Genomic DNA, 72,089 nt, shown 5'->3' with positions numbered 1-72,089 from the left:
AGAATTCATGTTCCTCGAAAGAAGCTCTTAGAACAACAAAAACCACACACACACACACAAAAAAAACAATCTTTTCTAAAATTTAAATTCAAAGTGTCTTCTGTCAAGTTCAGAGAGAGAGAGAGGAGAGAGAGACTGGGTGCTTTTAAAACGATGTCAGAGTAACCACAATATATATGACTGGTAGGATTTCTTGAGCACTCTGCTTCCTCTCTTCCATCAAAGGAACAGAACTTTCGGTAGGGGTCCCATTTCCTTTCAAGAAACCACAAATTCAAAACCAAAGAAACTGGAACGAGATAATCTTCAAAGTTGACCTTGCTTCTGTTAATTTATAAATGTTACCAGCAATTTTTTATTTTGTTTTGTTTTAATCCTAAGTGAATCTATTATGCCTGGTACTAGTGGAGAATTTTCATACTTTTAAAATATTAATTGATTAATTTAGCCCTCTTTACAATAATTTGCTCTTTTTTGCATCCAGGGATTAAAGGAAGTGCTCAACCTTAAAGCAAACACTTATGTCCAAAGTATATTTGCACGAATACACTATATATCAAACCAAAAACCAAACCCGTTGCCTTCAACCTGATTCCAACTCATATCAACCCTATAGCCACCCTTTAGGACAGAGTAGAACTGCCCCATAGTGTTTCCAAGGAGAAGCTGGTGAATTTGAACTGCCAGCTTTTGGTTTGCAGCTGAGCTCTTAACCACTGCACCACCAGGGCCCCACACTATACATGGGAGCTGACTTTTCTGGAAACACCTGAAGGCCAAATGTCTGCCCCACATGAGTGGAAGTTCCAGAGTGTGCTAAGAGAGGCAGGCTTCTCCCAGGCCTGGAGAGCAAATAGAGGGAAAGGAGGCAAGAGGCAGGGGGGCCTGTTCTCTTCTCACCATACACTGCAGAGGGCAATTTCCCTGGAAGCATTAACAATGGCAATTAGGTTTTCAGGTTTGCTTCATTCATTCATGCATGCATGGATTTGTCCTTTTATTGAAACTAAATCGCCTGCCTATGAATATTAACTAAATGGGAGGAAAGGGTGAAGAAGGTGCAGTTGAATAATAACATTTCCTCTGGGCCAGACATTGAGTTGAATAGTAACCCTAGGGCTATCTTATTTAATTCTCACAAAAACCCAGTGAGAACCATGTTAACGACATCCATCTCTATATCACCAACGCTGAGGCTGAAGCTGAAAAAGATGAAACCTTGCCTAAGCTCACACAACCAAGAGGGGCAGAGCTGGTATTTGAACCCAGATTGACTCTGGAGCCTGTGCCCTTAACCACCATGCCATCTTGCCTCACAGACCTGAGTTTGGGTTTTGCTTGGCCACTATTAAGTTGTGAATCCTTGGGTAAGTTACTCATATTCTTTGAGCTTCAGTCTCTGCGTCTGTAAAAATGAAGACACATAATGAGTACTTGTAACATTTTACTTGGATCTGGTTTCGTTTAGCTCATTCCCGTCCCTTTTCGGGGTCTGCAGTGCCCCAGGACACCACATCATTGTGTTTCTCCTCTGCCCACCTCATCTCCCCTTGCTAGATCTGGCACCACTCTTTCTACAATGAACTTCGTGTTGCCCCTGAAGAACATCCAACCCTACTCACTGAAGCGCCCCTGAATCCCAAAGCCAATCGGGAGAAAATGACCCAGGTAAATACCTACCCCAGGACCTGCTATGGAATGCATGGATGCAATGGTGGGTGGTGGTACTTCTTGGTCTGAGGAAAGTCCTGTTTGAAAGGGGCAATGCAGGACAGCAGAGGGAAGGTCCAAAGTAGCCACCTCTCCATGGACACATCCAAACTCCCTGAGGGACCGAATTGCTGGAGTGGTGGCTTTGGGGACCAAGGTCTCCAGGAACATCTAGCTGAAATGGCATAACATAGTTATAAAGAAAATGTTCTACATTCTACTTTGGTGAGTAGCATTTGGGGTCCTAAAAGCCTGTGAACTGCCACCTAGGATACTCTACTTGTCTCACCCCTTTGGGAGCAAGGAAGAATGAAGAAAACTAAAGATATAAGAGAAATATTAGGTCAAAGGACTAATGGACCACATCTACCATGGCCTCCACTAGACTAAGTCCAGTACAACTAGATGGTGCCCAGCTACCACCACTGACTGCTCCAACAGGGATCACAATAGAAGGTCCTGGACAGAGCTAGAGAAAAATGTAGAACAAAATTCTAACTCAAAAAGAAAGATTGGACTTGCTGACCTGACAAGAAAAAGGACTAGAGAAACCCTGAGAGTATGGCCCCTGGACACTTTTCAGCTCAGTAATGAAGTCATTCCTGAGGTTCACCCTTCAGCCAAAGATTGGACAGGCCCATAACAAAAAACCAGACTAAAGGGGCGCACCAGCCCTGGGGCAAGGACTAGAAGGCAGGAGGGGACAGGAAAGCTGGTAATAGGGAACCTAAGGTTGAGAAGGGAGAGTGTGACATGTTGTGGGGTTGTCAACCAATATCATAAAACAACATGTGTACTAACTATTTAATGAGAAACTAATTTGTTCTATAAACCTTCATCTAAAGCACAAAAAAAAAAAAAAAAAAATTGCCATCTGTGGCTGGATTGACCACTCTCTAGGAACTCAAGGATTCTAAGCAGCAAGAACATAAAGAACTTAAAAGAGGCTGCTTGATTGATTCTCAGAGTCTCAGTTTCCTTGTCTATAAATTGGTGATAATAATATTACCATTATTTGTCAAAGGATTGGTGTGAAGCTTAATGAGGCAAAATGATAAATGAGTATCGTGGTGCCTGATATGGTAAACATTCAGTAAGTCGTCGTAATTATTGTATCATTGTTACTTGTCTAAGGCTCAACAGTTCTTACTGCAGGAGACCATCCAGTTCCCCAGCCAGAGAAGGTTTCTAATTTGGATGAGCTGTTAAATAATAACATCTAACACCAATTTAACGCCTGCTGTGGTCAACACTGGGCTAAGCATTTTACATGCCCTGTGTCCTCAAATCCTAACAATAGCTTTGTAAGGCAGTAAGTGTAATTGTCCTCATCATATAAATGAAGAAATCAAGGTTCAGAGGGCTGGCATTGACTCAGCAGCTACATAAAAAAAGTCCAACAAATCAGAAATGGAGTCCAACCAGTCTAAGCTTTCGGTTTCAAAGGTCTCTTTCTTTGAAAGCTGGAAGTTGTCTTTTCTTTCTCTATGGGCTTTGAGAGAGTTAATAAGTCCTAGAGTGCCCAAGCAGGAAGAGCCTCAGAGCTCAAGTAGTCCAAACTCCTCTGTTTACATTTGAGAGTCCTGGAATGAAGCCCACACTAGTCAGTGATTAGTGAATTCTTCCAGGTCACATTCAAGTCAAGGCCAAGGCCAGCTCCAGAGCTAGGCCCTCCCGACCCCTGGCTAGGTCCTCCTTCCCCATTCCATCAGAGCACACATGTGATGGTCTCTCCATCCACACCATTTTTTCTCTCCTAGCAGCCAGGGCTGCCCTGGCCCTCCTTTATTCTGATCTCCTCTGCTCAGAGCCAGGCAGGCGCATTTGCACGCTCTCTCGAACATTCTTTGTAAGACTGACAGCATCACTAACTTGCTCTTTGGATTGCTTTGCAGATCATGTTTGAGACCTTCAATGTCCCAGCCATGTACGTAGCTATTCAGGCTGTGCTGTCCCTCTACGCCTCTGGACGTACAACTGGTAGGTGGCTGGGAGGAGTGGGGAACCTTGATTGAATACACTGCCAGTTATGGGACTTGAAGGTTATAAATATGTGGGGTATGATGGACTGGGGGGTTGTTAAAACTGACAGTGCTAATACCAGGCCTAAAAGATCTTTTTAGCTTTAAAAATAAGGCCTTGACCAGGTATTTCTGGCAGGACTTTCTCTATTGGTTTCCTCCTTCTACTATTCCTTTTGTTCATCTTTCCTAAGCCCTGCCCCACCTCTCCCAGCCACCTATCAAATGCCTTCTTTCTTCTCTTTCAAATAAGAGGCTTCAAAATTCCCTCTCCCCAAGGCTTCCTTCTATTAAACCATCAAGTGAACACAACCTAGCTGCTATGGTGACTTTTATCATGCCCAATTGTCTCCCAGGCATTGTGCTAGACTCTGGGGATGGTGTCACCCACAACGTGCCCATCTACGAGGGCTATGCCCTGCCCCACGCCATCATGCGTCTGGACCTGGCTGGCCGAGATCTTACCGACTACCTCATGAAGATCCTGACTGAGCGTGGCTATTCCTTTGTGACTACTGGTGAGGCCCGTGCGAGAGGAAGGCAGAGGGTTTTGAGGTAGTGTGCTCTTCACAGTAACTTACAGGACCGCAGTGACTATTGAACAAGATGACGGGAGCCATGCGAATGGTAAGCCTGGCTCTAATGCAGTGCAGGCAAAACACAACCTTTCTTGTTAGGTGAAATTGCAAAATGGCTATAATATGTCCTTGATGAGAACAGTTGCAGTTGCCTAGTATTATGAGATAGTTGTATTATTTGATCTTTTTAGCTCTCTTCCAGTCACAAATAGACAAGAGAGAGCACTGAGACTGAAGATAGTATGGTATGATGGTTGACTGCCTTTGGAGACAACTAGAGAGGGTTTGGGTTCCAACTCTGCCACTCACTATCTATGTGACCTTGAACAAGTTACTCTGCTCACTAAGCCATAGTGTCTTCATCTGTAAAATGGAGATAATAACAGACACTATCTCACATGATTGTTGTTTTAAATGAGATAAGCCATATGAAATGCCTGGCACAGAGTGAGCATTCAACTGTCATCAGCTTTTAGTGATATATTATTAATATTAACTACTTGGTGCTATTAATTAGTTATTAATGATCAATTAATTGATATTACTAATACCAGCTCCACCTGCTATGAGTACCAACTCATAGCAGCCCTATAGGACAGAGTAGAACTGCCCCATAGAGTTTCCAAGGAGCACCTGGTGGATTCGAACTACCAACCTTTTGGCTCTTAACTGCTATGCCACCAGGGTTTCCAATATCAACCCAGTAACCAGCCCCTCCCAAAAAGAAAAACAAAACAGTTGCCATGAAGTCAATTCCAACTCATGGTAACTATGCATTGCAGAATAGAACTGCATGCACTCCGTAGGGTTTTCAAGGTTGTGACCTTTCGGAAGCAGGTTGCCCGTCCTTTCTTCCAAGGTGCCACTGAGTGGGTTTGCAGTTAGTAGTCAAGTGCTTAATCATTTGCACCACCCAGGGCAGCGATTAATGTCTCGATTCTGAGTGGGTGCCACCAACTCTTCTTCCACAAGAGAATAGTTGTCAGAAATGACTAGAAACTGGGAGGTCCTTAAGTGCCTGTGGCTTTAGCTGTCTCCCCACCGCCCCCCTCCCCCACATACACCCACCACCACCGTTTTGGTGTTGCCCAAATGTTTAGATTTCCGCACGTGCCTGAGGCTTACTCTAGACTCCAAATTTGAGCTCTGAAGGTATTAATGTCTTTTGGGGTAGGGAGGCGATTAATTCCATCCCTCCTCTGCTCCTCGCAAAGAATCCCAAGGCACTTCCAAGAGGTTCCTGGCGACCCAGCTGCAGCCAATAGTTTAGAACTTGAGAGTGCAGGACTCTGAAAAGCAACAGTATGCCTACTTCTTCCATTCCTCCGATATACACCACTGGGACCTTCTGGACTAGGACTGGTCCTGGAAGGTTATAGATGTCCAAGGGTTTGAGGGTTTGAGCTGGAACTTGCCTGTGCCAGGAAACACAAATCTCTGAGGCATTTTGAAAACTGTGAGGTCTGTGAAGATCTGATTCATCATAAGACTTCCCGGTCAACTGGAAATCCAATGTAACAAACTGTTTTAAAGCAGTTCTAACAGCAGGCGGTTAGTTATCCTGCAAAATAGTTATTGTATAAAAGCATTTCCCACCCCGTGCCTTTGTGCTAACTCATTTTATTCCTGTTTTGCATTTTCCAGCCAATACTTATCAAGTGCCTATGATGCGTAAGGCAGAGCCCTGGTGGCGCAGTGGTTAAGAGCTTGGCTGCTAACCAAAACGTTGGCAGTTTGAATCCACCAACTGCTTCTCGGAAACCCTATGGGGCAGCTCTACCCTGTCTTGTAGGGTTGCTATGAGTCCAAATTGACTCGATGGCAACAGGTTTAGTTTTCTGGGTTTTGGGTATAAGGCACTCTGCTAGGAACAGATGCAGTTCCCTAGTGGGCCAACAATTTAATTACTGTGATGGATTTTGGATTGCAGAGTATTGAACTTCTCTGAAGAACCATGTCTTGTGGGAGAAAGTGAAGTAGGGCAGGTGAATTGTTGCCTCCTGTGCAAACCCTGCTGTGTGCCCTAATGTTTACATCTCCTTGACAGCTGAGCGTGAGATTGTCCGGGACATCAAGGAGAAACTGTGCTACGTAGCTCTGGACTTCGAAAATGAGATGGCCACTGCCGCATCCTCCTCCTCCCTGGAGAAGAGCTATGAGCTGCCAGATGGGCAGGTGATCACCATCGGGAATGAGCGCTTTCGCTGCCCGGAGACCCTGTTCCAGCCATCCTTCATCGGTAGGTGACAGATATCCCTGCCCTGGAAGGGGAGGTCACCCTTTCCTCAGTATCCAGCCAGCCCTTGACCACCAGAACCATTCTGCACATGAAGGGTGTGACAGAGGTCACAGACAAAAGCATTTCTAAATAGTAGCAAGGGAAAGGGTGTGGCATTTTTAAGGTGGACGCATTTAAGGAGGCCAAGAAGGGAATTTTCTTTATAGGAAAACACTAATGATCTGTGTTATTACTGTCAAGCTGAAAGCATTCTTGGTGTACGATGAATATCGTCTGTGCTTAGGACACAGTGGAGCCGCTGGGATGGATGGGGGTGGCACGCAGGGGCTTCTCTGTGGAAAAGAGCACCTAGGGCAATCAGTGTTAAATTGTTGAATGATCTCTCAAAACTGGAGATGAAAACTGTGATGGCCAATAGGAACTGCTCATTGGCGCCCCTCCTCAAGCTGTGCCTAGGGTACGCAAGGCAGCTGTGCCCTACCTCCCCCTCACCCTCTTCCCCTTAGGCCTCTCAGTGGAGGGGTTGCTGAGAGTTAGGGACTGGCAGGAGGACAGAAATGTAAAAGCACCCAAAGTGACCCTGCGACCTCATTAGAATTGACATTGGGAGATAGGGTAGCAGAGTTGTTTACAGAGAGCAGGCTCCAGGAGAGAGTAAGACTGGGTTTGACTCTCAGTTTTACCACATTCTATTTTTCTGATCTTACGGATGTCACTTAACCTCCCCAAGCCTCAATCTCCTCATCAATAAAATAAGGATCATAATAACACCTATGTCATAGCATTGCTGTGAAAATTACATGAGTGGTTAACAGCTATGGCTGTTAACCAAAAGGTCAGCAGTTCAAATCTACCAGCTACTCCTTGGAAACCCTATGGGGCAGTTCTACTCTGTCCTGCAGGGTCGCTATGAGTCAAATTGATTTGACTGCAATGGGTTTTTTATATGTAGAACATTTAGTGCCCGACAAACAATAAGCACTCAATAATTATTAGATATTCTCAGAAATTAATAATTATACATTATCACTATTGGAGTCTCTGGGTGGTGCAAACAGTTAATATGCTCAGCTGCTAACCTACAGGTTAGAAGTTTAAGTCCACCTAGAGGCACTTCAGAAAAAAGGCCTGGTGATCTACTTCTCAAAACAAACCAGCCACTGAAAACCCTATGGATACTGTTCTACTCTGACACACATGGCGTCACTATGAGTCAGAACTGACTTGGAGGCTTTTTTTTTTTTTTTTAATTACATCCCAGCCCTGCAAAAGGTGGAGGGCCATCTAGAGGCTCTTTCCAAAGGGCCCACATTAAATATTTTCTATAAGTGCAGACAAAAAAAAAAAAAAATTATCGTTAGGTTCGAAGAAAGATGAGTTTGTCCATTTGGATGAAACACTTTTCTGACGATTCAGCACCATTTAGCTCTGAGGGCCGAGTACAAGGCAGCAGCTAAAAAGGAGCTTGTGAGAGCAATGGCTGTGACATTGGCTCAATGTGGGACCTTCTTGAGGAAGTCTGAAGGCTTTGACCCTTATATGAACCATCTGTAGTAGTAAGCCCATTACACATCAGTGGTATTATGTTTTCATCCCTTGTGGAGATGCTGCAGCAGGGCTTCCTTGTTAGACAGGATGTGGAACACAGCAAGACGCTGGGTCCGGGATTATTATGCCTGCCTAGCTTCCATCCAAAAGAGGCCCTAGTGGTACAATGATTAAGTTCTTGGCTGCTAACAGAAAGGTCAGCGGTTCAAACCCACCATCTGCTCCAAGGGAAAAAAGACCTGACAATCTACTTCCATAAAGATTACAGCCTAGAAAACCCTATGGGGAAGTTCTACCCTGTCCTATAGGGTATATATGAGTTGGAATAGACTTGACAGCACACAATAACAACAGCAGCTTCAGTCCAGCATAAGGTCACCCAGTTGTTCAAGTCTGGTCTTCCATATCTAATCTGAGTTTATCCTCCACCCAAAGACCATGGTCTGTGCCTCTTTTCCAGGGATGGAGTCTGCTGGCATCCATGAAACCACCTACAACAGTATCATGAAGTGTGATATTGACATCCGGAAGGATCTCTATGCTAACAACGTCCTCTCAGGGGGCACCACCATGTACCCTGGCATTGCCGACCGGATGCAGAAGGAGATCACGGCCCTAGCGCCAAGCACCATGAAGATCAAGGTATAGTTCAGGCCCCCCAGCTGGGCCACCAGTGGTGCCAGCATCATCATCAGATGTGAAGGACTCTTCGGTGGCCGCATCTTGGTCTCATATGCTCATGGATTCTAGGGCCAGGCACTGGGTAAAATCCCATATTTTGTGGATAGAAGTCAACCCACTTTGTGAGACAAGTTGAGTAATTTTGTACAAAATTCAATCAATATGCACCTTTGTCCATAAGCAACTGTATTAAGGCTTAGATCACTTTATACATTTTACTGTTTTTCCTCATTAAAAATATAATGCATCTCATATGTATGAAATATTAAAAACAGAGATGGGCCAGACATTTCTGAAGCAGTTTAAACCCTTACACTCTTCTCCCACCGCTCAATGTGACCACATCTCAGTGGCCAGGAATTAGAATTTTATCTTCATCTCTCTTTCTGGCACATCTTTTGATATAGGTGCTCAACACTATAGAATGACTCCAGTATGACCCACCTCCACCCCTGTGCCACCAGGGCCTCTATATTGTGAGAGTTTTGAGTCCCAGTGAAAGCAATTTAGATTAAATGTAGATCACTCTTTGGAGGCAACCTGTACATATGGCTGATGACTTCTCAGAAACCAGAAGGGCACCCTGGGACCCTTTGACCTATGTCACCGGGAGCAGGAGAAAGGGCAGTCCTGACGCAAGTGCGTTCACACACATGAGAAGTATTCGAGCAAGTTCTCCGTTATCCACAGTCCCTTCTCCTTTTTGAAAGGGTGTGAACTTAACATAAAAGAGTGTGCTAGACTGAAACATTCTCTCTCCCACTACAGGCTCTGGGGAGCCCTAAAAGACTACAGGATGAGAGCTGTTTTCTGAATGGTTTGTGTTTTTTGCATGACCCTGTGATCAGTTCTTACCTCTCTTGCTCCCATACCAGAGGAACAGAGGTGAAACCAGCCAATAAGGTCACTGACAGAGCCAGGCTAGGCTAAGGGTATGTTATAAAGAGAAGCTGTAGCTACAGGTGGGCAGTTCCTAGTTCTCCAAACTTGGCTTCTTGAATAGAAGTGAATGGGGAACTTTGCGGTGAGGGAGTAGTGAGAATAGCTAAAAGCCTGTGACAGTTAAGATGAGAACATTAGGGGAAACCAAAACTGGATGAGGGGTCTACAGGAACTCTCTGTATTATCTTTGCAACTTCCCTGTCTAAAATTATTAAGAAACAAAAAACCTACGACAGACCTGTGGTTGAATATTGGGTCTGACACTGGTACTTAAGACCAGTGTGACCTGGACAAGTTACTTAAAACTTTCTTGGCTTCCATTTCTTCACCTGTAAAATAGAATTAATTTAAGACTTACTCTTTACAGTGGTTGTGAGAATGAAATGAAATAATACATATAAAATGTTTAGCATAGTACCTGGCACAAAGTCAGTGCTCGATCAATGTTAGTTCTCTTTATTAAAAATAAATGTTCTGTCAGAGTTTGGGGGATAAGAAAAAAGTAAAGGCTTTAACCATGGTTTCAGAAACACCTTGCCTGTTGGCCCAAAGTGTCCATATTCATTTCTATGAATCTAGAATTGCTCAACTCCAGCTGTTTTTTGAGATGCTACTGATGGTTGAGATTCCTGGCCTGATTCCCAGCTCTCGCTACCGTGACAGCCATGATGACATACATCACTGTGCCCAAATCATTCAGTTGTTTAAGAAACATTCAATGCCCTTGCCAGGCGGGCTGTGCTGTGGGTAAGGCCAGCCGGTATGCTTAACGGGCATATCCCAAGGGACCCTAAACCCCTCAATATTAGATAGTTTATCTCAGAATTTCAGAGTTCAGTGTTCAGAGTTCAATGTTCAGACAGAAGAACACTAGCATAGTAAGTTCTGGTACAAATTAAAACGTCTCCTTTGAAGATGCTGGTGTTTGTTTGCAGAGAAAAGGACGTGTCTTACTGAGTTCTGAGGCACAAAGTGTGGAAATCAGAGACCTTGTCAGGGCTCTTAAACAGAGGTCACCGCAGGATTTGGGGCCAATTTTCAGTTTGCCCAATAGTAGAGTGAATGCTGTAGAGGTGTTATGGATGCTTGAATAGATGGTGTGAAGGAATTTGCTCATTGAAGAATATCTAACTCCACAGCCAATTCAAACTCCCGTAACATCTAAGGAGGAGGCTTGGTGTCCTGGAGGTTAAGCGCTCAGCTGCTAATTGAAAGGTCGTTTGTTCCAACCCACCAGCTGCTCCCTGGGAGAAAGATGTGGCAGCCTGCTTCCCTGAAGATTACAGCTTTGGAAACCCTGTGGAGCAGTTCTACTCTGTCCCATAGGGTCGCTATGAGATGGAACCTACTGGACGGCAGTGGGCTCGGTTTGTGAGTCTCTGCTGCGTGTGGAACTACAGCCAAGTCCGTGAAACTAGGGCCAGAGTAGAAGGCCAAAGCCCTTGGTTGAGCACGTGAAATGACCTTTCTTTCTCATCCTGACCAACAGATCATTGCCCCTCCAGAGCGCAAGTACTCTGTCTGGATCGGCGGCTCCATCCTGGCTTCTCTGTCCACTTTCCAGCAGATGTGGATCGGCAAACAGGAGTACGACGAAGCCGGGCCCTCCATCGTCCACCGCAAATGCTTCTAGAACACGTCTCTGCTCTGTCTGTCTGCTTCTAGCACACAACTGTGAAGGTTTTGTGGAATACTGTCTTAGTTCCTTTCCAAATAATTCCTAGCCAAACCTCCGACTGGTTACCTATGTGTTTTTTAAATAAATCGGAAATGGGCTATCAGAAATATGCTGGCTTTGGCGTTTGATCAACACCCCGCTGATCTCACTTGTTATAGGCTGGCTCCCTCTAGTGGCCCAGTGGAGGCTACACGACAACTAAGATGAATATGTTTCCCACGCAAAGAGCTGTGGGTGTTAGTTGCCAATTCCGAGTCATGGCGACCCCATGTGTGCAGAGTAGGACTGCTCCATAGGGTATTCAAGGCTGTGACCTTTTGAAAGCAGATCGCTGGGCCTTTCTTTTGAGGTCCCTCTGGGTGGGTTTGAAGGGCCAACCTTTCTGCTAGTAGTTAAGCACTTAACCCTTTTTGTGCCACACTGGGACTCTTTAAGGAGTGACTAAAAACCAAAACCAAACCAAGCCCATTGTCGTCGAGTCGATTCCGACATACAGCGACCCTACAGGACAGAGTAGAACTGCCCCATAGGGTTTCCAAGGAGCGCCTGGTGGATTCGAACTGCCGACCTTTTGGTTAGCAGCCGAGCTCTTAACCACTGTGGCACCAAGTCCCCAAGGAGTGACTACAGGTGACGGGGGGGGGGAAGTGTGCATTGATAAGCTGCACCTCCTTTCCCCTAAGAGGGCGGTGGGGGGAGGGTGCGGAGTTGGCATTTGTAGTGCTTATTATCATATTAACGGTTCTGAGAGTTCGGCTATAAAAAAAACTTTGATATTGTTCAACCAGGTATTTCAGCTGTAAATAAATGCTTACCAGGCAAAGGCACTCCTTACCCACTAAACTTTAAGGATTATTGCCACCAGATCACTTTCATTTTTGAGGCAAAAATCACCAAACATTCCTGTCATCACTGCACGGTTTACTTAAAGCAAAACAAGTCTGTTATACTGTTGTACTTTATATCTACCACTAGGGGGCGCGAACCCCTGGTAAAAGAATGGGTGCTAAGAATAGTCACTCCAAAGCAGACCTGCCCAGAGGCAAAAATCAGGAAAACTAGAACCACCCAAGAATGTGCATTACCAAAATGTTCCTTCCTTGTGAGCCACCCAGCTGCACTGCCTACGCACCTCTTCTGAGTCATAGATCAATAATTGCTCCTGCGATTTCACAAGGGGCCCAGTTAATTGAAGAGCTGGGCTTGCAGGGGTAGCAGAGTCCTGTTGATGAGTTTTGCCGGGATTGACAGAGGAGATAAAATCAGCAACACACCAGCCTGACTGCCTCGAGTCCTCTTCTCTCCCCTAACAATAACAAAGCAGACTCCAAAAGGACGAGCTACCCCTTGCTCCTCCGTGACCACCTCCAGCTTACCCCTGACAGTACTGTGCAGCAGAGTTGTGGGGGGTTGGAGACCGAAGTTGAAGAGGAGGAAGTAGGGCATACATGACACATTCCTGACAGAGACCCAGAAACCAGATAGTGTGCTACACATGTAGAACTGCAAAGACAGCCCCAGAGAACTGGCCACACATAGACGTCACAGGTGTGACTATGACTTGACTTTCCAAAGTAGGAGTCATAACATTTTCTCTGTGACATGTCTGTCTTGCAATCAGATGCCAGTTACAAGTAATTAGGGTAATTTTGAGTGAGATATTTGGTATCTCTGATTCATTTGCCATTCCTTTGTGTTTCATATTACTGGTTAATTAAATTCATCTCATTTTCAGAAATGTATCTGGGAAATGAACACCCACACACTGCCACCTCTCACTCTAATTTGTTCATGATGGCTACAGCTATTCCAGAATGTTCTCCTTGTAGTTATTCCATGCCCCTTAAGGTCTGAAGAGAATCGACTCAAAAGCAATGGGTTTAGTTTAGTTTGAAGGGCTGAAGGTAGCATAATTTTTGCTGGACTGAGTTTGAAATATATCCCGTCTTCAGGGAAAACTGATGAAACATAGTTACTGACAGATTTTCACAGTGGCCTAAAGCTCAGCTACCTTTAAGCAGATTTCCTATTGTTGGAGAAAAATATGCGGTATTTTAGATAAACCAAGATCCGTGGGTGGAGAAACAGTTTTCGCGTGGCTATTAACCAGGGAGCCCTGGTGGCGCAGTGGTTGAGAGCTGCTAACCAAAAGGTTGGCAGCTCAAATCCACCAGCGGCTCCTTGGAAACCCTATGAGGCAGTTCTACCCTGTCCTTATAGGGTCACTATGAGTCGGAACTGACTGAACAGCACCTAACAATAACCTAAAGGTTGGCGGTTCGAATCTACCCAGCAGCACTGCAGAAGAAAGAGTTGGCAACCTACTTACAAAAGATTACTGCCATTGAAAACCTTGTGGAGTGCAGTTCTACTCTGACACACGTGGGGTCACCATGAATCAGAATCGACTCAATGGCAACAGGTATGGGTTGACACACCAATCAAGTTCTTTTCATATTCTTCTTAGATTATGCCGCTCTATTTTCCCTACACATTTAGTTTCGAGGCTTATTTCTTGCATCCTTTCATTGGATCAGTTATTTTCTCCTCTTTATATTTCAACATATGCCACAACCCAAGACGCCCTTAAAAATGGGCTGAAATCATTTAACTGTAGGTCTTTCTTTACAAAATGCCATCACCTACTCAGAACATATTAAGCAGGTAAATTCAATTCTATCCTATTAATTTTGAACTAATCTTTGCTCTTAAAAAAAAAAGTTTGTGACTTCAGATGGATGTTTTAACGTTGTCTTCTCCTTTATTAAAGTATAAACCACTGAATTTAATAGAAAGCAAAGGTATTATTTTAAAGTATTATTACTGGTGGTTCTTTTGGTTATTCTTTCTTCTGCGTTTCTAATTCTATCCAGCCAAAAGGGCCAACCATCCTTGATAAGGAGTCCCCGGGTGACACAAGTGGTCAATACTCTTGGCTGCTAACTGAAAGGTTGGAGGTTCAAGTCCACCCAGAAGTGCCTTGGAAGAAGGACCTGGCAACCTACTTCCAAAAAATCAGTCATTGAAAACCATATGGAGAACAGTTCTATTCTGACACAGATGGGCCACCCTGAGTTAAAGTTGACTCGATGACAACTGGTACTGGTATCCTTGATAAAATCAAATCCTGCTTTTCAACATGGTGCTGGTGAACCTGATAAAGGGCTGGGACTGGTATTCCAAACAGTAAGAGTTTGATGAGAGTATGTCAGTTCTAGAAACTTTTGACATCTTTATTAATGCTATCATTAAAATTTGACTTTAAAATATTAAGTTAATAATGTTTTGCCTTTGAAAAAATTCTGTAAGTATGGCATCTTATTGCTGAAATGAACCACTAAATTATTTAATCCACACACATTATTTCTGAAGCCTCCCAAAACACGGCCTTGTCTGAAGTCAGGAAGAGCAAACGTCTTCTATTTATTTGTTTTGCTCTCAAGGTTCATCAGTATTTATATTAGGAGGAAGCATAATGGAGTTTATTTTTTAAACAATCTTTGTCCTGGAAAATCTGCAGAGAAGAATTTTTAAACATCCTTTTCAGACTTAAGAACACAGATTCAACACTCATTCTACTGGTACTTCCTGGACCCACAGGGACAATGACTAATTCAAGTAAACAATTTTGGTTTTTCACAGTCAATTCTGTTTACTTGATGAGGATGTATGGGTAATCCTCCTTGACAGAGAAAAAATATATACATCAAATTATCTCCACGTGGTTTTAGAATGTGTTTTGGCCTAGATAATGCCGGAGGCATTTACTTCAAAACAAATAGCTTAAATAAAGCCAGCCTCTAATACTTTTTATTCCACTTCCCTTCCTAGGGTTCATCTCTGTTTTCTCTCCTTCATCCTCTGCATCTCCCCACCTCCACTCTGAATGATGACAAGCAGACCGAGTATAAAAAGCTTCCTTTCTGGATCATGTTCTCTCCCCAGGGTTCTCTTGATCTTCTCCCTAGCTCTCCTTTGGTTATTCAAACATATATATATGCATATGGGCTTTATTAAATTCCTTTAATCACAAAAGCATTATAAAATTAACATTATCATAACAAAACATAATTATTGTAAAAATATTTATTTAATTTGAAAAATACCTTTTTAAATACCTAGTGTGATTTACTTAGTTGAAAATTCTTTTTGAAAGCTGTCCTTTTAAGGAATAATTCCTTAAGTCTATTTGAAGACTTTAAAACACCAGATCAGGGTAATATTATAATAGCTACTCATGTTCTTATCCGAATGGTACTTTTTAAAATAATAACTATAGGATCTAAAGAGGTGTACACCTCAGCCTCCACACAGGACTGTAGTAGCACTTGCCCTTTGATAATTACCAAAAAAAAAAAAAAAAAAGTCTTCTGGGACATCAGTATGATAAGTGTCTAAGAACCACTGAACAATGCTTTTGTCAGCTTACCCCAGGGAAAATACATTCTTGTCTCATGAAGAACCAGCCAATATATCAGAAAAAGGAACAAGTTCCTTAGAGGAACAGAGAAGAGTTCTGTGCATACTTCACACAGAAAATAAAGTGAATTCTTCTAAGAAGAACGAGAAGCTGAAAGCTTGCCTTCCTTCCTTTGGCATTGCCAAATACATGGCATTTCTCAAACATCCTTTTCACAGGAGACATTTTCTTTCTAGATAATTCTTCAAGAAATGCCAGAAGAGAAACATCTGCTTTCCACATCTGGGACCGCTTCAGCTAGTTTCACAACAGAAACCTCCATCTCAGGCCAAAGCATTGCACAAGCAGTCTGTAGTATGGAATACATCGGTGGGAGGCAGGGGGAGGGTACAAATAGTGAACCTACTCTGGTATGTGGCCTCATCTGACATAAATCTGCCCTTTGTATTGCAACTTAAGTAAAATGCTAATTTTCTGCAAACAAAACCATACTAAAAAAAAGCCAGGAACCATTTCAGTGGCTGAGAAGAATCCACAGACATTCTACTCTGCTCTTCTGTTATTGGCAAGGTCTATAAAGATGAGAATAATTTCTCTCAAGGCAATAGGCACCCCCATGACAACAAAGAATACAATTTTCAATTCAGTCTGAACACATTAAAAAATGGGAGCAGTACTCGCCTACTATGAACGATATCTTCCAAAGGAGGCCCATCCAAAGTACACTCTGGTCTCTAACAGCCTCTAGTTGGACGACATGAGCTCTACTTCCTGGCTAGCCCATTTCCCAATGGAATGAGCACATTTCTGATGACTCTTCTTTCAGACACTGAGTTCTGTGAGCCTCTGGGAACCATTCTGCCTGACAAGGGTGGGGCACTGGTTTGTTGCCTCCAAAGTTCTTCAGCCCTGTGACAAGATCCTTCTGGGCAGTCTGGTTAATAGGGTTTGTACTTGGCAATAAGAAAACCACATCTCCTTCAAAAACAACCTTTCGAACTCCACCTCAACCCTGAGGTTTTACTTTCCTTTGTAGAGAAATGAAAGAGCCAAGCACACCCCCACTCCTTCAGGCAATATATCTTTTAGTGAAAAAACAAAAAAACAGAGCCCTAGTGGCACAGTGGTTAAGAGCTATGGCTGCTAACAAAAGGTCGTCGCTTAAAATCCACCTGCCGCTCCTTTGAGACCCTATGGGGCCATTCTACTCTATCCTATAAAGTCACTATGAGTCATAATTGACTCCATGGCAAAGGTTTTTTTTTTTACGAATTTAGTGAAAAATGGGTCCTCTTCTAATCTGCTATTCAAAAGAGACATAATTGGCTTTGCATACTCATGGCTTCTCTTTCTGTTCTCTCTAGAAATCTAAGAAGCTAAGTGTTCTTGGCTTCCAATTGAATCCTTTTCTGTCTTTAAGCACCATTCGATATCTGCAGTTTTCTCACCAGCCACCTCTCATTTTACATCCTCTTGGTCTACTACTACATCTTTGAATTCTACTCTGAGGATAACAACCATTCCTAAGCCACTTCGAGTCCCAGTAGTCATATACCCTGGAAAAAATTATATAATCATTCCCTTTTCTCAAGTGTATTAGAATACCATGTTGTCTTTACATGCTAAGAAGTTGAGAACAGCCTGACCCAGCTTTGCAGAGTTCATTTGCCCTTAGCTGATGGTGGCAGTAGTCTCAAGGCCCCTGACACAGGGAAGGCCAAGCTCTACTTCTGGAGCTTGGGTCCTGAACTTTCCTAGGCTACAAGTTGTCATGAGGCAGAAACAAGCCACTGAGCTACCTTTAGTAGGCTCTTAATGAATGAGACCTGGAGCAGAATTTGGTTGGCATGATATCAGTATTTGGGATAGACAATTAGAAAGGGATATCAACTCATCTAATGCCTAGGATATCAATGTTTAGGCATTAGTGAGCTGAAATGGACTGGTATTAGCGGTTTTGAATTGGACAATCATATACTCTTTGCTGGGAATGACAACTTGAAGAGGAATGGCATTGCATTCATCGTCAAAAAGAACATTTCAAGACCTATCCTGAAATACAACATTGCCAGTGATAGGATAATATCCATCCCCCTACAAGGAAGACCAGTTAATACGACTATTATTCAAATTTACACACCAACCGCTAGGGCCAAAAATGAAGAAATAGAAGATTTTTATCAGCTGCTGCAGTCTGAAATTCATTGAACATGCAATCAAGATGCATTGATAATTACTGGCAATTGGAATGCAAAAGGTGGAAACAAAGAAGAAGGATCAGTAGTTGGGAAACATGGCCTTCGTGATACAAACAATGCTGGGGGTCAAATGATAGAATTTTCAAGATCAAAGACTTCTTCATTGCAAATACATTCTTTCACCAACATAGAAGATGACTATACACATGGACCTCGCCACATGGAACACACAGAAACCAAATTGTCTACATCTGTGGAAAGAGACGATGGAAAACCTCGATATCTTCAGTCAGAACAAGGCCAGGGGCCAACTGTGGAACAGACCATCAATCGCTCATATGGAAGTTCAAGCTGAAGCTGAAGAAAATCAGAGAAAGTTCACAAGAGTCAAAATATGACCTTGAGTACATCCCATCTGAATTTAGAGACCATCTGAAGAATAGATTTGATGCATTGAACACTAGTGACCAAAGACCAGACGAGTTGTGGAATGACATCAAGGACATCATACATGAAGAAAGCAAGAGGTCATTGAAAAGACAGGAAAGAAAGAAAAGACCAAGATGGATGTCAGAGGAGACTCTGAAACTTGCTCTCAAATGTCGAGCAGCGAAAGCAAAAGGAAGAATTGATGAAGTAAAAGAACTGAAGATTTCAAAGGGCCTCTCGAGAAGACAAACTAAGGTATTATAATGACATGTGCAAAGAAGAGATGGAAAACCAAAAGGGATGAACACATTCGGCGTTTCTCAAGCTGAAGAAATGAAGAAAAAATTCAAGCCTCGAGCTGCAATACTGAAGAATTCCGTGTGGAAAATATTAAATGACACAGGAAGCATCAAAAGAAGGTGGAAGAAATACACAGAGTCATTATACCAAAAAGAATTAGTTGATGTTCAACCTTTTCAAGAGGTAGCATATGATCAGGAACCGATGGTACTGAAGGAAGAAGTCCAAGCTGCTCTGAAGGCATTGGAGAAAAACAAGGCTCCAGGGAAATGATGGAATATCAATTGAGATGTTTCAACAAGCAGATGCAGCGCTGGAGTGCTCACACCATCTATACCAAGAAATATGGAAAACAGCTTCCTGGCCAACTGACTGGAAGAGATCCATATTTATGCCTATTCCCAAGAAAGATGACCCAAATGAATGTGGAAATTATAGAACAATATCATTAATATCACATGCAAGCAAAATTTTCCTGAAGATCATTCAAAAACAGCTGCAGCAGGGAACTGCCAGAAATTCAGGCTAGTTTCAGAAGAGGACGTGGAACCAGGGATATCATTGCTGTTGTCAGATGGATCCCGGCTGAAAGCACGGAATACCAGAAGGATGTTTACCTGTGTTTTATTGACTATGCAAAGGCATTCAACTGTGTGGATCATAACAAATTATGGATAACATTGTGAAGAATGGGAATTCCAGAACACTTAATTGTGCTCACAAGGAACCTTTACATAGATCAAGAGGCAGTTGTTTGGACAGAATAAGGGGACATTGATTGGTTTAAAGTCAGGGAAGGTGTGTGCCAGGGTTGTATTCTTTTACCATACCTATTTTTTTTTTTTTTTTATTCAATCTGTATGCTGGGCAAATAATACGAGAAGCTGGACTATATGAAGAAGAACAGGGCATCAGGATTGGAGGAAGATTCATTAACAACCTGTGTTATGCAGATGACACAACCTTGCTTGCTGAAAGTGAAGAAGACTTGAAGCACTTACTAATGAAGATCAAAGACCACAGCCTTCAGTATGGATTACACCGCAACATAAAGAAAACAAAAATCCTCACAACTGGACCGATGAGCAACATCATGATAAACAGAGAAAAGATTGAAGTTGTCAAGGATTTGAGTTTACTTGGGTCCACAATCAACAGCCATGGAAGCAGCAGTCAAGAAATCAAAAGACGCATTGCATTGGGCAAATCTGCTGCAAAGGACCTCTTTAAAGTGTTGAAGAGCAAAGATGTCACCTTGAAGACTAAGGTGCGCCTGACCCAAGCCATGGTATTTTCAATTGCATCATATGCATGTGAAAGCTGGACAATGAATAAGGAAGACCAAAGAAGAATTGATGCCTTTGAATTGTGGTGTTGGCGAAGAATATTGAATATACCATGGATTGCGAACAAACAAACAAATATATCTTAGAAGAAGTACAACCAGAATGCTCCTTAGAAGCAAGGATGGCAAGACTGTGTCTTACATAATTTGGACATGTTGCCAGGAGGGATCAGTCCCTGTAGAAGGCTATCATGCTTGGCAGAGTACAGGGTCAGTTGAAAAGAGGAAGACCCTCAACAAGGTGGATTGACACTGTGGCTGCAACAATAAGCTCAAGCATAACAACGATTGTAAGGATGGCTCGGGATCGGGCAGTGTTTCGTTCTGTTGTGCATAGGGTCACTATGAGTCGGAACCGACTAGACGGCACCTAACGACAACAACAACATCAACTCATCTAAGCACAGAGGACAGGGAATACCCCAGCTTCAAATACAGAAATCATTGAAGTAAAAAGTGGATGCTAGTATATACAAATGAGGTTGTTTAAGTAACTCGGACAGAATCTCAGGAGGAAAGCAAAGTCTGGGAAAGCTGTGGATAGTGTAGAAGTCACTGGGAAGAGGAAAGATAGGGAGCTATGCTTGGCCCTGCCAGGGAAAAAATGGTTAGAGAAGGTAACTTAAAAGTTGGAAAGAAAAGAGAGACAAAACCTGGGAAAGAGTAAGGCAAGACCTCAAAGGATAAGCAGAGGACTGAGAGGTGATCACAAGACTGTTGGAAAAGGAAAAGGCAGCCAGCTCAGGATTTTCTGAGGTGCCTGGGTGCAATTTCTACTGAGAATAAGGTCGCACTTGGACAACCAATCAAAAAGTGTCCTGAAGAATATTTACATAGTCTCAAAATACTTCCCTACAAATTACTTATCAATTACAAAGATGAAATAGCAACTTCATAAAAGAGGAATCTGGTGAACTCTATCCAGTAATCTCAATTAACAGCACCAATATTGGGACAAAGCAATATTATGAGTCTCATTTACGATATTCCGAGGGATACAACATCATTTCTGTGGTATTTCTGCCAAAAATGCATAAGCAGAATTTAATCATAAAGAAACGTGAGCCTACCCCAAACTGAGGCAACTTCTACAAAATAAATAGCCTGTATCCTTCAGAAACGCCAAGACGAATTAAAACAGACTAATGAACTGTTCCAGATTAAATAAGAATAAAGGGATATAACAACTAAATGTGATGTGTAATTCTAGACTGTATCCTAGTCAGGAAGAAAAAAAAAGCAAAAGAGACATTATCAGGATAACAGATGAAAATTATGTGTGGACTTTGGATTACGTAATAGTATTGTGTCCACTCCACGAGTCAGTTTCTGGTACTGTGGTGACTTGCGTGTTGCTGTGATGCTGGAAGCTATGCCACTGGTATTCAAATACCAACAGGGTCATGCGTGGTGGACAGGTTTCAGCTGAGCTTCCAGACTAAGACAAACTAGGAAAAAGGACCTGGCAGTCTACTTCTGGAAACCCTGGTGGCGTAGTGGTTAAGAGCTATGGCTGCTAACCAAAATGTTGGCAGTTTGAATCCACCACGCTCTCCTTGGCAATATTATGGGGCAGTTCTACTCTGTCCTCTTGAGTCACTATGAATCAGAATCGACTCAACAGAAACGGGTTTGTTTTGTTTTGTTTTTGGGGGGGTTAATCTACTTCTGAAAAAAGTTAGCCAGTGAAAACCTTATGAATAGCAGCAGAACACTGTCTGATATAGTGCCAAAAGAAAGCCCCTCATGTTGGAAGATACTCAAAAATGACTGGTAGAGTTGACCTTAATGACCTGGGTGGACTCAAGCTCTCGAGACCTTCATCTGCTGTTTCACAACTCAAAATGAGAAGAAAAAAACTAAATACCCATTAATAATAGGAACGTGAAACACACAAAGTATGAATCTAGGAAAATTGGAAATCATCAAAAATGAAATGGATGCATAAATATCGATATCCTAGACATCAGTGAGCTGAGAGGGACTGGTATTAGCCATTTTGAATTGGACAACAATATGGTCTACTATGCTCAGAAAGTGAAGAGGAATGGCGTTGTATTCATCATCAAAAAGAACATTTCCAGATCTATCCTGAAGTACATCACTGTCTGTTATAGGATAATACCCATACACCTACAAGGAAGACCAGTTAATATGACTATTCAAATATACACACCAACCACTAAGGCCAAAGATGAAGGAATTGAAGATTTTTACCAACTTCTGCAGCCTGAAATTGATCAAACGTGCTATCGAGGTGCATTGATAATTACTGGTGACTGGAATTCAAAAGTTGGGAAGAAAGAAGGATCAGTAGTTGGAAAATATGACCTTGGTGATAGAAACAATGCCAGACATCAAATGATAGAATTTTGTAAGACCAACAATTCTTCATCACAAATAACTTTTTTCAACAACATAAATGGTGACTATACACTTGGACCTCACCGGATGGAATACACAGGAATCAAATCGACTACATCTGTGGAAAGAGATGATGGAAAGCTGGATATCATCAGTCACAACAAGGCCAGGGGCCAACCGTGGAACAGACTATCAATTGCTCACAGACAAGCTCAAGTTGAAGCTGAAGAACGTTAGAACAAGTCCATATGAGCCAAAGTACGACCTTGAGTCTATCCCACCTGAGTTTAGAGACCCTCTCAAGAATAGATTTGACACACTGAACGCTAATGACCGAAGACCAGACAAGTTGTGGAATGACATCAAGGACATCATACATGAAGAAGCAAAAGGTCATTAAAAAGGCAGGAAAGAACAGACCAAAATGGATGTCAGAAGAGACTCTGAAACTTGCTTTTGAACTTAGAGTAGCTACAGCAAACGGAAGAAATGATGAAGTAAAAGAGCTGAACAGAAGATTTCAAAGGGTGGCTCTAGAAGACAAAGTAAAGTATTATAATGACACATGAAAAGATCTGGAGTTAGAAAACCAAAATCAAAGAACACACTTAAGCTGAAAGAGCTGAAGAAAAAATTCAAGCCTCGAGTTGCAATACTGAAGGAGTGTATGGACAAAATACTGAATGACACAGGAATCATCAAAAGAAGATGGAGGGAATACACACAGTCACGGTACCAAAAAGAACTGGTTGATGTTCAACCATTTCAGGACGTAGCATATGAGCAAGAAATCATGTTACTGAAGGATGAAGTCCAAGCTGCACTGAAGACATTGGCAAAAAACAAGGCTCCAGGAATTGACAGAATATCAATTGAGATGTTTCAACAGATGGATGCAGCCCTGGAAGTGCTTGCTCGTCTATGCCAAGAAATTTGGAAGACAGCTACTTGGCCATCCGACTGGAAGAGATTTCATTTTCATGCCTATTCCAAGGAAAGGTGATCCAACAGAATGCAAAAATTATTGAACAATATCATTAATATCACATACAAGTAAAATTATGCTGAAGATCATTCAAAAGTGGTTGCAGCAGTACATGGACAGAGAACTGCCAGAAATTCAAGCAAGATTCAGAAGAGGATATGGAATAAGGGATATCATTGCTGATGTCACCTGGATTGTAGCTGAATGCAGAGAATACCAGAAAGATGTCTACCTGTGTTTTATTAACTGTGCAAAGACTGTGTGGATCATAACAAATTATGGATAGCATTGTTAAGAATGGGAATCCCAGAACACTAAATTGTGCTCATGAGGAACCTGCAAATAGATCAAGAGGCAGTTGTTTGAACAGAATAAGGGAATACTGCATGATTTAAAGTCAGGAAAGATGTGCATCAGGGTTGTATTCTTTCACTTTACTTATTCAATCTGTATGCTGAGCAAATAATCTGAGAAGCTGGACTATATGAAGAAGAACAGGGCATCAGGATTGGAGAAAGACTCATTAATAACCTGTGTTATGCAGATGACACAACCTTGCTTGCTGAAAGTGAAGAGGACTTGAAGCACTTACTGATGAAGAACAAAGACCACAGCCTTCAGTGGGGATTACACCTCAATGTAAAGCAAACAAAATTCCTCACAACTGGACCAATAAGCAACACCATGGAAAATGGGGAAAAGATTGAAGTTATCAAGGATTTCATTTTACTTGGATAACACCCAAGGGAGCAGCAGTCAAGAAATCAAATGATGCATTGCATTGGGCAAATCTGCTGCAAAAGACCTCTTTAAAGTGTTAAAAAGCAAAGATGTCAATTTAAGGACTAAGGTACACCTGACCCAAGCCATGGTGTTTTCAATCGCCTCATATGCACTGGAAAGCTGTGCACTGAATAAGGAAGACAGAAGAATTGACACCTTTGAATTATGATGTTGGTGAAGAATACTGAATATACCATGGATTGGCAGAAGGAACAGATCTGTGTTGGAAGAAGTACAGCCAGAATGCTCCTTGGAAGCAAGGATGGTGAGGCTTCATCTCACATACTTTGTGGTCATGTTGTCAGGAGGGAGCCCCCTGGAGGACATTATGCTTGGTAAAGTAAACGGTCAAAGAAAAAGAGGAAGACCCCCTCAATGAGATGGATCAACGCAGTGGCTCAACAACGGGTTCAAGCATAACGAGATGGTCAGGAAGGCGCAGGACCAGGCAGTGTTTCATTCTGTTGTACATAAGGTCGCTATTATTCAGAACCGAATGGACAGCACCTAACACAATTGTGTCCATATTGAATTTCCTAATTTTGATAACTTTGCTGTGGTTGAGAGACAATCTTTCTTCTTAGAAATATACACTGAAGCATTTAGTGATAAAGGGACTCAATATATCCAGCTTACTCAAATGGTTTAGAAAAAAATTACATACGTGTGTGTATGTTTATATATAACAGAGAGAATGTGATACAGTAAATGGAGCAAAATGCATACAACAGATGATCTAAATAAAGCGTGAATGATAGTTCCTTGTACTACCCTTGCAACTTTTCAATACGTTTGCAATTATATCAGAATAAAAAGCTATTCTCAAAGTGCCTAAGTATTCAGGAGATCCCAAGAGAGGGTGTTGGCTTGGGTAAAAGCTACAAACAGGGGTGAAGTGAGAAAGATGACACTCTGGCCTATGTTCCTGAAAATGTCCTCTCGGTATGCTCCTTGTGTTCTGGTTTTCATGACGGCATAAAGCATCATCTTGTATGTGGCAGAGCTGGAATTTGACTCTAGAGCATGAGCTTTTTTTTTTCCCCCCCTTCCTCATTCTATTTTTTACTTTATTCATTTGGCACCACAATTCTGAGATTTATTTACGTTGCTCAGTGCACACCTAGCCCAATTGCTTTTAATTGGTGCGTAGAGGTTCTTGATATGTATCCACACTCCCAGACTGAGTCCAGCACTTTGCTACCACAAGTAACGCTTCTATCAGTGAACGTCTGATTACAGAGCACGAGATTTTAACCTCTCTGTCTTGATTCTATGTGTATCTGTAACATCTTCCTCATCTAGTATAATAAGTTTACCTATAAGGAGCCCTGGATGTACAATGGTTAAGTGGTTGGTTGCTAACCGAAAGGTCTGCAGTTCAAACCCACCAAGAGGCTCCTCAGGACAAAGACCTGGCGATCTGCTCTGGTTAAGATTACAGCCTAGGAAACCCTATGGGGCAGTTCTACTCTATCACACAGGGTCACTCTGAGTCGGAATCGACTTGATGGCACACAACAACACTAATGAAATAGACTTGTGTAGTATAAATGGCTCCCAGAAAAGCTATACTGACTCTTAGTCAATCCTATGTTCTTTGCTAGTTGCCAATTTTTCTCTCTCTCTCTCAGAATTGTTCTTGGACTCAGTGCCTAGCACCCAGCTTTTATACAGGCTCCTTTGAAACTAGGGCAGATCAGCAAGTTTGCTGGTTTCTCTGATGCCTTTTCTGTGCTCACTTCACTGGGCACATCTGTGGTACCATAGTATGCATTTGGATTTCTTAGGACTTCCCTATGGGTTTTAGTCATTAATCTCTGTTAAAGGTATCCACTACAGGATCACTGGAACTGTTGATTTGCAAATAGAATTCCCTTATTTATATACATCTCTCAGACAATATGTTCACTTTCCTCCAAAGTTTCTCTCAATTCAGCGTCCACTTGCTTTTCCTTATTGGTTGACATTCAACAAACCCTCTACAGGGAAATTAAACAAGCAGTAAGGCAAAACAAGGGTGTATCCTGGACCTGGATGTAGCTGAGGTGTTGTGTCCAGCAGGTGATAGGATACTGAAAGCCTCCCCCATCACTGTTTCACGTCACCTTGCTGGCAGTTTGCTACAGGTTGTCACATAGAAGGCATCATCCATACCTGTCTTCAAGCTGGGCAGGTTAGATTTTGCTCCTTTAACAATATTACTTCTGTCTTCTCTACTTATATTTGTAGCTAATTTTTTTCCAATATGTTTCCACCTTCAGGTTTTTCCTACCTATCCAATTTGCTAAGACAGAACATACCTCTCTCATTCCTTCTATTTAATCTGTATCTTTTGATCTAGGTAAATGCTTTTATTATCTAGATACCAGCCGCAGTCCCATCCTACCAAGCCTGAGAAATACCATAACGTACATACATTGTACTTATGTTATCCTGTTCAATTTCATCCTTAGTTTTTTCTTTCCTATTCCCCGAGCATTAGTTTATATGCACATATTTTTAACCACAAGTACTCTTTCCACATTATTTCTTTTATTTGTTCTTTTTGGCTGAGAATTTTCTGTTATTTCCTCTGCCATATGTCTTCTGTCACCCTTGTCGACCTTCACAGTAACGGGCTTTGCATTTTTATCTGATCCTTCTTCTTTCCCACTCTCAAGCTTCTCTGCGTTTAGTCCTCTTAATCAAGTTGATGAGTCATCGGCTACCCCAGTCCCTCTGACCTCATCCTGAAGCAGAAGCTCGTTGCTCTAGTATTCGATGCCATGATTCACTGCAAACCTATCTTGGATGCTGGGACTGGATGAAACTGAAAACACAGATGGTCTCTATTGTCGGCACCCATGGTTCTTTTCACGTGGCGAAGCTGCTCACCTTCTACTGTAGGGAAATGTTGCAGGAATAGATGACCCGTCTTAGAGATGAACTCCTACGAATTTCTTTCTTTGGAATTATATTTTACATGAGTGAAAAAAAAAAAAAATTACAGGGAAACACCTAACGTTCTAAAAATCATATGCAAAGGCTTCTATAAATACTGGACAGACTGTTGTTTGCAACAATTTATTATCAGGTCATAGTATTTGGGTACACTAATAGGTACTGATTTAACAACTTTGTGACCTCTCTTGAGACAAGGCAACCGCTCCCCCCAAAAAAAACTTCAAAATGTACAAGAACAATAAATATCAAACCTTCAATCTAAAATGTATAAATATAAAATATCAGTCATTTCTGGAAACATCTTAAGAAAATCCGGCAACCACATATCCACAGGAAGGTGTCTGGAGCTGATGGCGCTAGTCTTCAGATCACCTGAGATCCAACACAATTATCTTTATGTCTTTTACCAACACATGTTTGCATATCTAGGAAAGAAAACATTGGTTTTACATCATAATGCTTAACATACAATTCTATTTAGGGAGGGAATATGAATTTCCTAATTTAAAAAGTACTTCTGCCATCAGAACAAAGAAAATCAGGTTTGTTCATGTTCAACAACAAAGTATTTATAGAGGTTGCAAAGTGATTCTCATTGTAAATGAATTCTAACTTCATATTAATGTTTCTTTGATGTTGTAGCCACAAAACTGCCAAGAAGTTTTTTTTGTTTTTTTTTTTAAAGATACAGTCAAATAACGTTTCTGTTGAGCTATACAAAGCTAGGAAGTATGATCAGTTTTCACTGAATTGTTCTGAAAAAACTAATTTGGTCACATCATGCAGAAATGATTTATAAGCCATTTTATATGATTTTCTTTAATAATTATTGGTATATTTAGACTGTTGAAAACTTCAGATGTCACACAGATATACAAATGGAAAGGTAGCTTTATGTGTAATCAACTCTGCTACAGAAATACTTGAATTTCCTTGTAAATAAAAAAATAAAGTAAGAAATCATAGCTTGAGAAAGCATAAAGATTTATTAATTTTCAGAGATAGGAAAATTCCAGACTAAGCAATACAGTGTTTTAGCGCTACTACAGGCTTACAAAGGAAAGCCCCTCCTAGGTGTGTCTTCCCATCAAATCTGTAGGTATATCAGAACAGTGCATACAGTTCTTATTTAGCCTTACTTTAGGGAGAGAAATAGAAGCCCTGGTGGCGCAGTGGCTAAGGTGCTCGGCTACTAATTGAAAGGTTGGTGGTTCAAAACCACCAGTGGCTTGGCAGGAGAAAGATGTGGCAGTCTGCTTCCGTAGAGATGTATAGCCTTGGAAACCCTTTGGGGTCACTACAAGTCAGAATCGATTCATTGTTTAGTGCAAGAAAAGGCTCGAAGTCTTTTCAGGGATTTAACAGCTGCGAGTGCAGAAAATGAAGGTGACTGTGATGGGGAACGTGTTGCGAGTAGGGGTTGATTCTACAGTTTCAAAGCAAGGGCAAACTTACATAACATTCAAGGGCAAATATAAGTTGTCAGGTAAGTAGTAAGTCGGATGTTTGTAGCCCGGGGACTTACTGTATTTCCCTCCTTTAAAAAAAAAAGTTTGAAAAATAAATATCTGCAGAAAATAGCCGATGTTGTCTACTCACACTGAACAGCCTGGGGTCCTTGGTGTGTGGATGAAATCCCTTCTTTTTACAAGCCGAAACTTCAAGCATGCCAGCATTGGTGAGCCTGAAGATGCCAGTGCTAAACCCCAGGACAAAAAAGAGGCAGAAACATTAGCAGTCATTTATGTTTTCTGCATGCTTTATTTGAATGACAGAAATGTACATATTCCTCAAAAGCGTGGAGAAAGACACCACAAAGTAGGAATTTCATGGTGTTTATTTAACCCCTCTTGTGATAACTAGCCAAGGAGTCCTGGTGGTGCAGTGGTTAAGTGCTCGGCTGTTAACTGGAAGGTCAGCGGTTAGAACCTGCCAGTCACTCTGTGGGAGAACTGACATAGCAGTCTGCTTCCATAAATATCACAGCCTTGGAAACCCTCTGGGGCAGTTCTACTCTGGCCTATAGGGTTGCTATGAGTCAGAATCAGCTCAAGGGCAACAGGTTTGCTTTTGCTTATTTTTGTATGTGTGATGACTGGCCAAAGGAGAGAACCCCAGGGGAGGGCAGTGCTATCTCCAGGCACCTGCAGGACTGAAAACGGGAAGCAGTAGCACAGCTATTGTGTGAGCCTACAGAGAAAAGGACAAGCCCTGAGGGAGGAAATCACAGGTGGCAGATATTTTCCAAGTATGATGCTAAACACTGTTTATAACAACAGCAAACATTTATTGTTTTTTTTTATGCCGCCAGGCACTATGCAAAGAACTTCATATAGACTAGGATGTCCCTAAACCCAATGCCTTCCAGTCGATTCTGACTCATAGCGACCCTATAGGGCATTCCTAGTTGGTGCAGAAAGTTAAGCGCTAGACTATTAATAGAAGGTTGGTGGCTCAAACCCACCAAGAGGCATCATGGAAGAAAATCCTGGTGAACTGTTTCCAAAAAGTCACAGCCTTAAAAAACCCTACGGAGCGCAGTCTACTTTGCAACACATGGGACTGACATGAGTTGGAATCAATTTGATAACAACTGGTCTGGTTTTTTTGTTACACAGACTATCATCTGATTTCATCCTCACAGGTATGGACAGGTATTAGGGCTGAAGGAGCTGAGGCTGACAGCAGCGAGGTGTTCTGCTGAAGAACATACCACTTGTAAATGGAGCCAGGAATTCCAGTCTAAGTTTGACTCTTATGCTCACCACCCTAATAATAATCTACAACAATCACTGTTTCTCAAAATTAAAACAGGTTTTGGAGGTAATTAAGCTGAGGCTGGAAAACTTCTTACAATGGGAAATAATACAGTAGAATGAAGATCTCAAAAGGCAACCTGGAATAACTTCCCTCCTAAATTTTATCCACATCAAGGTCATGCTAACTGGAGAAAGAGAACCAGTAATTCTACCACTGAAAGGACCTTGTAAAACAAAAGACTGCAGAGCTGCAGGTACATGGGGCCCGCTGGTACCAACCTCTTTTCCCAAGGGCATTGAGTTGCCTGCCCATCCAAGTGCCACAATCTGGTATGTGGCACACTTGAAATCAGCAGCCCCAGACAAAGCTTTCCCTGGGCTCCCTTCAATAGTTACACTTACTCCTTATGCTTTGGTGAACAAACAATGGCAATAGCCTCTGGCAACATGAGCTGATAGGAACAGTGTGTGTGAAGATCAACGCTGGATAAGAATGCAGTTTGGGTGGGATGTGTCTGTGGAAAGAAAAGAGGACAATCATATTAGGGTAGCTGAGTTTTAGCCAAAGCCACAGACCATTTTATGAAACAAACAAAAAAATGTATTTGCTTTTTTTAACCATCATTTATCAAACAAGAAACATTAAAAATGTTTTGCTAACATAATCCACCCCTTCCTGCATTCCTATTATTTGCTTCTTTGGAATAACTATGACTTTGAGAAGAGGCTCCTGGGAGTTTTAAGAGACATGTACTTCCTTGTTGGGAAAGAAAGTGCTGGAAATTCATTTGCCAGAGACTTTAAATAGATCCTCAGGTCATCAACCCAACTGACCTGTGAGACATGTATGGAATTATCTCAATTTTACACAAAGATCCTGAGGCTCAGCGAGTTTAAGTAACTTGTCCATGGTCACCCTGCTGGTCAGCAGCAGAGCTGTGACATGAAACCCTGGAACAGAGATACTTATGCCCAGAACCATGGATATGAAAAGAAAGTTTCCACAAAACGTGCCACACGTCCTTGTGAATCCTTTTGTGAATCACCATTCCACCTAAATGAGTGGAATGTTGAAGGTGTTTGGGACCCATCTTGCATAAGCGACTAAATACTCAGATAATGAGGAAGAAGGTGAGATAATGAATAAAAAGTATCTTCAAGGTTTGGGGTCATATACAAACTTGTATTTATGAAAGACAAATCCGCGATTCATAGATAAATATGAGAAATGTATGTATACATAATGATTTAAAATCCATATTAGACCCTGATGTAGCTTGAAAAAGGACTGTGACCATTTTAGTCATGAAACAAAGGTCCTGGAGACACAACCTCTGGGCATGAACCCCGGCTCCATCACTCGCTAGCTGTCTGACACTGTGAAGGCTACTTAACCTCCTCGTGCCTGTTTCATCATTTGTAAAACAGAGATCATAAAGATAAGACTATTAATTAATTAATATACTAATGACCGTTTTCTTCACGGGACCTTTATGAAGATAAATGGGGATGAGCCACATAAAAGTCTTAGAACAGTACCTAGAACTTCATAGAAAGGAGTCTAAATTGTTAGCTGTTATTACTGTCGTTTCACTGCTGGTGGTGTCATTTTACAGTTGTCATTTTAAAGTTGTCATTATTAGCTAAGGGCATAGGCCGTGCTGTTGTTGTTAGTCGCCATGGAGTCAGCTCTGACTCATGATGATCTTACACGTAACAGAATAAAATGCTGCCCCATTTTCTGCCATTTGCACGATGGCTGGTATATTTGAGTCCACTGGTGTGGCTATCGTGTCAATCCATCTCATTTAGGGTTTCCCATGTTATTGTTGTTGTGTGCTGTCAAGTCGATTCCGACTCATAGAGACCCTGTAGGAGAGAGTAGAGCTGCCCCACAGGGTTTCCAAGGAGCGGCTGCTGGATTCGAACTGCAGACCTTTTGGTTAGCAGCCTGAGCTCTTAACCACTTCACCACCAGGGCTCCTGGGGTTTTCTACAGAGAGAGTTAAATGCCTTTGTACACAACTACGGTCTGTTAAAAAAAAAAATGCAAAATTTTAAAACTTTTATACTTAATAAAATGAAGATAAAATCAACTGAGTTCTACTTATAGAAAGATACGTGTTCTGCAAGGAAACAGAACTCTTGAATTATATAAAGACTTAGCTCAAATGAGGAGTGCAAATTATCCTGATTTTTAAAACACAGATTTTTGAGCAAGGGCATGAAGTGGGGGGCCTCATTGCCTGTTGTCTGGTTCAGTGAAAATATCTTTGCACACAGAACCTTCCATGTCTTGGTGAGGCAGTACAAAGTATTCAATGGGACTACAGTGCTGTGGAGGCAGCGAGCAACCTGACCACTCAAATAAACAAGGCACATTCATTCTAGAATGAATGCAAACCTCATGACATTCTAAGCCCTTCATTTCTGCCAGGAGCAATCATTTCTACTCCAATGAGGATAGCTCTCCCACGGGAAATGGAGCTCCCAGTCTCTCATTCTATGGAAATAAAAACGAGATGATGATGATAACAAGAGCAGCAAATGCCATTTACTGCAACCGAATCGTGAGCCAGGTACTTTCCACGAATTATTTCATTCTCACAAAAACTCGGCGAGTTCAGTACGGTTATTACCCCCCATTCTAGAGTTGAGGAAACTGAGCTAAGCAGGAAAGTAAGTAACTTGCTGAAAGCTATATAGCTAGTTAAGTCAAGAAGTCTAAATTCAAACCCAAGTCTGTGTGATTCCAAGCCCTTTTTTCTATGACTAATTTATATCTGGAAAAAGTTAGCTCTGGAATTTGTTGTTATTATCATGCTCAATAAATATCATCACGAAAGGTCTTTACAACCATCGAGGTTTAGAAATGTAATATTTTAGTATTTTCATTGAACCACAACAATTTGATACGGTGAAAAATAAATTATACCAAAAGCAAGATCCTGGAATTCTAGAATTATGCCAAATTCATTATCTGAATAACTTAATTTCATTATAGCATACTTTATACCACACAGATGGTCATAAAGGAAGAACTTTCAGTTCTAATTTGGGAAAATGTTTTTGTAAGATAAACTAACATAGACTTTTCAATATGAATTTGTAATTAAATTGACACTCATGCTCAATTTATGTTACAGTTTATTTTACTTTAAAATGCATTCTTGTTATAAAAAATCATGTTAAACTAAATAATACCTTTAAAGTTGAGCTATTTCTAAGCAAACAGGCGTATTAGCAAATAAATAGACATATGGAAAGTTCTGCAAACTATTCAGTTATAAATCATCTGTTGCATTTGAGAAGCAGTTTATAATTTTCAAAGGGCTTTCACACCTGGTATCTTATTTACCACCCACACAAATCCTGGGAGGGAGGGAAGGCATCCACTAGTCCCACTTGGTCAATGAGGGAATCTGGAGACAAGGAGGTTTGTAGTCATGACTAAGGGCACTAGTAATTTACAGGTGGAGCTGGGACTAAAGTCTCTTCTACACTCCTAAATTATATAACACCAAATGCTTGGTGACTGTGTGTTATGTGTGTCTGTGTGATGATCACGTATTACTCTTCAGGGGATCTCAGAGTCCCCAGCACGGGCCCTGGAATTCTTCTTAAAAAGCACTCCATGTGGTAGGGATGACTTGTCCCTATCCCAGGCCCAGATGTTCAAGACGAAATGGAAAAATGTCCCCCAGATGGATTAAGCCATGGTTAGAAAAAGTAGAATATCATCATCACTAACAACAGACACAATTCTCTAAGTCCCTAGAAAAATCTGCTTAAGAAATCCACTCATGTTATTTCACTTAATTCTCACCAGCATACGAAGTTAGTTTATTAGGATCTCCATTTTATGGATGATAAAGCTTATGCTCAGGTTTATTTAAAAATTTGCCAAAGTTTTGGGGGACATCTAGGTCAACTGGCATAACAAAGTTTATTAAGAAAATGTTCTGCACCCCAGTTTGGTGAGTGGCATCTGGGGTCTTAAAAGCTTTCGAGTGGCCATCTAAGATGCATCAATTGGTCCCAACCCACCTGGAGCAACAGAGAATGAACAACACCAAAAACACAGGAAAATTGGAGCCCAAGAGACAAAAGGGCCACATAAACCAGAGACTCCATCAGCCTGAAACCAGAAGAACTAGATGGTACCCGGCTACAACCAATAACCGCCCTGACAAGGAACACAACAGAGAGTCCCTGATGGAGCAGGAGAAAAGTGTGGCACAGAACTCAAATTCATGTAAAAAGACCAGACTTAATGGTCTAACTGAGACTAGAGAAACCCTCAAAGGCATGACCCCCGAACTCTCTGCTAACTCAGAACTAAAACCATTCCCTAAGCATACTGTTCATACAAAGATTAGACTGGGGTATAAAACAGAAAATAACACTTGTGAAGAGTGAGTGTCTTAGTTCAAGCAGACACATGAGACTAAATGGGCAGCTCCTGTCCAGGGGCAGGATAAGAAGGCAAAAAGGGACAAGAGCACGTTGGATGAACATGGGAAACCCAGGGTGGAAAGGGAGTGTGCTGTCACATTATAGGGATTGCAACTAGTGTCACATAACAATATGTGTATAAATTTTTGTATGAGAAATTAACTTGACCTTTAAACTTTCACCTAAAGCACAATAAAAAAGAAAAAAAATTGCCAAAGTTCTTATACTGAATTTTTAGCAGAGCTGAGATTTGAACTCATGTCAATTTAATTCATAAGAACTTTTCTGTTCCTGTGATGGCCTAGTGGATGTTGGAACCCCATGTCTTTAGCCCAGTCTTAATGGCCCTACTGTGTAGCTATTTACAGAGTAAAGCACATACCCTTGGCCTATGCAGGAGGCAGGATAGATTGTATAGTCCCTATTTGATATATACAACCACCTATTTAAAAAATATTTTTAGGAATTTTCTTAAAATAATCTAATTTAGACCCAAAGCAAAGGAAAAGGGAACATTAATAACTGTCTAGTTGAGTTGATTACAAATCTAAAATAACTGGGCTAGCTAATCAAAACAAGCCCCTTAATTTCCAAATGTTTCTTTCTTTTTTTTGGCAGAGGGGGAGGTGGTCAAAAAAGCATATATGCCCCTCTCTAAATTCAGATCTGATAGGCTTAGACACGGCCCAATATTGATAAAAATGTTTTAATATGATGACATTTATTACATTTGAGAAAATTAAAGAATAAGAGACTAATTAAATTAAGCTAAATTTCCTCATGGACGAAAACGGCACATCACACACAAAAATAAATTACTTAAATAAACTGAAAACGAAAAGGTCAAACATACATGGATCCATCCCAGAGTGAGGAGGTCGTGCTGATCCTGAACACTGAATAGTTCTTCTACACACTCCATGTCGCAGTAGTCTGGTCCCGCAGACTGCTTTGGCACTATTACGTGGGTAATAGTAAATTCATTATGTGTCTAAAAGAATAACAAGCATCTGACTGAAAACACCTGAACAGGAAATGCTGTGTTTTGCTACAAGACTAGAGAGCGCCCCCACCAACTGCATCATCACCCCCCTTCTCCAACACAATTCAAAAACAGTGTCCCAAACTTGCAAATGGATTCTTTGAGAGTCAGTTGTTTGGAATTTGAAATATATTTTCTCAATAGAAATATATCATAAATTGGAATTAGCATCCCAGGCTGGTTCATGAAAATGTGGTTAACATATAAGGTCTTGAGATAATACACCTACAATGGAACAATTAGACAAAACACCACCAGGTTTATTTGGAGGGGGAGATAGCAGGTAAATAACATTTCTAAGGATCGTGGAGGCTGATGGTTTTGGTTTTGTTTTTAATTGCATTTAGTTTCACTTCAAGACTTATAACTTTCTTTTCTTCTAATACTGAGGGGTCTCACTAGGATCTCCCATAATCGCAATGGAAAAATGATTTCACAAACTAGGTGGATCTGGAAATTTGAAAACTGGTAATATACTATTTTTCTAATCAAAGACATATGCTTTGATTAATTGCTTCAAACAGACATTTATAGTATCCCTGAAATTTTATAATCATTTTCTAGAAAATTACTCCCATCAATAATGGCAGTTTTATGAAATTAAGCTATGTAAATGTAATTTGATAAGATCTACAACTCTTAACATTCTTTTATTCTGCTATGCTTATCACACGAAAGCCAGCATTGTTAAAAGTATCCTGTCCAGAGAAACATGAAACAAAGACCATACCAGTTTTCCACAGAGTATTCCACAGGTTTCTATTCCTCTTACTGTATTAGACTCTGCCAGCAGCAGAAATTTGTGGCAAAGATCTCTCGGTAAGACTACGCACCTCAGTCCTTCAACCGCTAAATTTAAGAAACAGGAAAAGAAAAAGCTAAAGCATCAATCTTATATCCCACCTTTCAAATTTGTCTACGGCAAGCAATTGCTATTAAAATATATTTCAAAACTAAAATTATCATGTGCCCCACCTTCCATGTTTTATCTTAAAACTTTTAATGGTAAACATTGACTGGAAGGAAGATAAAATTACCATTGTATATAAGTTACTTTATAAACAAGGTGGACAGGTACAAACACCCTTCTATCTTTATGGCCTGAACCAACTATACATATGTGTGTGTATTTTCTTCTTGCATAAACAAATGTACTTTAAATGCGTATGTTGCATAGATACAGCTCATGTCACAGAAGACACAGGCTAAGTATTCTTCATTGTATTTACTGTATGTTACTTAGGTCTTTACGAAAGTTGGTGATCGGTAGGTACAATCATATCGGTAGGTACAATCATAAAGTTTTCAGAAATAAATAGCAATAGAATAACTTATAAAATACCTGCCTATTATAACTCTTTTAAAACAAATGGGAACACCCATCCTGACAGTATCTGCTGGGAAGAATTCACCATTTGATTGTGGAAACTTGCCAGCACTGATCTAGCACTACCAAGCAGCACTAATTGTTGGCAGGAACACACAGTCCATTTGGAGGTTAGCTACTTATGCACATGGGATCCTCCTGGGTCAGAGATAATGCTAAGCATACCATGCACATACATTTTATTGCTGAACAAAGATCTAGACAAATGATTTTCTCAACATCTTCTTTTCTCTCCAATATATGTGTTTGCCTTTAAGCTATGGCGTGATTCTTGGTTAAAATATATGGGAGAAAAAAATGCTTCGATTTCTTCTCTTTTTAAAGCTCTGCACGATGATGAAATAACAGTCCTGTTATTAGAGACTCTCTGCTCTATCCAGGGGCAAATCATGTTTCCTAAATTTTAACGTTACATATACAGGCAGTCCCCCAGTTAAGAACATCTGACTTACATACAACCCATAGTTACAAAGCAAACCCCGTCAAGCCTATTACATTAAAAATTCAAGGTACATACAATGGTTCATAATAAAAACAGGTGCTACTTTGTGATGCACATCAAAACATTATTATTACTATTACTGTATTATTATGTTAAAGATGTTTTAGTGTATCTGGAAGTGTTTTTATGCATAAAAAGGTACACTGTATACTATATGCTAAGACGAACATTTGACTAACTGATAGATACAAACCACACCTAACTGTTCCGACTTACATACAAATTCGACTTAAAGACAGATTTAGGAATGGAATTCATTCATAATATGGGGACTACATGAAATAAAAACCTGGGTCCCTAAGAGGTGCAAATGGTTAATATGCTCAGCTACCAAAAGGCTGGAGATTCGAGTCCATACAGAGGTGCCTTGGAAGAAAATCCTGGCCATCTACTCCCAAAAAATCAGCCATTGAAATTCCTATGAAGCTCAGCTCTATTCTGACACTCACAGGGTCGCCATGAGTCAGGATCCGCTCAACGGCAACTGGTTACTGGTTAAAGTAAAAGCTAGACAGTACTGAGAGGTACTCATCCACATCCCATCATATAGAGGTCCTGCTATGATTAATAATGAAATGAGAACCTTCCCAGATGCTACAGAAATATGGCGCCATTAGAAGAGCCTCAATATGTTGTAGTGGAGCATTTGATCACTTACTCTGAACAGCACTTAGAGTAGCAGCTGGCTTTAAGGCCCTGTTTACGGGAGGAGAGTGGCTGGCGTAACTGGTTGCATCACTTTTATTAGGTTCCTCCACAAATACATTCAGCAAGGGGTTGTTCTGGTGTGTGGAAAAGCAGGACAAAGCACTCCCATCAATCTGCTCAGACAGCGCTGGGGTTTCCTGACGGCGAATCTGACCTCGGGCTAATTCTTGCTTCTTCAGTTGATCTTCGAAAAACAGAAACTGCTGGCATTCTAGTTGCTGCTGGCGCATCTGAGCAATCCGCTTCCTTTCCGCCTCTATCAACCTCTGATGCTCCAGTTTTTTAAGAATTTCTGCTTTGTATTTGTTCTAAAAAAGGTGGTTGCCAGAATAAAAGGTTAGTTTCCAAGGCAAAAACATCAAGTTGGAATTAGACACTTTCACACCTTCTAGTAGACAGACACAGCCAGACATTATGATATACCCACAGGGATACTCATGAAACAGTGAGGAAAACAGACACCATCATCACAAAAGCCCCTTAATCTGGTCAGGACAGCAGTTCCAAGCCCACTCATATTTTACCAGAGACAGCCATGACAATCAAGCTCCCTCCATTCCACCACACTTCTAAATATTGGAAAATCAAGGTCAGGGTTGTCTGCTCAGCCTAACTAGCCAGGCCCTATAGAACAAAATATCTCAGCAATAGTTATATCACCCTAGGCTGTACTTGCCAACATAACAGCCTCTAGCCATATGTGGCTATTTAATTTAAATTAATTGAAACTAAATAAAGTTAGAAATTCCATTCCTTAGTCACACTAGTCACATTCTAAGTACCCAATAGCCATATGTGGCTAGCAGCTGCCACACTGGACAGTGCCTAATAGAACATTTCCATTACCACAGAAAGCTGCCCTCGAACCCTTTGCATTTGCCTCTAGGACTCATACTGTTCGAACTTTATGCGGAAGAGGGGATATCTGCATAGAATCATTAAGAAATAATTCTCAAAATGTGGCCCAACCTTCTCTATCAGAACCAATAGGGATTTTCGTTAAAAATGCAGATTCCCAAACTCCCCAGTCCTAACAAAAAATCCAGGGATTAAGGTCAAAGAATAAACATTTTTAATAAGGTCCCCAAAAGATTGTGATGGAAACTAAATTTTGAGCTCCTGTCAGATGGGAATGGAGTGGAGGAGACCGTTTATAGCAGCCCACACAGGCATAACCCTAGCGATCTTTCTTGTTAAAATGCAGATTCTGATTAGGCAGTTCTGGGGTGGGGCCTGAGTTTCTGCACCTCCAACAAGCTCCCAGATGATGCCAGGGCTGGCGGGAGCAAGGGTTTCCAGGCATCTCTGTTCATCTCTGTGAGGTGTAATGACGCCACTCTTACCCCACAAGAGATTTCTACGGGTCATACACTCAGGATACCACGGTGAACTATGAAGTAACTGCTATCGCCAGAGGCAGCCCATCCAGGCGCAGAATGGGGACTAGTGAATGACGCTGTTCCTCCCAGGGCGACTGTGAAGGGCATGTTTGTACACACTGCTGAGCACGCGAGAAACACGTGGACATGGGCTGTTTTCCCCATTACTGTTGCTTTGCTTTGCCTCCAGGATCATCTTTACCTCTCGTATTCTGAATCAAATTGTCAATATCCACACTTGAGGGAAACTTTCGGATTTCAACATTCCTTCTACCACTTGGCTAAAACACTTCACTCAAACCAGTCTCCTGGCCATGCCCATAGAAAGCAGAACAGCTCTGTGACCATTTTCAGAGCTAATGAACTAAAATGATAGTCAGTAAAGGTCACAACCTCCAAAGCAAGCAGCAAACCTAAATAAATAAAACCTTTAAATAAGACTATAAAAATTCTGAAGGATTCAGATTTTGAACTTGAGTATCCCACAGAGCGAACAACTTCTTCTTCCATGCCTTTCTGTCTCGTAGACATCATTATCATTTTCACTGTTTATTTAAAAACAATCCAGAAGTATCGCCTCTTGGCTATATGATTACATTTCACCAATATGGTCAACTATTCTTCCAGCCCAATTAACTGAATTTAAGACTCTAATTCTCAGTTTCAAAGCCTACATGGAGTTAGATACGTCAGAAACCATATACTGTTCTCCTTACCCCCTACAGCCTCTGTTCATCTGACAAAGAGTAGCCATTTGGCTCAAGGTTACTTTGGCAAGAGTTGTAGAAAAAGCTCTATTTAAATCACTGTAGGAATCTATTTTCTCATACACCACTTCATCAGATGTCGCAGGAAAATAAAAAGACCCCATCTTTGGTGCAAGTGCTTAACCTGGACATCGACATGAATTTTTTATTGGTTTTACATCACTGCATCTTTAATTTTTAATTTTAAATGCATATGACATTTGGAAATCTCATCATAGGAAAATGAAATTCAAAAAATGTTTGCACAGGAAACAGTCATGAAATAAATGTACCAATTGAACTTACTTTGCTTTGCAAATATTCTTGGTATTCTACGTTATATTTCTTTAAAAGGTCCTTTTTCAATTCATCTGTCCTTGGGAATGCAATCTCCTTCAGTTTCTTTTAAAAATATATATACACATTGATTAGTGGAGGTTTTCAGTATATGCTTTCAGGTCATCAGCTGAGAACGAAAAACAGCTGGTATGTGTATTAGAAATCAAGTCACAATTAGCCAAAGATGATGGTAGAAAAGTAAACCTCTTTTCTAGCGCTCCAAAATGTAACTTTTCGGCAGGGAAGGAAAAAAAAAAAATTCCCTTTGTAAACCTTTATTGGCTCCACTGGTTGAATAAGCATCTTGTTTGGTCAGGTACCCCATTTTTAGATAGTAGGTTATAATTGGACATTCCACAGTATGTAAATTATATAGCAATAGAGCCAGAAGGGACATTAGAGAACATGGTGGGTAGGGAGTCCTAGACTAGCCAGGCTCTAAAAACCAGCTGGAGTACTTGTTTTTAGAGATGAGGAAACAAAGACCTAGAGAGATTAAAAGACTTGTCCAGGGTCATACAACTATCTAGAGGACCTGTTAAGACTAGAATCCAGGCCTTCCTGGCTCTACCAGAGCACTTCCACTAAAATTTTGGTTCTCTTAGTCCTTTGCCATTTATTTATTTATTTATTAGTAGCATCCATTTATTCAACAAGCATACGACAAGGGAAATGCACAGACTTTTGAAGATTTTTTCCCATAAATAAGAATAACCGTAAATTTGAGTAAAAGAGATCAACTTGGCAGCCCGCGACCTTTAAGTTCCAAGCAGAAACTCTCTGAAGCTGAATGAACATAAAAATTTAGGGGAAATGCTATGTAAAAGCATGGTAATGAAGGACACTTCAGATGAGTGTGTGTAGCAATCAAATAATACAGACAACTGATAAAATCTGAGTTCTAGCAACAGGCTGCCTCAGGCTTACCTAAGGTAGGAGGGCGTTCATTTCATTATACAGTCAAATATCTTTCACGAGCTATTTAAAATTTCACGCTGTGCTTAGCTCTGTATACACTGTTTTACCTTTCTCCATACAAGATCAATCCAAGTTATTCAAGATAAACAAGAGGAAAACGTTTTAAAAATGCTTATTTAGAATGTTTATATTTTTATTCTAAAGACATTTGAAATTATATATGTTACAAACGTTGATGATACACAAATACCCTTCGACAATGTTTGTTTTCCTTGAGAATATTCCAGGCCACCCCCACCCCCAAACACTTTATTATCTGTTAGACCAGTACTATAAGAGGAAAACAACTAGAACTTCATGCTCCCTTAATAATCAACACCAATTTTCAAATAGTTGCTGAGTTCAAGGCTGTATGGAATAATCAAAACCAGCCAAAATAACTATTTAAAACGAGTGCAGGGAAATATAAAACCATTCTTCTTCTCAATCTCTGGGGAGGATTGTAAAATAATTTCTTCTTCACACCATAAGGCAAATGAGCAGATTTGTGACCTTTTTCTTTTCCTTTTTTCCAGTTTTGATTTGACACCCCATAGTGGTTTAGTAATGACGATTAAAGGCTAAGAAGAAATCAAAACATTGTTGCTAATGGGATGAATTTCTGTGCTTAAACTCTCAAGAGGATGAGATACAGGAGGAAAGGAAGAGGGAGTGAATCGATAATGGATGCTGTGGAGCATCTGATCCCACAGGGGAGAATCAACCCCACAATACCTTCATAATATCCTGCTTTTCCGGTACTGCACATTGCTGGTAATCTCGATGGCTGGGAAGCTTTTCTACAAACAAGCTATAGAAAGACAAAAACACATCATTAGCATCATATGACAAAAAAGCTCAATAATGGTTTCTGAAATACTGGTGGCGTAGTGATTATGTGCTACAGCTGCCAACCAAAAGGTCAGCAGTTCGAACCCACCAGGTGCTCCTTGGAAACTCTATGGGGCAGTTCTACTCTATGCTACAGGGTTGCTATGAGTTGGAATCGACTCGATGGCAACACATTTGGATTTCTTTTTTTTTTTTTTTTTGGAGTATAAGAATAAGCATCCTTTCAAAAAAGATACTGGTTAATAACTTACTATGTAACTTATATCGTTCCCACCAGCCTTTTATGAAGGATCAGCAGAAGCAGTGTTTTGGCATTTAAAAAAAACAAACCTGTTGTCATTGAGTCTATGCTGGCTCATGGAGACCCCGTGTGTTACAGACTAGAACTGCTCCATAGAGTTTTCTTGACTATAATCTTTATGGAATCAGATCGCCAGGACTTTATTTTGCTGCATCACTGGGTGGGTTCAAACTGCCAACCTTTAGGTTAGTAGTTGTGCGCAAACCAGTTGTGCCACCTAGAGGCCTTATTTTGGCATTATAGGGTAGCTAATTTCAGCAATTTGAGAACTGATGTTAACTGGGGTTAAGGTCAGGGATATTCCTAAATAGACCAAGTCCTGTTGGCCTTTCTCAGAGTCCCATCCTATATATGTGTGCTGCTGGCTACAGAGGATTGTGTAAAAACTAAGAGTTTGGAAGGATCAATGTAATCCCTTCTCACCACTGAAAAAAAGACTCGAAGGACCACTGATGAATCAGCAGTGCCTCCTTTGTGTATAACAAAAACCATGAACTGAAATTCATAACTAAGAGAAATGACATCCAGAATCCCTAGTGGATCAGAAGATGCTGATTGCCAATGCTGGAGTGTTAATTATTTTTCATTGTCTTGTTGAGAAACAAGGGGCAGCAGGAGTGATGGGAAGTCTTTACAGCAAACCAGATTCATCATTTCTAGATAAAGGGAAGCCTGTCTTGTTTTTCATTCATGTATCCCCATTCCACAGAAGTGCTCAGTTCATATTAAGTGTTCAAGAAATATTTGTTAAATGAATAAACAGTCCTTCCTTGATAGGTTATTAAGGGCTATGAATGCTATTTTTTATCAATATGCGATACCTCATAATTACCTGAAGTTCCATTGTTTACAAATCACACATTCATTCAGCATCACATTCAATGGTGATTGATAACCTCCAAGTTCATATTGCTTAACTTTCTAGACTTAAAGGATTTTTCCAGATAGGATGAATGTTACCAACCATTCTCTAAATTTCCAAGAAGTTAATTACCGTGAATGAAATACAGAGCCCAGTTTGGATGCCATGTCAACTGCTTTTAATTTCACCCTTGGTAGAATCACGGAACGCAGTTTTGAAAATATTCTTTTCAACTTCTCAAGTGTTCTCAGTTTATAAGTCCCCAACTGAGGCTAGTGACACTAATCAGCACATAACTAAGTCATTATTGATAACTGAAGATCCTTCAAACCAGTAAACTGGCAAATTGGTAGGGAAAACCCAAATCCCATTTCTGTTAACTCTTAAACTAGGATATGTTACTAATGAATCTCTCTCTAATAATAATAATAATAAAAAAAACATTGCCATTGAGTTGATTCTGACTCATAGAGACCCCATAAGACAGAACAGAACTGCCCCACAGGGTTTCCAAGGAGCAGCTGGTAGATTCAAACTGCTGACCTTTTGATTAACAGCTGAACCCTTAACCACGGTGCCACCAGGCTCCATGTATCTAATAAAAAAAAAAACGTTGCCGTCGAGTCAGAGTAGAACTGCCCCATACGGTTTCCAAGGAGTGCCTTAATAGGAAGTATATTTTCACATGGTTGTCTTGACGCAGCCACTTTTCACTCAATATTTTGAAAACTTTTTTGCACAGAGCATTCTCACACAGCCAAATAAGTTGCCTTTTTTAAAAAAAAAAATACTAAGTAGTATGTGAAAATGGGAGTCCTTGAGTAGTGCTTGGTTGCTAACCAAAAGGTGGTAGTTCAAGTCCGCCCAGAGGCTTTTGAAAAATCAATCACTGAAAATCCTACGGTGCACAGTTCCACTCCAACCCATGTTGGATTGTCATGAGTCAGAGTCAACACCATGACAACTGTTTTTTGTTTTTATGAGACTGACTCTTATACCCTAGCCCTAAATCATGTCCTTTCTATGATTCCCAACCTGCACCTCAGTCTCATCCCATCAATAAAAATTTTTTAAATGCTAACTGCATGTTCCAGGTCCTGTAAACAGAGCTGCAATCTGGCTGCTGCTCTCACAAAGCTTACATCCCTGTAAGGGGAGAAAGGCATAAAACAAGAAATGGGATTTGCAATTACAGGGCTCTGAACAGGTTCACTCCAGTTCGAACCCCTGCTGAGAATTTGCAATTCCACCCCAGATATACTGAATCAGAATCTACATTTTAACAAAATCCTCAGGTGATTCTTACCTATAATAAATTTTGAGAACCGCTAACGCTTCTGAGAATTGACCCCCAACCAGCGGTATTAGCATCCCCTGGGAACTTGTTAGAAATGCAAATTCTCACCAGGAGCTTGAACCAGAATGAACCAGTTCAAAGCCCTGTTTGTGAAGAGTGTGGTAGAAAGAAGCACTGTGATTACTGTGCTAGCCTACTAAGAGTGGATCTGATCGCCCTAAGCATCATCCCATCCCTGACTTTATTCAGTCCCTACACCTGGCAGATGGTATATGAGGACGCCTTTGAGCACATTACTTGGTAATTTAAAAATCTGACATTAAATGCATTTGGAGATGGCAAAATTGGTCTGAACGTCAAAAAGTTCATGGCAGGCAAATAGCCCCATCAAGATATCATGTAAATATTATTCCAATTTTCTCATTTCAGAACATCCCAAAACTTACGTTATAAATTTATTATAAAGAACAAACGCATTTTCCAAATTTCCTTCTTCCAAATACACAGACGCCATCCTCTCCATTTCTACTCCAGATCTAAAGTAGCGGCGCGGTGTGATATCTTCACTGATTGTAATATTACAACCAAGCTTGCTGAGGGCGCGAACTCGCTCTTCCGGACTTAAGGAAACATCTGTGTGATCAGGCATAGCAGCCAACTTTTTCTGCAAAGCAAAATTTGAATCTCTGATTATAAGGAAAGACGATGGCTGAAATCATAGAAGTATTTTTTGTACCTGACACCAATACTTAAGGAAATCTTTCTGTATGAGTTCATAGTATGAGAAAAGCGAAGTTTTTTTGGTCAAAGACCAAAGACACGGTCTGCACACCAAAAAGACACACATCTCCAGATCAGACACACATTTTTATTGAGGTAGGAGCTCTTTCAGGTTTCAGAGGACAGTTATGTGGCAGTTCCTGGATATGCAAATGTTTTAGATCATTTTAGGTAAATATCATTGTCCTTATATCCCCATGGATGCCTCCGGCCTGGATCATGTAGAGCAGGCCAAGAAATGGACTCCTGGCAGGTAAGACTCGTGTCATTCTACCCTGAAGAGGCTCTAAGAGCTAGCTCAGCTTCAGTTACTATAAAGATTCAGTTCTTTTCCTGAATACATTTTGTTTAATAAGAAGCTTCCAGGAGCTTCCTGAATCTTCACTGGATCACCCATAAGCCCTGGAGAAGTCTTTTCAAGCATAAGGGCACCCACTCTTATTTTTTTACAGAGAGAAAGACTCTTAGATCACCACATAATAGTGACCATAGTTTTAATTACTCCGTGATTCAGAAAATGATTTTAAAAAGTTACTAAGAAAAAGTCAGCAGTATCATTAATAAATAAATTTTATTTTATTAATGAAAGCAGCATCTATACACATTTGGGAAAGCACAAAACATATATATTCAGGATAATTACTCAATCGCTTAATAAAAAGTCAATGTTTTACGCTTCGAAGGCCTGTGAAGCAGGGGCAGGGGTTTGGGGAACATGGGTTCAGCGGACATCTAAATCAATTGGCATAATAAAATCTATTAAGAAAACATTCTGCATCTCACTTTGGAGAGTGGCGTCTGGGGTCTTAAACGCTAGCAAGCGGCCATCTAAGATGCATCAATTGGTCTCAGCCCATTGAAGCAAGGAAGAATGAAGAACTCCAAAGACACAAGGACAGAAAAGTGAAACAAAACGAAACAAAACCCACTGCCGTACAGTCGATTCCAACTCACAGTGACCCTATAGGACACAGTAGAACTGCCCGATAGAGTTTCCAAAGAGCACCTGGCAGATTCGAACTGCTGACCTCTTGGTTAGCAGCCATAGCACTTAACCACTACACCACCAGGGTTTCCTAGAAAGGACCACATAAACCAGAGACTACATCAACCTAAGACCAGAAGAACTAGATGGTGTCCGGCCACAACCGATGACTGCCCTGACAGGGAACACAACAGAGAACCCCTGAGTGAGCAGGAGAGCAGTGGGAAGCAGACCCTAAACTCTCGTAAAAAGACCAGACTTAATGGTCAGACTGGGACTGGAAGGACCCCTGAGGTCACGGTCCCCAGACATTCTGATAGCCCAAGACTGGAACCATTCCCAGGGCCAATTCTTCAGACAGGGATTGGACTGGAATATGGGATGGAAAATGATACTGGTGAAGAACAGACTTCTTGGATCAAGTAGACACACGACACTGTGTTGGCATCTCCTGCCTGGAGTGGAGATGAGAGGGCAGAGGGGGCCAGAAGCTGCCCAAACGGACACGAGGAGAGAGAGTGGAGGGAAGGAGTATGCTGTCTCATTAGGGGGAGCGCAATCAGGAGTGTATGGCAAGGTGTGTATAAATCTTTGTATGAGAGACTGACTTGACTTGTAAACTTTCCCTTAAAGCACAATAAAAATTAAGTAAAAAAAAAAAAGTCAGTTTTAAATTAGAGGTCTGCAATTTTTTTTTTTTTTTTTCTTCCGTGTAAAGGGCCAGATAGTAAATAATTTAGGCTTTGTGGGACACATGGTCTCTGTCACATCTACTCGGGTCTGCTGGTGTGAAAGCAGTTATAAACGTTAGGTAAATAAATGAGCATGACTGTGTTCCAAAAAAAATACTTTATTTACAAAACCCGGCAGGTGAATTTGGCCCTCAGGCCAGAGTTTGCCGACCCCTGCTCTAAACTAGTGCGTCTCCAAGCATGTGCCACGTACCTGCAGCATCAGCATCACCTGGGAGTTTTTTCAAAATGCAGGTTTCCTAGAGCCCCACTCAGGTCTTCAGAATCAGAGGCTCCGGCGGTTAGCCCAAGAATCTATGTTTTACCGAGTGCTCCAGGAGGTACTTATGCATGCTGAAGCTTGAGAACCTCTGCTTTAGACTATCATCATTTGAGGAGTCCCTGGGTGGTGTAAGGGAGCCCTGGGGGCACAGTGGTTAAGCACTTGGCTGCTAACCAAAAGGTTGGTGGTTCAAACCTACCAGGCACTCTGTGGGAGAAAGATGTGGCAGACTGCTTCTGTAAAGATTTACAGCCTTGGGAACCCTATGGGGCAGCTCTACTCTGTCCTACAGGGTCACTAGGAGTTGGAATCAACTCAATGGCAGTGGGTTTGGTTTTTTGGTTTTTGGGTGGCGCAAACGGTTAAGCACTGGGCTACCAGCCGAAAGCCTGGCAGTTTGAACTCACTCAGAAGTGCCTTGGAAGACAGGCCTGCCGATCTGCTTCCAAAATACCACAACCTTGAAAACCTATGGAGCAGTCCTACTCAGCACACATGGAGTCACCGTGAGTCTGAATCCAAGCAACAGAAAGTAACAACAACAACAATCACCACTGATAGTCCAAGAATGGAGGGCCGTGGAATGGAGTTCGCCTAGAGCTAACTTAGCTTCCTGAGTCCTCTTCTGTCAGTTAAAGGCACGCTGCAAGTCTGACTACAGTGTGAACAGATCTCCTGAATAAGGTCTGTAGAAAGCTATAAAGGAAATCAAGTTAGACATAGTTTAATCTGACCTTATGTTACTGAGCCAGCCTTCAGGGGCAGGGTAGAGTGAATTAGATATTTGGAGTTAACACCAAGGCCATCTGGTCTACTCTGATGGAAATTTTATAGCAAATCAAGAGACCTGATTTGACTCTTACTCCTAAAAGCTTAATATATAACCAGGGAGCAATAAACTTGTTTCTCAAGACTCTAAGCCAGAAGCAGGTGATACCTCTTGCACCTTCTCTTTTGATCTGGCCTTGAGCTAAGTAGCTGAGTCCTCCTTTCATTTCTTCCTCCACAAGGAAGCTCGCAGGGCCTGGGGACTTCCTTGCCCTGAGGGTCACCAGCTAGTCCCCCTGTGACTGGGTGGACGAGCCAGTTCAACATGGTGCAGGAGAGGTAAGAAAAGCTATCAGTCTCCCACGTTCTCCAAGTCCAAATGACCAGGAATAAAGTCCACGCTCCATTTTGATCCTTACCTGGCCATCTGCTTCTTTAAAGATTACAGCTAAAAAAACCCCTATGAAGCAGTTCTACTTTGTAACACACAGCGTTGCCATGAGTTGGAATTGACTCGATGGCAATGTTTTTTTTTTTATTTGCCTGTTTGGTCTTATACCTTTCTCAGTTTCTCAGTTGGTCCAGAATTCTGAGAGCTGAGAGGTGTAACTGGCAACAGCATCAACACTCAGGCCCTTCCTAAGCGACTTCGTCTCAGATTAAAGCTCATTTTCTCTTCAAACCCTGTTTCTCTCTTCTAATTCTCTGAGGGACCTTCCAATTTCAGAGAAGCTACTGGAGATTTCTCTGTCAGAGACAGGAATTGGAGCTTGTGAACTCTGAGTCTCAGGCCTGAGTATATACGGTCTTTTCCAACTGAGATGTCTCAGATACCTCAGCACTACACCCCATGTTTATACATGCACCTGTAAAACTCAGCAGTCCTACTTGAAAATTGCAGATAAATACTTCTATGGCATCAGAAAATAACTGGAAAAATTCCCATGGAAATTAGACAAATCTGTAAAGGAGTTTCTCAGACTCCTGTACGTACAAAACATAATTTGTAATGCTACATGGGGTTGCCACGAGTTGGAATCGACTCAACAGCGACTCAACAACTATTTCTATACTGCCCATAGTGAATTATTACTATCTGTCTCCAAGTGTTTCCCACCCCTTACCAGCTTCTTAAAGGAAAGGAATAATTTTCTATTCATCTCTGTTCCCTAGGATGTAGCATAGTCCCTGGAATGCAGATAATAATAAATATTTATCCAATAAGTGAAAGAACTGAGGAAGAAAGAAAAGGGAGCAACATGACTATAATTAGATTATCTTTTTATCTGAAGATTTAAATAAGATTTTTCTTTATTGAATGGTTCAAATTTAAAACTGATTTCAGAGATAAACTTGGAAACAACATACAGTCTTCATCAATCTCTCTGTGTATATATGTTATGTGTAGCCAAAGGGTCAGCAGTTAGAATCAGCCAGGCGCTCCTTGGAAACTCTATGGGGCAGTTCTACTCTGTCCTATAGGGTCACTATGAGTCGGAATTGACTCGACGGCACTGGGTTTGGTTTGTTTTTTTTTTAATATATATATATATATACATATATATAAGATCACATTCAAATATATCTAAATCTAAATATGTACGTATCTAGCTATATATATTGTTGTTGTCAGGTGCCGTCAAGTCAGTTCAGGGTTGCAGTGAGTAGCTAAGGCAGGGTAGTTTGGAGGAAGGAAATAGTAAGGACAGCTTCCACTTAATAGCCTCCATAAAAGGCTGGTGACATTAAATATTGCTTCCAGTTGTCCTAAGTCACAAGGTATCAAAACAAGGCCATGGAAGTTATATAATGTGCCATATTCACACTCAGTAACTAAATTAGGACACAGAATAAGCTTGATAGTGGTAAAGATGGCACAACTTGAAGGTAATCAACGTCACTGAATCGTACATGTAAAAATTGCTGAATTGGCAAATGTTTTGTTATATTTATTCTTACCACAATTAAAAAAAGAAAAAAAAAAAAGCCCATTTGATCTCAAGGCATTTGTTACCTCCTTCCCAGCACACAGTTTCTTCTAAGCTGTAGCTGGACAAAGGGTACACAGTGTTGGGCAGGAAGGGAAAAATTGAGAACAACAAGAGTTTCAAGTATGCATATATTTACTACAAGCACCCCAAAGCAAAATCTAGGTATTAAATATACATTTTTTCCTCAGTAATTACCACACAAACTAAGCCTCCAATTTTCATCTGTAGAGAAACTGAGGCACAGAGATGCTTAAGTATCTGCTACAATGTCAGCACTGAAATTCTCTTCTCTAGTGTTCTACTGTAGAACTCCTGGAATCTAGCCAGACAAATTAAAAATTCATCCTTTTGTGGAAAAATCATACTTATTTTTAATTTTAGTGAAGATGGCTTTATTAGTCACTTCCTCAAAGGAGGTAACCACACGGATGGATGAAAAACTATAAATGCTAAACTTCTTGAAGTAATTATGACTCATGTCACATTTGGTATGTTTCTGTTCTTCTTTTGGGGTTTTTTCAACCATATTTAAAATATCAGTTGGTGCTACCTACCAGAGAATTCACAGTAAATGGCTGATCCATGTTTTCCTGTCTACAAATGAAGGTGTTCACTGATTCTTCTCAATCACCGCATCTGTTTCAAAGGGAAAAAGCAGAGCTAGCGTTAGAACCCAAGTCTCAAATCCCAAAGCTCAGGGTTATTTCTGCCTCAGAAGAAAATGAACAAATAAAAATAATTTATATATTTCAACCTGAATTTTTAGAGACTGTTGGAAACCTCTTCCGGAAAAAATAAAACTGCAGGTGGTTTTGGCTTCTTGAAGCAGACTTCTAAAAGTAGAGGTAGGAATGGAATTAATATTTGACTAGCACCCAACGTGGGTGTGCTGGGGTGTTATCTTACTTTGAACTCTATATAAGGTTATAAAGTAGGTTTACTTTCATCAAAGGGATAAAGAATATCATAGTGATTAAGAGCACGGACTCGGTAGCCAGACAGTCTGGGTTTAAACTAAGTTTAGCATGTATTGGCTTGGTAGGCAGAAATCCAAGATGGTCCCTGTGACTCCCACCTCTTGTATGTACCCACAGCTTTATATAATCCCTTTCCTTTGAGTGTGGGCAGAAGCTAAAGCTTGTATTTAATCAATAGAATATGGCAAAAGTGATGGGAAATTACTCCCATAATAATGTTATGTTATATGGCAAAGATGAAGAGGTTTTATATATGTATTACAGTCTCTAATCAGTTGAGCCCTTTAAAAGAGGAAGACACTCTCCTGCTGGCGTTGGAGAAGCAAATCACCATGAGATATACAGCTACAATGAAATTAATTCTAACAACCAGGTGAGCTTGGAAGAGGACCCTGAGTCTCAAATGAGATGATGGCTCCAGTTAACCCGCTGATTATAGTCTGGTGAGGCCCTGAGCAGAGGACCCAGGTAAACTGTGCCCAGACTCCTGACCCACAAAACTGTGACTTAATAAATGCATGTTGCTTTAAGGCGTGGCAATTTATAATTTGTAATGCACCAACTGAAAACTAACACACTAGCTGTGTATGACTGCAGCTGAGTTATGAAACCTTCCTATGTATCTGAAAAATGTGGATATAATAGAATCTATTATTCCCACACCACATGGCTGTAACAAGGATTAAACGAGTAACCACATGAAGTGCTTAGAATAATTCCTAGTACGTAGCCAATATTATATACTCTTTGGCATTGAGTCTAACCCAACTCTTGATGATCCCGCGTGCTTCAGAGTACAAATGCACTCCACAGGGTTTTCAATGGCTGTTATCTTATGGAAGTAGATCACCAGATATTCCGTGGCACCAATGGGTGGATTTGAACTGCCAACCTTTTGGTTATTAGCTGAGCATAAACTGTTTGTGCCATACAGGGACCTTCAAGATTATACAAGTGACAGCTATTATTTTGCAGTTGAGGAAATCAAGGCTCAAAGAAGTTAAGTAAATGTACCCAAAGTCAGTCACTCAATAAATGTTAGTCCCCCTCCTTTTTTTAGCTAGATTAGGGCAAGCTCCACATCACCAATCCGTTCTTCTAAATTTATTTTGGTCTTTATACCCCACTCATTATGTGGCTTTAGACGTGTATTTTCTCTCAATGAGGGGGTTAAGCTACATTCTTTCCACATATTCCATGATTCTAGAAATCTCAGAAGTAGACTGCAGTGCAGTGAATTGCTGTGATATGGCCTTTCTAGCCATAGTTTCTTAATTCCCAGAAAATGATTGGCTGGGACTATACAAATAAGGTATGTAAAAACTCTTGCAGGGAGTGGACAGTGACTACGCAAATAAGGTGACTGTAGCCTACCAAGGGGATTGGTCAGTTTTGCCATCCTGCTAGGCTTAAAAAAGCCAATCCCACAGAGAATGCGGGTACTGCACTACCATCAAGAAGAAGCATCAGGACCAAATGGGCAGCTCCTGCCCAGAGGCAGGATGAGAAGGCAAGAAGGGACAGGAACTGGTTGAATGGACACAGGGAACTCGGAGCAGAAAGGGAGAGTGTGCTGTCACATCGTGGAGATTGCAACTAATGTCACAAAACAATATGTGCATAAATTTTTGTATGAGAAATTAACTTGAACTGTAAACTTTCACCTAAAGCACAATAAAAACACAAAACCTCACATCTCTAGATTTTCCCATTTTGCCTGTTGATAAGCTGCTGAATTTTTAAGGTAACATTTAGAAGACATTCTAAATAGTGTAATGGAGGACCTTAATTGATATTCCCAGGAGTAACTGCATTTTGCTAAAGGCAGCAAGGCATCAGGTCACCAAAGTAAAACAGATCTAAAGACAACCTGTGTGAAACACACATCCAGGGACAGTCCTGCCCTGTGATGAATGAGAATAAAGTAAACTGTAAGGAAAAAAAAAAAAAAAGAGTCTGAAACAGAGCCAATCCTTTGGACAAGGACCTGGGGTCTCTGTGACAAGAGCCTCCTAGACCCAGAAGAAAGAGCGAATGCTGAAGATGGGGAGACAGTGGCCACAGAGCAAAAGCTGAATGCCTTCGGGCAAGAGACTTGACAGTGGAGCTAAAAGAGCTGTAACGCTTGCCCTGGCAGGGCAGGAGCTTGAGTGTGCCCCATGCAGGAGAAGTCTTGGAGGACCCTATGCAGGGGTCTTCCTACAGCAGGGCGGAGCCAGATGCCTCTGAGCAGGAGGCTTGCCAGCGGAGCTAAAAAAATTGTAACACTTGCTTGTGCAGGGCAAGAGAAGGCTGAGTGTGCTCCATGCAGGAGTTGCACACCTTCCCCTCTGCGTAGCAGAAGCCCAGGTGGCATGGCAGCAAAAGAACCCTAGAGGCCAGGGTAGCACGGTGGGAGATGGCAGCAGAGCCTTGGAAGGACCCAGCAGTAGAGGGTCGAGAGATCCTCTGCAGGGGTTTCCCAGCCAGCAGCAAGGCCCAGCCGAGGCCCAGCAGCAGAGCAGAAGCCTCAGGAGCCACAAAGCCCCCTTCCCCCTTGCGGAAGCATGGCGGTAGCCAGAGGCAACAATGACAGGAATACTGCATCCCACCTGAACCACGGCACGCCTGCCCAGCGACATAAGAATGGACATGGGTAATTTGGGGAAGGGTAGGCGTTTCCCCTTTGGGAATCTGTTATTGTTTAATGTCTGCTTTCTATAAGAATAATGGCTTTGACTTTGCCAACACTGTGTAAATGTCTCGTGTGTCCAGCTCGATCACAGATGAACACAGCACCCATGGCATGGTTGATACCAGTGGGTGTATGTGTCCCATTCCTAGAAGTCTACTGGCTACCTGGGAGTTTAAGGCACAGCCTGTCTGCATGTACAATGCAGAGAGACGAGAACATACATCGATCAAGTCAAGCCTTCTTTGCTACTTCTGGCCTGAAATGTGGTTGAGAAACCCTTCAAGGCAAGGCACCCAGGGTGTTCCAGTTTTTCCCTTTCACCCTCTCCACAGATCCCTGAACTAACACTGAGATCCAAGCCTGCAGGTTACAGAAATGCCCGAGAAAGTTAATGACCTAGAGACAACTACTATCTCAGTTTAATTTAAACCCCAGTTAACAGTTCTGGCACCACTGAATAGAGGCAATTCCATTTGGGGAATTATCATTTTTCAATGAGAAGGTATAAACCAGGAAAAAAAAAAAAAAAAAAGACTTCCAAAAAGTTAAGGAGACAGAACAAACATTTATGGAGGGTGTGGGGGGAGGAGAAAGGCGGACAAGCAAATACCAGACAGTCATTTATTATGGTCTTGTAAAAACCTAGAATTAATTTTCTTAGTAGTTACTCAGATCCCTACACAATCAGCAAATAACTTTAAAAATCGGAAACATGAAAACAGTGGTTCCTAAATTTTACTGTACCAAAAAAAAAAGAAAATCATATACACCTGAGACTTGTTTAAAACACAGATTCCTGGGATTCACCCACAAAGATTCTGAATCCATTGGTTTTGAACCCATGAATAGGCACTTTTAAGAAGCGGTCCAGGTGATTCTGAGACATGAGGTTTCCAAACAACTCTTGGAGAAGCAGCTTTTCGAGACGACGGCATTTAGGAATGTAGCAAGCAGGATTCTTAGTGGCAAGCAAAGGCACCCACTCTTGAATTCATAGAAGGACGTCGAAAAGGTCATACATTTCCATGAGGGCCAGGGAAATTGGGCCCAGAGGCTGCATATCCAGGAACATCACCCAAAATCACACTGCAGCGCTGGTCTAGTAAAGACAGCCCTGCTGTAACTGATGAGCAGCTCCACCACTAACACCAGCAACGCCAGCAACCAGATGCTACTCTGGGAAACTCTATGCAGCTGCCACGTATTTCTTCATGTCACTAGCTTCAAGTACCACCTTCCATTTGTGTTACCCAGGCCTTGCTAAAATAATTAGAAAATCTTAACTGAGGATACAGTTAGAGATAACTTTCCTCACAGGTCCTGAGATTCACAAAGAGCAAGTGCAGCAGACTGCTATATATTCCACAACACCCATTCTTTCTGATACAAAAATATCATTTTTGGCTGATACATAGTCTCCCAGCTAAAATGTCCATTGCCCAGACTTTTTTGGAGTCAGTGTGGCTATGTGACCAAATTCTGGCCAATGGCATGTGAGCAGAAGAGTGAGGCCTAAGTCTGGATGGTGCCCTTTAAAGGAAGGGGCATGGCTGTCATCACCCCGCCCCTTCCTACCAGCTGGGATGCTGATGTGGAGTGCAGCCATCTTGAATTATGAGATGCAGCAATGGCAAAACCAGAAGAGAAAAGGAGCACCCTAGTTTGCTTACTCTCGAACCATTATGAGAGTGATGACTTTCTGTTGTTAGTTGCCATTGAGTCGATTCTGACTCATGGCAGCCCCATGTGTGTCAGGGTGGAACTACCTTGCCTAATACTTTGACTCTTTGTTTAGGCAGGTGGACTTGTATTCTGACTAACACCGTAAGTTTAACCCAGATAGGATGATTCGGTGTGCTCCATGGGACACTATCACCAATTCTGATCAGGAAACACTCATCCTCCATCACCCCTCCTCAGCCTCAGCGTCCTGTCTGCCCGCCTCTGCATCCTTGCCCCAGGTATTGGAAGTAACAGAAATACACCCCCTTCCTCCTTCCCTTCATCCTGCTCCCATAACTCCTGCCCAGCCTATAAGATCCCACATATCCATGTAGAAATTTCAGGCTTCTTCAGCCCACAATGATTTTTCTTCTCTAAAGTTCGGAGTCAATACCACACACCTCAGGCTAGAATGTAAGCCAGATACCATAAACGACAGCCACAGGCAACCTCCGGCTGTCCTACATGTTTAATCTGGTTGTACAGTAAATTTCAACTTTTAAATTATTTATCAACATTTAAAAATCAGAAAATTTCGTGTAAAAATTCTGATTTCCAGCTTCTCTTAAAAAACAAAAACAAAAATCAGAGGATCTGGTACCATGGGGCCCAGTACCTGGAACATTTTTTTGTTGTTGTTATTACTTGTCTTTTGTTCCAAATTTAGAACAGTGCCTACTACAAGTAGGCTCTCTCTCTCTCTCTGTTGAGTGAATAAATAAAAGAATGAATGAACAAAGACACAAGCTTCTTCAAGCCTACTGTATACTCCCCATCAAATATAGAAGCTTAGTAAATACTTGGCTCTAGGTCTGTATTAAAAGGTAGCCCTCAAATGCACCAGCCTTCAAGAACTTAAAAACTAGTTGCCATTGCATCAATTCTGATTCGGGGGACCCCATGTGTGTCACAGTAGAACTATGCTCTGCAGGGTTTTCAATGGCTGCTTTTTGGGAAGCAGATCACCACAGATTTCTCCTGAAGCACCTCTGGGTGGACTTGAACCTCCTATCTTTCAGTTAGCTGCCGAATGTGATAGCCATTCGTACTACCCAGGGTCTCCCTTTCAGATTCCAGGTAGTTCATTTGATTCTTTTAATACAGGTTCATTTAATAATTCAACCATACATTCCTTCAACAAATATGAACTGAGCACCAAGGATATGCCAAGCACTGTTCTAGGTACACGGGCCATTATCAGGGAATACAACAGGCGAAGATTCCTGCCCTTTTGGAGTTTAGATTCTAGAAAGAAGAGATAAACAATCAGCATAATAAGTGATTCATACAGTAAGTTAGAAGGTAATGCGTGCTTTTAGAAAAAGAAAAAAAGCAAAGTAAGGGGAACCAGAAGTGCTGGGGAGAGGGTATAGTGGGCATGAGTTTACGGTATTAACTGGGGTTTTCAAGGTGGCTCTCATTTGGAAACTGAAAACGAACTAGGGACTTGAAGGAGCGGCGTAGGGAAGGAGCTAGTGAGAAAGTCTTCAGGCAGAAGGACATCTGGTGTGTTTCAGGAAAAGCAAGAGGGCCAGTGTGGCTGCAGCAGGGTGAGCAGAGAGGAGAGCGGTGGAAACTGAAGTCGGTGAGGGGAAGAAGGGTAAGAGCTTGAGGCCTGGTATCACCATATGGCCCTTTAACTCGGGGCGACAGCAGGAGCTATGTAGCGTGTTGAGCAAAGGAGTGACCTCAACTGCATTATATTTTACAAGGAGAACTCTGAGTGTGTGTTGAGAAGAGACTGTGAGGGACAAGGGAGGGAGCAGGGAGATCAGTTAGGTTCCTGCAGAAATCAAATCCAGGGTGGCGACAACAGCATCTTGGGTGGTACAGGATGGTGGTGACAGCAGTGGATCAAGTGAAAAGCAAGTTTAGTCTCTGGATAAGGAAATTGAAGTTGTTTTCATTTACGTTCTCCATATCCGACAGGAGGAAATGCAAACAACTTAAATGGCAGGATTATAAGCAAACGGTCCATGAGGGAAGGAAGTAATCCATGGAACATTAGCTGTGCAGGAAAGCTAGCATGAAGCTGTAGGGCCTCTTCTCTAATTCCTTATACTTCAGCAATTACCGTGGTGAAGACAAGTTGAAGACACTAAAGGTAAGGTACACATTGCAATTTGGAGGGTCAGAAATATACTGAAGCAAGGTACCCAGAAGATGCCAAAGGCAGACGAAGTATTCAACCTCATATACAAATAAAATATAAATTTTCTTTTCAAAGTGGAGGCCCACTTTGCAGTGGAGACACTGTGCAAACACATCCTTTGGAATCAGACAAGCCTGAGTGAGTTCTGGTTCCATCATCTATGTGCTAGTGACCCTCACTTAACCCCTTTGAGGTTCGCTTTCCTCATTCACAATGGGGGTCATTGCAGCCCCACTTTACTGCTCTGAGAGTGGCTTACCACCATCTTAAAAGATTCATCAGGAATGCCCAATCTAATCTCAATCTGCTCCCTACCCTCCACCCCCATGTACAGCCCACATTCTCATTGCTTGATAACATCCGAACTACAGTCTTGGGATATGCTGAACCCGTAGTATGCCTCTTAAGAATTCTTTTTGGAGTTCCTGCCTTCTTGCCTTTACCTCTAGCCTCTTTTCCTCACTGTAGCCTCCAAAGACTACATTCGTTTTCCTCTTGAAACTGACCTTCTCAGGATGAGTAAGAGGAGAGTCTGCAATCTGATAATCCTGGCACACAAGGGCTCAGGGAGCCGGGGTGCAGAAGAGGCGTCAGACCCATATAGACTCACAGAAGCTGACCTCTGTCACTGCTGTTTAGACCTCCTGGGATCAACTGAGTAGCCCCCAACTGTGCCCAGGGGTGATGTGGCTAAAATGGAGTCTCAGCCCTGAAGGTCTCAGGAGGAGGCAGGCCCCTTTTCCAAGCTGACACTCCATAGCTGAGTTTATAACCCTTTATTCCCTCTACGAGCTCATGGTTTTACAGCCCAGTGGCAGAATCTTGTTGCCTTTTGGGTCCCAATTCAATGTCTTCAAGTCTCCACTCCCCCAAAGAAGTACAGAAGAAACCCTACGATTCTGCTTCTTAAAACCATCAGCAAATAGAACCAAGTATAGACAGGGGTAAGTACATGACCCAGCACTGTGCTCATTTCATGATTTTTTTCAGTCTTGATCTCCTTAATACTTTTTTTTTTTTTTCCTTGTGGCTAAGCTCAGAATCCTGACCCACTTAAAGGCATAAAGCAATATTTTCCGGAACCCAGAAGGGAGAATCCCAGGCAGCCAAGAGTCTCTTTCAAAGTCATAGTAGCTGAATACACAGAGAAGAGCCGGTGGGGCCATCACCCAGCCTGCCACTTTCTCCCTGGTGCTGCTTTCGCCGTGTGCAGTGTGCGGTGGTGTGGGCTGCCTGGCGTGGGCCGCCTGGTGGGCCAGAGAAGCCAAAATACCTCCCACCACCTCCTGAAGTCTCATTTCTGATTGGCCCAAACCAACAGCCTTCCTTTCCCCACTGGGTTAGGGTTCATGTTTTCCAGGAAGAGCAAGAGCATTTTACTTGAAATTATCTAAAGGAATTTATCGTAACCTAGACTGTGGGCTGCAGTTACCTAATCTGATTTAGATAAATGAAGGTATAGGGTCACTCCCATGCCTTAAATGACTGAGGCACAAAGAAGGACCTCCTGAGTCACACTCTTACAAACTGGGGCCTGTTTTAGGGGAAGAAAAAAAAAAGATCTAGACCTACCTAACACTGCCGTTCATCCTGAAAGACTTCAAAATCCAGACATTAAAACTGAAGAATGCTTTGATTTTTTTTACACTCGTCTATAATATCTGCCCATCAGAAATATGCTGTGGTCCAGCTGAGACTTCATCTGTTCTGAAGTACAAAGAAGATGAAAATGAAACCTGATCTGAATATTAGGAATACCTGTTCTTGTTAATTTTTTTCTATACTCGTAGGTACTATATGTGAGTACCTATTAGGTACCAGGCACTTGTCTCTTATCCCTACATGTATGTTCCAGGTTAAACACACCACAATGGTGTGGTTTAGAATAGGTCAATCAGCAAGAACGCAGTTGCTACAGGGAACACTGGTAAATACATCATTCCTGGTATATGTTTTAAATCACTTTAAGTCTAGGCTACCCTGAGAGCAGCTGAATCACACTTTTTTGGCCATAAATCAGTTATTTCTCATAGTGCAATACAATTTTTATCATGAAACCAGGCCACCCTTAAATGCACCAGGAGCTCAGGTTTTGGGGAGATATACACCTGTATGAGAATCCAGCTTCCAAAACTCATGAATTGTGAGTGCTCTGGCATCTAATTTAACCTTTTTGTGCATATTATCTTCATCAATGAAATGGAGAAAATAACACCTTTCCAGAAAAACTCAGGTAAAGATTAAATGAGGTAATACAAAAAGGCTCTATCACAGTTTCCAGCTGCAGTCGAGAACACAATGAAAATCAGTTCTTGACACATCAAATGGTTAAGAGATGTGTAATTAATTACCTCTGTCCTGAAATGTTGATTTCTAGTCTAGACATCAGACATGGGTGATGTTTAACTACTTGCTTCTTTGCAATTAGTTTTTGACAGACCCTGTAAGTCGTCTCTAGAACCACCACCCACGCCTCCCACCACCCCTTCCTTCTGTCTCACCAGCAGTGCCCAATGGCACAACAGATATTCACTTCTCCAGTCTCTCTTGCAGCCAGGATTTGGAATGTTGGCAAGTGACCAAAATTGGGGGAAACATGTTGGGAGGATTCTCAGGGAGATTTTCATTTCGAATACACAATGACATCCTGGAGAATATGTGCCTTTTCATCAGCTGGACGTTGTGTCTTCATGTAAGACTGGAAATGCAGAAGCCATCTTGCAACCCAGAAGGAACAAGCCTAAGAAGCAGGCCCGTGTGCAGAAGACAGTAGAGCTGAAGGGTAGAATGAGCTTGGCTCCTTGTTGACATTGTTGAGCTACTGAACTAATGCTGCAACCACCCTATTTTGAACTTATTATGTAAGATAATAAAAAAAAAAAAAAGATAATACATACCATTATTTAAGGCACTGTTAACCAACAATCAGTTGCCATTATTTAAATGTTAGAGTCTCTGGGTTGTGCAAACTGTTAACATGTTTGGCCACCAACTGAAGGTTGGAGGTTTGAGTCCATCCAGAGGTACCTCAGAAAAAAGGCCTGGCAATCCACTGCCAAAAAACCCACCATTGAAAACCTTATGGAGCAGAGTTCTACTCTGACACACATGGGTCAACTGGATGGCAACTGGTAATAATAACTAACAAATAGGGCTGTTGAGATAATGCCTCTAAAACATACAACGTAATGCCTGATGTCAATAAGCACCCAATAAGTGATTAGTACTGTTATTTCCATCTTACAAATGAGAAAACTAGAGCCTAGAAGAGTTAGGTAACTTGAGGTAACTAGAGAACAGGGACTCAAAAGCTCAGTGCATACAACCTCAGAGCTCACACTCTTAGTCACATGCAATTAGTGTCTAATAGTGAACAGTGAAATCCAGAGGAAGGTCAAATCCTTGGGCCCTGGACAAGAATCGATAGGATTTACTGCAGAAATGAAGAGTTCATTTCAGCATCACAAATATCTGATTCCTAATCTTCTCCCTGCCAAAGAAAGGCAAGGGGATTTATAATGCCTTCAGGGATTTCTTTGAATGCCTGTACGCTGACCAACCAGAATATGTTGTTAAGAAATTCAAATGTATAATTATTCTTCCACAACACAGTTCAATTCAAAATATTTACTGGTTTTTAATAAAAATCCTAAAATTTGTGGTATTTAAAAAGGCATTTCATGTACTCCCAGACACACTAATTTAGGATTCTGTGAGGCTTCTTTTTACTTCCAATGAGATGATTCAATAGTCACCATAAAGCATTTGGCTAAATGAATTTGGGGTGTCCAGGAGAAAGTAATGTTTTCGTATTTGCACACAGACACTTTTTGCATCTGAATCTGTACAGATGTGTGAATTCTGCTCTCTTGCTGTTCAAACAGTAATTCCTGAAAATGATGCATTTCACAGATACGCTATCCACAAGCCACTCAAACGTGAATGTACATTTTAATATCCTTCCCTTTTTACTGCAATTTGATTCTCTCCAGAAGACGCCTAATTCAATGAAGTATAACGAGTCAGAAATAAATTTTTAAAATAACATCACTTTCCTGCCTGCCAGTTCCTTGAAGCTCGGAGATAGAATCAGTCCTTGGGCATTATGCATTCATTTTATTTAATTTCCATACATTTCCTAAGGATAGTAGTTCAACAAGATTAATTTAGTCCAGCACTACTATTCAAAAACAAAAGACAACTTCCCTGAAGTACTTCTCATCCACTGCTTCTCCAATTTTTCCCAACCATGGGAATCTTAACTGTCCAACAAGTTCCAGTGAACGGCTGCAATTACATGTCTGGATCTGCACAAGCAACCTCCTCAATTCAGTGGACGAGCTCAAAAAAGGTGGGCTCCCTACATGCCTTCCCCTGGCTGTCCATTTAAACATGCTTGAGGAGCCCTTTATGCTTCCAGAGTGGTTAGCAAGTGGCCGGCCTGCTGTTCCTTCCACATAGCTGACATCTCCATTCCTTTAAGATAATGATCCCTCAGAGTGTGGTTCCTGGACCACCTGTACCATAATTACTCGGCAAGGGAGGAGGGAACTGGTTACAATAAAACAGACTTCTAGGTCCCACTGGGCCAGAATTTCTGGGAAGGATACCCCAGGGATGTCTATTTCCATCAAGCAGCCCAAAATATCTTTATGCACATTAAAGCTTGAAATCACTGCATCAAATAAAACTGCTTGAAGACAGTGACCCATCACCTGTCTGTTTGTTGTATTATGGTGGTTTGTGTGTTGCTATGATGCCGCAACCTATGCTACCAGTATTTCAAATACCAGCAGGGTCACCCACGGTAACCAGGTTTCAGCATAGCTTCCAGACTAAGACACTCTAGGAAGAAAGATGTGGCAATCTACTTCCGAAAATTAGCCAGTGAAAACGCTATGGATCACAATGGCCTCAACAGTAGGTCCAAACATCCCCACAAGCATGAAGATGGCACAGAACCAGGCAAAGTTTCGTTGTGTTATATACAGGGTCGTTATGAGTAGGAACCAACTCTATACAGAAACTAAGAACAAGACAGCTACAAATAACCTAAGTGCCTGAGTTTGATCAGTGGCATATTCCCTACTTAAAAAACTTGGTCTCTAAAAACTTGAGGTGTTTTCTTTTTCCTCCCTCTTCCTTTCCTTGCATCTCAACTATTAACTTTCTTTTTTCTGAACATAATTTTATTCTGTGGTACATATTTTTTCATGGCTTCAACTGGGCCTTTAAATACCCTCCATCCATTTTCATGATGATGGCTCACTCAGTACATCCCAAGACAAAATACATCTTTCCCACAAATACTGCTAGCAAACAAATTAATTCATCCAGGCGACATTTTTTAAGCTTTGTGCTAGGAGCTAGTGATAAAATGGTGAGCCAGGAGAGAGATGTATCTAATCTTGTGGAATTTACATCCTGCTAGTCCTGCCAGTTTTCAGATGTGTGAATTTCGATAGCTTACTTCACTCTCTCAGCCTATTTCTTCTGTCGCAAATGAGAATAATGGTGCCCTCCTTGCTCGCCATATAGTAGTAGAGGCTATAAACATTATTGAAGGGCTTTCAAAATCCAGATGGGCTGGTCTGAGCTGCTGATTGTACTGGGAGATCTAATGTTGACCTTAAAAAACAGTTGCTGGAAAGAGCAATTTATGGGTTGCAGACCTTCAAGAGCACAGGGTTGGAGAGCTCTGCGGTATAAACCTTTCAAAGTCAACCCTGCCAGATTCGGAGCCCCATGTTCTCACCCTTGCTCCTTCTCTGCCTTTCTGGTGACAAACCAGTCTGTTGCAACCCGTTTCTGGACCAGGTACTGTGTATCCCTGGCTCAGGTGTTAACTTCCATTTGCTTCAGGTGAATCCCTGCTCAGAACTGTACAGTGGTAACCTAGTGCTTGCCAGAAAAGGTTTAAACGTCAGTGCCCTCTGTGATCTGACCCCTTTTCCTGTATTATCAGACTTTGTTTTCTACTATTCCTCAGTGTACGTCTTCCCCTACCTTCCCCTTTGATCAAGCCTGTCTCTGCTCTGCCCACATTATCTGCCACTCAGAAGGATGTATGTACACTATTTCTTAAAAATTCCCTCCAACCCTGTGGTTTTCTGGTTCTTTCCATCAAAAAGCAGGTATTAACCTTAAGCCAAAAATATCTCCTGAATTCTTCTTAAAACCAAACAATAGTTTTGCTTAACTAGTAACAAATGTCTACTTTGAGCATTATGTTCTTTTTAGATCGATCTATCTGCCTGCAATCAACTCAGCAGATTAGATAGCAACCTTGGGGGCAGTGAGTTTATGTTAATGGGGAAGGAACAATTCAGAAAAGAAGGATGAGCATGGTTGCACAACTCAAAGAATGTAATCAACGTCACTGAAGCGTACTCGTAGAAACTTGAAGTGGTGTATGTTTTTACCATATATACTCTCAACAACAAAATAAATTATGAAAAAAGCAAGTACTATTAAGAAGATGAAATGCAGAATACACTGCCATTATAAAAACGCCACCAACCCAAAACCAAACTCACTGCCGTCGAGTCAATTCTGACTCATAGCAACCCCATAGGACAGAGTAGAACTGCCCCATATGGTTTCCAAGGAGTGGCTGGTGGATTCGAACTGATGACCTTTTGGTTAGAAGCCATAGCTCTTAACCATTACGCCACCAGGGTTTCTAAAAACGCCACGGCAGCACTATTATGTGAAAATGTCTATGAAAATCAGGAGGAGTAAGTGAACAAAACATAAAAATAGAAGAATCCAAATATAAAATTACGTCTTAAATAAGTTCTTCTCAAAATGTGGTTTACCCATCACGCCCACATCAGAATCCTGAGAAAGCTGTTAAAATGAAGACCCTTGGGCCCCACCCAAAATGACCGAATAATAATCTATAAGGGTGGGGTAGAGGATTTTTTATTTTTTTTTTTTTGAGGCTGGCTTGAGAAGCACTGCCCTAGTCACTTTTCTTCACAAAAGAAAAATAACTATGCCATAAGAATATGATGGTCACTTATATTTCAAGGTCCAATTTTAATTTTTTCATCAATTGGAAAAACCATTGCCACACTCACCTATGACACCAATTGTTTTTGGGTTTTTTTTTTTTGCTTAAATTACAATATTGATTCAGTAAGCAGTTCTTCTGCCCCATTGAACAGGAACATGAACGAACAAAGGGCTTACCCTAGGCCTCCCTTTTCAAATCTCATTCCATCACTAAGTCATTTTGTTCCTACTGTTAAAAAAAAAAAAAAAAAAAACTTTCCTGTCTACCAATTTATAAACCAACTTTTTAAGGATAAAAGAGATGGGGGCGGGGGGGAACTAATTATCAATCCACCAGAAGATTTAAGGATGAAACCAGAGGCATAAAGGCCTCTCTATAATTCTTCTCGGTTGGAAATGCACATTCCCAGTGTTAAAAGACATGGCCCTAGAGGCATGACACATACCATCACAGAGCCTTCAGATGAGCCAGATGTAACTGTAATCACTACTCCTGGTTGTAGGTTTTTTGGTTTTGGGGTTTTTTTCTGTCTTTAATTAAAAGGTGCACATTGGATTCATTCAACTTTGAAAAGAAATAGTCTCAAAAGAGACCCACACTGGAAATTCTCTGAGCAAAGACAAATGCAAAAACAGTCAGTTCTTGTGCGGACAGGAAGAGTTAAAAATGAGTTATCTCTGGACTCGTGTTTCCAAATTAACCTGGAGGGTCATAAAGTCAAACAATCAAAGTGAGTAATTCATGATAGGTCCCCTAACAATTATCTCTTATATAAACCTTTCTTGAATCTTCTGTTTAATTACTGGGATGCCACTGATAAAAGTATTGCGAAAATTGAAAAACAAAGAAACTCCACCAAATTCACCAGACCTCAAATTCTGTCATCGTTCACTAAATTTAAAGTAATGAAATTACAAAACTGTTTCTTTAAAAGGTATTTAGCACTAGTTAAATTATTAAAATGTGTAATTTACACAAACGGGTAAATGAAAGGAGGCAGAATATATTTTCAAAATGAGATTTAAAATTTTTTCTTCAACTAAATAGTGCATGTTTTACCTGTAAACTCTATACAAGACCAAGGAAAAAGTTTTGCTTTCCTAGAAAAAAACAATACAGATTTCTGAAATCTTGTTAAGAGAACAAAGAATTGCAAGGATTCATATAATAAATGTTAAAATATTGAAATCAGTTAGGACATATTCCTAAAGAAGCTCTGGAAGAATTAACAATTTTCTAGTTTTTGCTGCTACCGTAGTTTTCTCACCTATAATTAAAATCTGGCCTTTTATCATGAGATACAATCACTTCAATAAGTGAAAGAACAGAATTTATTCTGCCGTAACTCTATAAAATATTCTTAATAAAAATGGTTTGAAATATCATCATCAGTCCACCAAACTCATAGATGAGAAAATACATCAGCATCTTGTAGTGGGAAGAGAAGTGGACGACATACAAGGCTTTCAGACTACTGCCACTGGCCCCAGAGTCTGATAAATCATATTAAAAAAAAATCTTATTAGGGAGACAAATACTCCCTACATCCACCACTGAATCACTGGGTATAAAGAAAAATATTACAAATGAGTATGTGCTGTATATGTCCATGATGCTAAGAAAAAAAAAAATCCATTTTTAATAACAGTAACAACCAGCAGTTTGTGCCAAACGCTGTACTAAGTACCTTTCTTTTAAACCTATTTATTTATTTACTTAATCCTCCCACAAAGCCTGAGATAGAAATGGACCAGAATGATGAGAAAATGGAGGCTTGGTGAAGTTAGTACTTGCCTAAAGACACACAACTGGTAAGTGGGAAAAAGAACTCCTGTTCCTAACCACTTCATCATCCTTGAGGTAGCATTTGTTAAGGATTAGTACAGTGTCTGACCTAGAGCACATGCTCAATAACTAATATTTGTTTAAAAATATTTGGCAAATGGTTACAAGATTCTTAAGGTACACCAGGACTCGAGCTGTGATCCACTTGTGATGTCTGGTGTAGGCATGGAATATGTTAGTAAACATACTTGTGCCACATGTTTTTGTTCCCTGTCCCACATAAGACTCCTGATTTCTGACTGCCTCAAGTTTTCCCTTCTCCATCAACACTGTCCCCCGGATCCTATTTCAGGCTGTCATTATCTCACATGAGATTGCTACCTCCATGCCCTGTTTCCACTTAATCCACTCCCCACCCAATTGTACTCTTGTAAAAAGATGCTGTCATAACTTACTCCCTTTCAAGGGACCTATGACTGTCTACCACATCAAATCAAAATGTCACCCTCTTGGCTTTCAAGGACCTTCATAGGACATGGGGGAATATGCCTTTAACTCTAGTTCAAGTGCTCAAATGCCTATTTATCAAATAAATGCTTGATATAAATAGCCACGTCTCACTACGCAGAAAATAGCAGTGGCTGTGTTACTTCAAAACAGAGATAAGCAATTCTTTTTTTATCCTCCATTGGATAAAAATGTTTACAGTCCAATGGAGGAAAAAATGTTTACATATCTCAGTTTATCTTTATTCAGGATGAAACAAAATTTATCAAGCCCCTTGGAGAAGGACATAAAGAGAAGAATATCAAAGTGGAAACTTGCATTACTATTAGGCACCAGAATGTTAATATCCAGGCAAATTTCAGGCAGCTTTCTAATCTTTCATCCTGAAATTAGATCATGAGTCACAGGGAGAACCTCTAATGACTGAGGATGGAAAATCAGAACTAAAGCAAAAAAAGAGGGCACACTGTTGTTAGTTGTCGCTGAGTCGATTCTAGCTCATGACGAGCCAGAGTAAAACTTGCACTCCATACAGTTTTCAAAGCTGTGACCTTTCAGAAGCAGATCACCAAGCCTTACTCCCGAGGTGCCTCTGGATGCATTTGAACTGCCCACCTTCCAATTAGTAGTCCAGTGCTTAACCATGCCCTACCCAGCGACTCCATCAAAAAACCCAGTGCCGTCAAGTCGATTCCGACTCATAGTGACCCTAAAGGACAGAGGAGAACTGCCCCATAGAGTTTCCAAGGAGCGCCTGGCGGATTCGAACTGCCGACCGTTTGGTTAGCAGCCATAGCACTTAACCACTGCGCCACCAGGGTTTCCCCTAAGTGACTCCATAATACCCTTAATATTCAAGAGCATAAAATGCACAGATTTCCAAGAGTACCTTGAAAGGCTTAACATGGACAAATCAACATATAGGAATTACTGGTGCTTATATATAGAAGAAAAAAATTTTTTTTTTTCTTCATACCAAGGTGCTTTTAATAAATGCAAGTTACTAAACAACCAACAGTCTAATCTAAGTCAACCACATCAATGGACAAAATGAACACAAATTTATTTTTGAATTTAGAGAGAAAATCAAACTATACGTGGTTTGAAGGTTTAGTAATCTGCCCAAAGTTTAATTTGCCTCTCCACTTGGCATAAAGACATGCAGGATTGTACTAGAAATTCATCTGACTTGCTTAGAAATGCAAATAATTTCTGACAAAAGCCACATCCAGACTATTCCTGGGCTGAACGTTCTGATGTCAACTCGGGTTTTCTGAACTCAAACATCCAGTTGGACAGCTGACATGTTCAGGTGGCTGGAATAAGCAAACCAACAGGTAGCAGTACGGTGATTTTTGTTTGTTTTTATTTTATTTTGGAGGAATTAACACTGTTCCTTCAGCTGAGAATGTTGGTCTTCTTAGCTAAATGTATCATGGGCTTCAATTTGACAAAATGCCTGGTGAGTCATAGGAAGATACGGTGTCAAAACAATCCGTCTGCCAAAAAAGGATGTAAGTAGCTTGGGAAGAGAAAGATATTCTAGAATTGTTATTCGTTTACAAATGTTTATTGAGCAGCTGAACTCCATCTGCCCCAAAGAATGGAAAGCAGACTCTAGTATTTTCAGGGATGACCATGAGTAATTTCTCAGTTTCAACTGAAGCCACCTATATAAAACCTTCAAAGGCCCCTAGGTGGCAGAAATGGTTTGCACTCAGTTGCCAACCTAAAGGTTGGCAGTTCGAACCCACCCAGTGGTACTGTGGAAGAAAGGGCCTGGTGATCTGTTTCCATTAATATCATAGGCAAGAAAACCCTATGGAGCAATTCTACTCGGTAACACATGGGGTTACCGTAAATTGGAATCAACTGGATGGCAGTTAACAACAATAATAAATGTCAAGAAAAAATGCTGATGATAGACAGAATCACGAATCCAGTGGATTCATTAAAATGTTTCTAATTGGTTAATGTACCCACCGGGCAGGCAAGGCCACTTCCTGGGCACTAGCTGTATATTTCTTCTCACATTTCTTCTATCCCTTGTATTTTTGAGCACAGCTACCAGACTTTTCTGCCCTGTAAAATACAGCCCCACTCCCTGGATTATAGCTGTAAGTAGGCCTGGGAAGAATCTTTTAAGGAGAAGTCTGATCAAATTGAGTTTCAGTCCATCCTGTGTACTGATATTAAGAGGTGATTATTGTTAAGGGTGAGTCCTGGTGGCGCAGTGGTTAAGAGCTACGGCTGCTAACCTAAAGGTCGGCCTTTTGAATCCACCAACTGCTCCTTGGAAACCCTTTGGGGTAGTTCTACCTTGTCCTATAGGGTCGCTGTGAGTCGCTAGTGACTGCCAAGGCAACGGGTTTGTTTTACAGGTATTGTTAAGGGTGATGGAAAAATTTAGAAATGGGTAATGGTGATAGTCGCACAACACGTTGAGCATAATATGACTAAACTCTGTACGTGGAGAATGTGGAAATGGCAAATGTTTTGTTACATACGTATTTACCACAATAATAAAAGGAGAAAAAGAAGAGGTATTATTAGCAATTCTTTAACTGTTTTTATCAGCCCTTCTCAGGGACCAAGTCCAAGAGACAGCTGTTGTTTACCCCTCCTCTGCAAAAGGAATAGGGAAGTGACTGACTGTACAAATCTCTCTGCTGAGGGCACAGTCATGGCACCAGCCTTGTCACCTCTCCCTCCGTCCTCCCACGGGCAATAAAAGTTCTATGAAACAGGGCAATAGCGGGCAAGAATCTGGCCTTTAAGACTGCAATATGGGTAAAGGACTTGAATTATTTCCTGATATAATAGTGCTTATTTTTAAAAAGATTTCATAAATCAAGTTTCTGAAAACTCTCAAGGACCAGGTGATACATAAATTACGGCTGAAGTATACTCAAAAGTTAATGCCCAAAATAGCAAACAATTTGCCGTACAGATGCTTGAACTGAAAACAAGCAGCCAGTTCATCTCCCAGGCAGATTCCAGTAACGTTTCATGGCTTTGAATGAAGAAGCTATAATGGAGCAAATGGTAAACAAGAAGAGCCCACTGTTCAAAGACACTAACTTGTATTAAAAATAAACACATATTTATTTTTAATACAATATTTATAATGCAACTAGAAAACGCCCACTATAATCTAGATGGGGACTACATTTTTAAAGTTCAATTTAGCATCCAGCCAGTAAAACATAAAATTGCCCATTGAAACAACATCTGGAAAAAAAAAAAAAAAAGTAGGCTTTAAATCTGTATGTAAAACAACAATAGAAAACTATCCCCAAAACTTTGAACAGGAAATCAAACCTTCAGGTGTAATTTCTCTGTTGCAATAAATTTGCCATATTGACCTTGACAGGGCCTTGAATCCTGAGATCATAAATTAGCATCGTAGTGATATGCATTGAATTTCTGGAAACACTTTAAAACCTAGAACTTCATGTTATTCTCAGCGATAGCAGGATGTTTGGAAAGCAGTGTGTTCCCTGCTTTGAAAGATGTCTGTTTTCCTTACTACCAAACATTGCTTCCCAGAGCCCACCCACCCCCGCCTTAAAACACTTAAAGGTTTTATTCAGTCCTCTAGATTAGATCAGGTTCTGCCTCCAAAATTATTTATTTTTTCCCTTGTATAATTTTTTTTTTAATCCAGTAGTTACAGTATTTCAGGCCCTTGGGTATCAGCAGTGTGGGTTGTTTTAGAGAAAGTTCTGGGAAATTACATGTTTTAGTGACACTCCACTTCATTGGGGGCCTTCGGTAAGAGCTAAAATTACTCAGGGCGAGAGGAAACGTCTTAGAGTCGCTCAAAAAAGGCGTAAAAGTAAACCTGATCTGCCCAGTTAGGGTACAGGGTCTGTTTTCCAACACTCGCACCCCTCCTTCGCCACAACATGCGCAGCCAAAGAAAGCGCAGTGGCCCCTCTGAAAGTCGACATCATTTTCCAGGCTGCATCCCAAGGCTGAAGCTGAAACACACACGCACACCCGTGTGTAAGTCACCGCCAGAGTCGCGCCCTGCCACCAGGAGCCACAGCCAAGCACTAGAGGCCGGCTGGGGGGCGCACAGAGGAAGCCCAGACGCCAGGAAGGAAGGAAGCCAGCAGCCACCCAAGCGCACTTCTTCCCGGGGCAAGCGCGGGACCGGACGCTGCTCGCTGAAAAAGGGCCGACGCGCGCCGGCCACTGGGCACACGCGCTGGTCACACGCACTGGGCACACGCACTCGGCGTGCACACCCGCCTGCGCCGGGGCGCGCCCACACTCACGCACACACACACGCGCGCGCGCGTCTGCTCACCAGCAACCTCTGATGTCTGGAGCCCGCGTGGGACGGCGACTGCGGCGGCTGCCCCCGCGCCTGCCGTGTGGCCTTCGCATCCGTGTGGCCGCTGCTCCCCGGCCGCCGTGGCTTTTGCTGGAAGACACTGCAGCCGGGTAATCCCGGCACCCAGCGAGCAGTCGCCCACTCCCTTGCCTTGGCCGTGCCTCCCCTTCTCCTCTGTGGACTGATGGAGCCTGGCTAGTTCCACTCGCTCGGGCTCTGTGCGTTGCTCTTCTCCTCTTCCTCCTCTCTCTCTCGGGGGTGGCTTCCCAGCGCTGGGGCAAGCAGCGCCCGCCCTCTCAAACCCACGCGCAGGCCGGCAGACCGAGACTGCAGCCGCCGCCGCCGCCACCGCTGCCGCAGGAAAAGAAATTGTCACTGCGATGGTCCCGGCCTCCCCGGCCCTGGCCCCTGGGTGCCGCCTCCGCCTCTGCCTCCGCCCCCTCCTCCGCGGAGGCGGCCTCCCGCATTCTGCAGAAAAAGCTCGCAGGTGGAAGCATGTCCCTGCGGATGGGCTAGCACTAGAGCAAAATGGCTGGGTGCGGCCTTCCGATCTGAAACCCGCCACGTTCCACCCACAGCCCGGGGATCCACCTGGGCTTTCCCTTCTCGCCACCGTCAGTTTCG

General features: G+C 41.5%; 2 protein-coding genes across 4 annotated transcripts in view; one reads left to right on the top strand and one right to left on the bottom strand.

Annotated features, from left to right (window-relative positions):
- The window catches only part of ACTA2 (actin alpha 2, smooth muscle), a 19,707-nt gene extending 8,099 nt beyond the window's left edge, over positions 1-11,608 (top strand). Inside the window, exons 3-8 of one of the 2 annotated variants that reach the window (XM_049854859.1) lie at positions 1,558-1,668; positions 3,606-3,690; positions 4,088-4,249; positions 6,357-6,548; positions 8,557-8,738; positions 11,209-11,608. In XM_049854859.1, coding sequence (XP_049710816.1) covers positions 1,558-1,668; positions 3,606-3,690; positions 4,088-4,249; positions 6,357-6,548; positions 8,557-8,738; positions 11,209-11,352 — 876 coding nt within the window. In that variant the 3' untranslated portion in view covers positions 11,353-11,608. The remainder of the gene's footprint in view (positions 1-1,557; positions 1,669-3,605; positions 3,691-4,087; positions 4,250-6,356; positions 6,549-8,556; positions 8,739-11,208) is intronic. The other variant, XM_049854858.1, reaches the window with a different exon arrangement.
- A 13,347-nt stretch (positions 11,609-24,955) lies between these two features.
- On the bottom strand, positions 24,956-71,881 carry STAMBPL1 (STAM binding protein like 1). Of its 2 annotated transcripts, XM_049855349.1 has the most exons (11): positions 71,439-71,881; positions 50,843-50,924; positions 45,197-45,414; positions 42,174-42,249; positions 40,449-40,544; positions 37,968-38,325; positions 36,151-36,269; positions 35,232-35,369; positions 30,326-30,438; positions 28,764-28,863; positions 24,956-27,589 (listed from the first exon to the last, which is right to left on the bottom strand). In XM_049855349.1, the coding sequence occupies exons 2-11, from the start codon at positions 50,870-50,872 to the stop codon at positions 27,533-27,535; spliced, it is 1,305 nt and encodes a 434-aa protein (XP_049711306.1). In that variant the 5' UTR covers positions 50,873-50,924; positions 71,439-71,881; the 3' UTR covers positions 24,956-27,532. The 2 variants fall into 2 exon arrangements, with proteins under 2 accessions (XP_049711306.1, XP_049711305.1); XM_049855348.1 differs by lacking the exon at positions 24,956-27,589 and having other exon boundaries at positions 27,844-28,863.
- Between the last annotated feature and the right edge of the window lie 208 nt (positions 71,882-72,089).

Source organism: Elephas maximus, chromosome 16 (assembly GCF_024166365.1).
Source record: "Elephas maximus indicus isolate mEleMax1 chromosome 16, mEleMax1 primary haplotype, whole genome shotgun sequence".
NCBI lineage: Eukaryota > Metazoa > Chordata > Mammalia > Proboscidea > Elephantidae > Elephas > Elephas maximus.
The sequence above is the reverse complement of the archived record's forward strand: the minus strand, read 5'-3'. Positions and strand labels throughout refer to the sequence as shown.

Coding starts and splice junctions, on each gene's coding strand:
- STAMBPL1 (XM_049855348.1), bottom strand. CDS start 50,872: ATGGATCAGCCATTTACTGTGAATTCTCTG. Junction 42,250..45,196: donor CTTTATAATAAATTTATAAC/GTAAGTTTTGGG, acceptor GTCTTTCTATAG/CTTGTTTGTAGAAAAGCTTC. Junction 28,864..30,325: donor TGTTCACCAAAGCATAAGGA/GTAAGTGTAACT, acceptor CCTGGGGTTTAG/CACTGGCATCTTCAGGCTCA.